General features: G+C 36.7%; 3 protein-coding genes across 7 annotated transcripts; all 3 read right to left on the minus strand.

Moving 5' to 3' along the window:
* Window positions 1-1414: 1414 nt before the first annotated feature.
* On the minus strand, window positions 1415-15453 carry LOC120770397 (tetracycline resistance protein, class A-like). Of its 2 annotated transcripts, XM_040097829.1 has the most exons (11): window positions 14896-14979; window positions 7996-8285; window positions 7802-7914; window positions 4714-4864; window positions 4468-4651; window positions 4206-4392; window positions 4003-4138; window positions 2466-2602; window positions 2206-2395; window positions 1979-2135; window positions 1415-1913 (listed from the first exon to the last, which is right to left on the minus strand). In XM_040097829.1, exons 2-11 carry the CDS (start codon window positions 8168-8170, stop codon window positions 1841-1843), a joined length of 1503 nt encoding a protein of 500 aa, XP_039953763.1. In that variant the 5' UTR covers window positions 8171-8285; window positions 14896-14979; the 3' UTR covers window positions 1415-1840. The 2 variants fall into 2 exon arrangements, with proteins under 2 accessions (XP_039953763.1, XP_039953762.1); XM_040097828.1 differs by lacking the exons at window positions 7802-7914; window positions 7996-8285 and adding an exon at window positions 15095-15453 and having other exon boundaries at window positions 14896-15008.
* Window positions 15454-25414: 9961 nt separating this feature from the next.
* LOC120770400 (tetracycline resistance protein, class C-like) lies at window positions 25415-30070 on the minus strand. Its single transcript, XM_040097834.1, has 10 exons — window positions 29836-30070; window positions 29646-29758; window positions 27143-27293; window positions 26893-27076; window positions 26638-26824; window positions 26423-26558; window positions 26219-26355; window positions 25958-26147; window positions 25734-25890; window positions 25415-25662 (listed from the first exon to the last, which is right to left on the minus strand). Exons 1-10 carry the CDS (start codon window positions 29990-29992, stop codon window positions 25599-25601), a joined length of 1476 nt encoding a protein of 491 aa, XP_039953768.1. The 5' UTR covers window positions 29993-30070; the 3' UTR covers window positions 25415-25598.
* A 13060-nt stretch (window positions 30071-43130) lies between these two features.
* On the minus strand, window positions 43131-53107 carry LOC120770398 (proton-coupled folate transporter-like). 4 transcript variants are annotated; one of them, XM_040097832.1, is made up of 10 exons: window positions 52580-53107; window positions 49298-49866; window positions 49093-49202; window positions 46036-46186; window positions 44632-44815; window positions 44380-44566; window positions 44177-44312; window positions 43975-44111; window positions 43560-43906; window positions 43425-43491 (listed from the first exon to the last, which is right to left on the minus strand). In XM_040097832.1, the coding sequence occupies exons 2-10, from the start codon at window positions 49554-49556 to the stop codon at window positions 43425-43427; spliced, it is 1578 nt and encodes a 525-aa protein (XP_039953766.1). In that variant the 5' UTR covers window positions 49557-49866; window positions 52580-53107. The 4 variants fall into 4 exon arrangements, with proteins under 4 accessions (XP_039953764.1, XP_039953766.1, XP_039953767.1 ...); XM_040097833.1 differs by lacking the exon at window positions 52580-53107 and adding an exon at window positions 50999-51017; XM_040097831.1 differs by lacking the exon at window positions 52580-53107 and adding an exon at window positions 50144-50177.
* Between the last annotated feature and the right edge of the window lie 18982 nt (window positions 53108-72089).

Genomic DNA, 72089 nt, shown 5'->3' on the forward strand with positions numbered 1-72089 from the left:
GAGCACTCAAAATATCGATTTGATGAGTATTCCACCGAAAAGTTTTCTTTTTATTTTATCGACACCTGGAGAAGCGGTTGATGTGTTCAGAACATATTAGGTTGTCAAAAAAGTCTTGCGGTATTTTTATTGAATTTTCAATTGTTCATAAAATTAGTTACAATAATGCGATTCAAGTCAAATATGCGACGTTTTGTTCGATGACGCGTTCCCAACGAGATGCCAACTTCATAATGCCCCTCTCATAGAAGCTCGCTTCCCTATTGGCAAAAAACTCGGAGAGGCAATTTTCACAGGACTCTCTTGTGGCCAACTTGAGACTACCAAGCGCGTTCGCCATGGACAGAAACAGGTGGTAATGCGAAAGAACTTCCCATCCGAGCTTCCGGAGCTTCTGGCGCGTCACTAAAGATATGTGTGGCCTGACGTTGTCCTGATAGAAGACAATTCGGCCTCTGGTGATCAAAGATGGCCTCTTCTGCATGAGTGCTGCCTTCAAGCGGTCCAGTTGTTGGCAGTACAGGTCCGAATTGAGCGATTGGCCATAGGTGAGCAGCTCATAGTGGATTATTCCCTGCCAATCCCACCAAACACACAGAAGAACCTTCCTGGCCATCAATCCAGCCTTGGCTACTGTCTGGGCCGCTTCACCGCTTTTCGACCACGACCGTTTGCGCCTTACGTTATCGTAAGTGACCCATTTTTCATAGCCAGTCACCATACGCTTCAAAAACGGGTCGATTTTGTTGCGATTCAGAAACGATTCGCATGCGTCGATACGGTCAACGATGTTTTTTATACATCGAGCTTCTTAGTGACTCCAAGCTTCTTGCTTGATGCTACGGCTGCTACTATGCCGGTCTCTTTCGACCAATTCAGCGATTTTATCGCAATTTTCGACGACAGGCCTTCCGGAGGGTGGCACATCTTCCACCACCTTTACACCAGAATGAAAACGTTGAATCCGTCGTTATGCGGTGGAAATGTAAACTGTATCGCGTCCATAAACTGCACAAATTTTATTGACGGCTTGAGATGCATTTTTGCCTTTATCGTAGTAGTGCTGTAAAATATGCCGTATTTTCTCTTTATTTTGCTCCATGCTTGCGACGCTATAACTCACGAACGACTTAAAAGAAACGACAATCAGTCAAACACGTGTTAGCGCGTGAAATGAGCTTTCCAAAAAGGTATAGCATGACCCGATGCGACGAATAAAACTAGAACTACGCGCTTTCAGCGCCAACTAGCGAAAATACCGCAAGACTTTTTTGACAACCTATTATATTTTGGACATACCTCAATCTCAGTGACAACAGTGCTTCGACAAATGGTTTAAGCGCATGTAAAGGTTGATGGATCTTGTTTTGAAAAATAAAATAGATATTTTCGATGATTAATATGTGTTTTTATTCTTTATGCGTAGTTGTGATTGAACTCACCGCCTTACCTCGTTTTATTTAGAATTTTAAATAATACGAGTATGGACAACTTACTTTTTTTATAAATAATTTTTAGTTTTGTTCAATATAGACCCACATGCATATTAATATTCATATCTACAAATATTTTCTCTTAATTAATTTTTTACTCTAAACATACATATTTACATACATACATATATATACAGATATTATATTCAGCTAAATAGATGCACTTATGTTTAGCGAACTTAAAACAAATCTTAACCCTATTTAATCATTACTCAGACACACGCATATACATACATACATGCAAGTACATAAATATGTAAATACTGGTTTCTGTCAAAATATTTATACTTTTTTATATAAAAATTTTGCTTTGGTATCAAGTTGTTTATACAAATAGCAGAATTCTGCTAAACATTTCCCTCAGCCGTTGACTGTTGCCTGGCAGCTTTGGCACCGATTCTTTGCATAATAAACAAGACGCTGAAAAAGTAACATTATAAATAAATTTATTAATTTGAAGTAATTTTTGTTCAAAATACACTTACGTAATAAGCACAAAGCAGATGCAATAAATTGCGGCACTCAGCAGGTAAAACGCACCAGGATATGATTCCAGTGTCGCTCTGTAAATGCCGGTGTAAACCGGTGCCGAAGCCAGCGGCGAAAGTGTTTGCAATGAAGAGATCACAGCATAGATTTTACCTGTAATACAAACAAAAACAGTGTTGCAATTTTATTTGTATTAAAACCCAAAATTCATCTGCCAACTCACCGATTTCGGTGGCTTCAACTAAGCCTGCGAGTACCGCTTGCAACATCGGACTGTTAATGCCACCCATGAAGCCACAAGTCGCGGCCAAGTACATCTCCCAAAATACCTGCGCCAATGAGCGTATTAAACTGTCGGTGAGACAACCCAACAAGCCAAGCATGGCGACAACTGTAAGAGGTGCCTTGAATAGCTGTAAATAATGTTGAAATATTTTTGTTATTTTTTGTTAGAATATTTGATATTAACTCTTTTGAACTCACCACTCGCAACAATATCAAAATGAGAGCACAACCAACCATTTTAATGCAGATCGTGACGGCATTAAAGGTCGTGAATTGCTGCAGCGTGAGATTGAATTTGTTGCGTAGGAAGAGATAAAAAACATTGGACTCACCCTCTGTAAAGAAAAATTTATTGGTTATTTCAAAAATTTCGATGTACATACTTAGTATAGTATCAAGTCTTTCACAAATGTTTGATAATAATATTCCAAAGTTGATTTTATTAAAAAAAATTGAACCAGTGGCAACTCTTGGAAAAAATATCCTTCAAATAAATCGTTCATAAAACTATTTGCTGTCTATAGTTTAGTATTTTATTTAAAAATAAAATGTCAAACTTCCAAACAGGTGGCAACCCTGCCCAAAAACTATGTTCAAGCAAAGTCTTCCTTAGCCTTTACATTTTGATAACCACTATACTGTAATAGTTCGTTAATCTTATGCGCTTTACTGATTGTAAAGTTTCAAATAGGTGGCAACTCTATACAAAAATCAGCTAACACTATGCCTTCTTTTACAAATGCCTTATATTTGTAACCAATATTGCACTATTAATTTTATTTTAGCTACTCGCTTGAAAAAAAATTATGAAAAGGTGGCAACTCTTCAAAAAATAGCTATAAAACAAATATTATTTAAAACTATATGTTTTGAAAACAATAATTCAGTATTTCATTAAGAATGTCAATTTCCAAAACATGTGGCAACATCACCTAAAAATTTTTCCCACTAAAGTCTGCGTAAGAACCTACAGTTTATAGCCACCATATTGTATCTAGTAAGTTGTTCAATTTATCTATTTTACTATTTAAACATTTTCAAATGGGTGGTAACTCTGTTCAAAAATTAGTTATAACTGTACTTACGCTTTTCCAACATTTTTCGAAATTATAATGTTTCGTTTTCCTGTCTAGTTTTTCGACATACATACATATTTTCGCACAGGTGGCAACCCTGTACAAAAATTAGTTATAACTGCACATACGATTTTCCAACATTTTTCGAAATTTTAATGCTTCGTTTTCCTGTCTAGTTTTTCGACATACGTGTGCACATATTTTCGCACAGATGGCAACCCTGTACAAAAATTAAGTTTTAACTCTACATACGCTTTTCCAACATTTTTCGAAATTTTAATGTTTCGTTTTCCTGTCTAGTTTTTCGACATCCATATTTTCGCACAGGTGGCAACCCTGCACAAAAATTAGTTTTAGCTGTTTATACGCTTTTCCAAAATCTTTCGAAATTATACTGTTTCGTTTTACTGTCGAGTTTTTCGACATAAAATAATATTTTGGCACAGGTGGCAACATTCGAACTACTTCGTTTTGAATAACGCAGAACAACTTAAAAATATCACAATCCGTTACTAAGGCTGTGCTCTATATATTACGCTCAAAACTGCATTCCCTTTTACAACGCAATTTCGTTCGAGTTCGTTATAGTTCCTTAATGCAGTTTTACCCCAAAACCCGCCTAAATCACTAGAAAAGTCTTCAAAATAATCAATACTTACGCATTACAAATGTTGTAGTGACCAAGGTGAACATTATACACCAAATAATGGCGCGATCGTAGTGTGGCCTGCGTTTTAGACAGCTCCTTACTAAGTCCTTAATCAAGCCGAACTTGAAGAACTCTCGCAAGTTTGACTATTGAGAGATAAAATGAATTTCAATAACATTTTCAAACGGTTTCTCAGACAATAAAAAAATTTACCTCTTTTCGTTCGTGTTGTATCTTCAAACTTTCGTCCACGAAGAAGAGCAAATACAGCAAAGCTAGCAAATCCATACTGGCAGCAATGATGAATACTCCTATGGTGCCGGTTCCAGCCAATATATAACTGCTGATCACATTGCCAATAAGAGTACCAATACCCAAAGCGCCATCCACAAAAAACATACTACATATGGGAGGGTATGTTAAAAAAAATATTTAGGCAACGACTTTAATATATTTAATTTTACTCAACACTTACCGTCTCGCCTTGCCGCCCTCGTCCGACACGTCGGAGACTAGACAAAATACCATTGTTATTAACGCGCAGGTGCCACCGGTTAAAGCTAACGGTACATTCGATAAAATATAAACCCATGGATTCAAAGGTGTTGCCAGAGATATTGCTGCGAGAATGGTTGTTATAGAGTGTCCGATGAAGGCCGCTATTTGACGAAAACGTTTCGTTCCATTAATTGTTTTTTAATTATTAAAAGAAATTGCTTACCTGAGAAAGTTGCTACAAGCACCGGTCTGCGTCCAAACTTATCCGACCAAGGTCCAATAAATAAACTGAGGAAAGCCGGCAAAACACTGCTTATCACCGAACTCGTCATTATAATGTTGGCCACATAGGGTTGCACTTTGGTTTCGATTTCCTTTAAATACGAGTAGTATGTATATAAAATAATGTGTTTAAGAAAACAAGTAAAAGTTATTATTAAATTGAAATAAAATATAAATTAACCCTAAGTAGGATTTCAAGTCTAGCATCGCCGCTCTGCTATCTGAGTGAATGGTTACTTCTCTAAAGGAGGCTGCACTCCGGAGCAGTAAATCTACTGCTATCTTAATGGCTGCAACCTCGGCGTGGAAGACACTGCAATAGTCAGAAAGTCTGAACCTGGAGTTGATAGAGAGCTCCTGACAGTGAACCCCCCACCAACCTTCCCACCAAGCTTTGATCTATCTGTAAAGAAGCTCATTGTCCCTCTTCTCTAACGGCTTCTTCCCACCCACATACTGCTCGTCGGTATATGGGCAGAGAAGTAGCTGATAGAGTTCGGATCCAAGTGATCCGGTATGAAGTCAAAGTGTGTGAGGCTGTCCGTGTGTTTAGATACATGTTCTTATAAGAACCCATATTTGCTGAGTCTGCTAGCAACTTTCGCAGCCATACACTTTCCGACGATGTCTACGGGCACTATGTGGAAGGCATTAAGTGCCTCGGTTGGATGAACCTTATTATACAACACGTGTCGATGAGCGCCGCCCGTTGAACGCTTCCGATTTTCTTTGCAAGTGTGGTCTCTAAAGCTCTCCACCACATAAAGACTCCATAGAATATAATGGGTGTCGTAGTCAGAGGACCACTTTTGGTGAGAGATCCCACCTTTTGCCAATGGCTCTTCTACAGCAGTATAAGGCAATTGAAGCCTTTTTTTCTCTCTTTTCGACATTTGTCTTGCATTAAAGCTTCCTATTCAGAATGAGCCCTAGATATATCACTGTATCCTACGGTTGCAGACGGATGCTTCCATTTGTGGCAGCGGTACCATCAGGATCTTATATCTTTTAGTAAGTAAAACCATCGAGGTTTTAATTGGGTTAATGGCGAGACCACTTCCGACTGCCCAATTTGTTACTACGCTGAGATACCCCTGCGTCAACTCGTACACGGTATTTAGAAACTTTCCTGCAATGGGTATTACTTATTGCTTCGGTACTGCCGAAGTTTACATTTTTTCTTCTTTTTCCTCTTACAAAAAGTTACTGCGGATGTTCATGTGTATTTTTTTTTTTAAATAAGATCGTTATAAGAACGAAAGTGACTTAAGTTTTTACTGAGCTTTACTCCTTTCAGTGTACAAAACTCAAATTTATTCTAATTACATTAGCTGCCAAGAACACAGCAGGTTTAACAGCTTAAAAATTATTGTAAATTATGTTTCAAAAGGAATATGTAGTGGTGCTTTTTTCCCGACTTTGTGTGTACCGACTCTTTCGAAAATATTCTCTTGTTTTTTGATATTCATTGTTTTTGTATGAAGGTCATAAACTCATAATCATAACAGAAGTTGCATGCCCCCATCATGCTAAGCATATGATCATAAAATAATCTGTAGGAATCAGATCTGGAGAATATGATAGATGCGGAAGCAGTTCGAAGCTCAATTCATGGATTTTTGGCAGCGTTTTCACTGACTTGTGACACAGTACATTGTCTTGGCAAACATCCCTTTCTTTTTCTTCAAATCTGACCGTCTTTCGGCCAACGGACCTATAACACTATTTAATAGTAGCTAATGATTCTTGCTTTTTCAAGGTAGTCAATAAAAATTATTCCATGTGGATGTCTGTCGATTGGACTTCGGGGTGAAATGATGAATGCAAGACCTCGGATTTATTACTCTTGAACATCTCCAAACGCTGCTCCGCATCATCAATTCCTCGTTGTTTTTTTTTTTTCAAAAATGAGCTCGCGTGGCACCTATCTTGCTCAGGCCTTAATCATACCAAAATATTCGTGAATGATATGTTGTACCTGTTCAGTTAATATATTTAGAGTGTCTGTTATCTGACACAACTTCACTGTCATCCAAAATTATTTCGGGGACTTTTTTCATGTTTTCGTCAGTGATAAAATCTTTTGGGCGTCTACTGCGTTCAGCTTCTGTCCCAGCTGTATTTCTGCCCTTCAAAAAGCAATAGTTTATTAACACGCGGAACTCCTTTTTATTCATTTTTTTTCATAATATCAAAAGTTGCTCCACTCAAAATGATATAATTCACAAACTAATTATTCGACAGCTATCAAATTTATACAAGCGCCATTTGAAGGTTAAGGCTAACTAAAATCATATGAATTTAATTCTAGTAGAGCCAGCTATGTGTCAGGCCGGGGCCTTTTCAATTGACCTGTTATGAAAATTTGTGTCAATTATAATCAAACAAGAGAGCCTATTTTCTTTTTTTTTTAATGATGAGCGTTAGGTGTAAAAAAGAATTATGCTCTATGCAAACCAATCACCAAATTGTAAAATTGTTTCAGACGTATTTTAATTTGTCCTTGGTCAGGCTTCGCTATTCTACCCTGGTTACAAAACACGATTATAGATAGCCGAATTGACTAACAAAGTACGTCTAGGGTTAATGGATTGTTAGTAATTTATTATTTTTTAATAGAGCTCAATCGTTATCGCCTGTATTGTGTTTAGTCACTATTGCTGATATCCACAAATGATAATTTTCTATACTAAAATAGTACGCAAATGCAACAATGTATTAAAATGCCGAAATGATAGTGCACAATTTTTCATGTGAGTCAGTTTTATAAAAGGAAGAATGTCAGCTATTAAATTTTAAATACTTTTGTTATTAATTTTCCTCCATAGAGCCAATTTTTTAATGTAATATTTAATAATAATGTGTGAAATTTTAGAAAAATATATTAATTTTTTTTTTAAATAATATAAATTTATTGATAAGTATATAATCTTTTTTTTTTTAATAATGTATTTTTTTTTTAATATTTTTTGAAAATTTAAAATAAATAATTTTAAAATATTCAGTATAATTTTACTCGCTTTACTCACAACTGTTTGGTTCGTTTCCGGCACAATGCCCAACATCGGCTTGCACGCAGTCGCATTATACTCGTAAACCACCGTGCACGTTTGATAAAGCATCTGATTTTGCAACACAGCGCCTGTTTTTGGAGTTTACCACTTGTTAAATACTTTTATTTTCCAAAAAAAATTCTAGCTCAAAGTTTTTGAAACAAACTTACTTGCAAGCACTGAGGCAACGTATATTAAAAACACTGCCGGTTCGATTATCGTACGATTTTTTGGCGGCTTTGGGGGCGTAAGCGTGGGCGCTGCCGCAATATTAGAAATATCATCCTGCTCTTGATTTGTTGGTAAAAATAAAATTTCACTTTCTTCTGCGTGACGTTGCGGCATGTTTGTACTTTAATTATTATATATTAATTTACAAGTTCAATTATTATTTATTAATTATTAACACGTTCGATCACAGCAACTTACTAATTAAGTGTCTCATAAGCGTTGTAAATTACTACTAAACAAAATAATTTCGATATTTCATTGCTTGGTTTGCACTTCGCTCGCTCTTTGATTCGAGAGAGCGCGGTCGAAATGAGCTTTTATTGATAACATTTGACGGTGCTGCCGCTATGGGCGCAAATAAGTTTTGAGATTTTTATTGTATGTCTTGGGTATTTTTAATAATATATTTTTTGACAAAAGTGTATCTCATTATCAAAAAAACATTTTCCTCGAGTTTCAATAATATATTTCACAGATTGATCGATATTTTCAAACGATATTTTCAATTGATCGATTTTTTTCAAAAAATATATTTGAAATCTCAAGTGATTTCGTTATTTATTTCAGAAGAATTTTTATTCAATAGTCTATTTGTTGGCAGTTTTGATAGCTTTAGCCATGGTCTCTTGGCGGCGCTCTCTCAACAAAGCAAAAAGAACAAGTAAGGAAGGGCTAAGTTCGGGTGTCACCGAACATTTTATACTCTCGCATGATAAAGTGATAATCGAGATTTCATTATACGTCATTTACATATTTTTCAAATACCGTATTTTTTTTAAGTTTTATTCCGCTATCATCATTGGTTCCTAATGTATATACTCGTATTATACAGAGAAGGCATCAGATGGAATTCAAAATAGCGTTATATTGGAAGAAGGCGTGGTTGTGAACCGATTTCACCTATATTTCGTAAATGTCATCAGGGTGTTAAGAAAATATTATATATATTGAATTTCATTGAAATCGGTCTAGTAGTTCCTGAGATATGGTTTTTGGTCCATAAGTGGGCGAGGCCACGCCTATTTTCAATTTTTCAACAAAGCCTGGGTGCAGCTTCCTTCTGCAATTTCTTCCGTAAAATTAAGTGTTTCTGACGTTTTGTGTTAGTCCGTTAACGCACTTTTAGTGATTTTCAACATAACCTTTGTATGGGAGGTGGGCGTGGTTAATATCCGATTTCTTCCATTTTTGATCTGTATATGGAAATGCCTGAAGAAAACGACTCTGTAGAGTTTGGTTGGCATAGCTCTAGTAGTTTCCGAAATACGTACAAAAAACTTAGTAGGGGGCGGGGCCACGCCCACTTTTCCAAAAAAATTACGTCCAAATATGCCCCTTAATCCAATGCGATCCCTTGTGCCAAATTTCACTTTAATATCTTTATTTATGGCTTAGTTATGACACTTTATAGGTTTTCGGTTTCCGCCATTTTTGTGGGCGTGGCAGTGGGCCGATTTTGCCCATCTTCGAACTTCTAACCTTCTTATGGAGCCAAGGAATACGTGTACCAAGTTTCATCATGATATCTCAATTTTTACTCAAGTTACAGCTTGCACGGACGGATGGAGACGGACGGACAGACGACACATCCGGATTTCGACTCTACTCGTCGCCCTGATCACTTTGGTATATATAACCCTATATCTGACTCTTTTAGTTTTAGGACTTTCAAACAACCGTTATGTGAACAAAACTATAATACTCTCGTTAGCAACATTGTTGCGAGAGTATAAAAATAGCTTCTCGTTGGTGCGTGTGAATACCAATTGAGTCTTTAAATTTGTAAACAACAAACAGAAAGTGGTAATCGCTCAGCTGTGTGTATTGGCGCGCATTTTTTTTGCAATTGGCAATAGAGAGATAAATATATCTAAATAAATAAAAAAATTCCCCAAATGCATATGAAGATAAGTGGCGCTATGAGTCAAACAATGTAATATACTACATAATATTTGTCTGGGGGGTTTGTGTGGTATTTTTTTGGAGGTTACAGCCAGCAATGAAACTAATTTTTAATTTTAATTAAATTTCAGCCTATTTGTAATATAAAAACATGATTCAATAAATGTGCAACACGTTTCTATAGTCATGCTGCCTACAATTACTGTTTACTATAGTGGCTTATTAACACGTTCTACCCGGAGTGGACCACTGGTGGTTCACAGGCAAATTCATTTATCTGGCTTCGTGGACCGTGTAAATAAAATAAATTGTGCCATGCTTCGATCCCCAAAATATCGTCCAATAAAGTGACAGTTTTATGCCTTCTCTTATTTTTAGCACTTCCGCTCGGAACCAATTCAAACGAGCTTTTTTTTGTATTGATAGCCTTTTCAGAATTGTTGGTATGAGAAATGTCAATAACACATGTTTATTTTGACAGCTATCCCCTTAAGAAATTGTATGCATACCTCTACAAAAAACCCAAAAGGTTAAAAGTACCCAAAAAGGTTTCTTGAGGTGAAAACGTTTGTGTGACGTCGGGTAACCTGTATTGAGCAATAATAATGACTTAGCAAGTTTTAAATAGATATAAATATAGCGTTATCTAATCACAGGGGATATACATACGATACGTACTATGCATATTTGAATGAATCGGGTGAATGACAAGCAAGAATGCTAGACGCCGCTGTTTATTGATAAGCACTGTTAAATTAAGCTTTTTAATACACTGAACAAGGTGTGTTAAGTTTGCAAAAGAGTTTGAAACACCTAGAAGGAAAAATCGGAGGCCCAAAAATATATTTTTTTTTATATAAGAGTAATTACCGGCGTGACGAGCTTAGTCAATTTAGTCATCTCCGTTTGTCCGTCTATATATACGCGAACTAATTCTTCAGGGTTTGGGTTATCGACATGCAATTTTTTACACCCTTTTTTCACACCAAGAATCGCCGATATCGAACAAATATAGCATATAGGAGTTCATGTATACATATATAAATATTCAGGATGATGAGACGAGCTGAAATCCGAGTGACTGTCTATCTGTCCGTCCGTGCAAGCTTTAACTTGAGCAAAACTTAAGACATTGCAAGGAAACTTGGTACACATGTTCCTTGGCAAAAGGAAAAGAACGAGTTCGAAGGTGAGCCATTAAACAAAAAAAAATAACAAACCACAAAACTAAGAAAGAGAACTTTAATTTGGTGCAGAGTGTGGCGTGGCTCCCACTCTAATAGGTTTAACGCACATATCTCTCAAATCGTTTAAGCCAAAATAACCAGATTCGCTCAAGGTAAATCTTATTAGAACCCCTACCGATTGTGTGGAAATGAATAACTTCGAATTATAACCCCGCTCACTCCCCATATAACGGTACTGTTGAAAATTACAAAAAGTGCGATAATCCACAATCAAATGTCACAGAGACATTAAATTTTATGACTGAGATGATATGATAGAGCTTTAAAGGATTCGGCGGTCCAAATCGGACGATGGCGGCGGCACCGCCCACTCTTAGGTGAAATCAGATATCTCGAGACCTGCTCCAACGATTTCAACCAAATTCGGTACATGGCACTATTGACTGATATTCCCATATAACACACTTTTAAATTCCGTTTGATTCTTTCACTTTCCGGTAAACAAATTAAGAAGTATTTAATACTACCGGATCAAACTTTGTACTAATAATGCCTTGAGAGTATACAACCTTATGGCCAAAAATTCTCCAAATCCGACAAAACCCGTTCAAGTCCCTAGGTACCGAATATGTGGACCCCAATATCAATAATTGACTTTTGACCGGAAATTTCGGTCAATGTATGGGACATTGATACAATTGAAATTCAGTGAAAATAATTTCCTGATTATAGTATCTCTATGTGTCATTAAATGAGTTGAATGGAATTAATACTTCCCTGATACCAGGTGACTTCATACCGCATATCTCGGTAAATATTTGAGTTATCTCAATGAAAATGACAGAGCGTGTTTGAATCATAACAGATTATCTTTGTGCCTAAAATGGATAAAATTGGGTGAAACTTTGGCCTAACCGCCATTGGTAATTGTATGTGATGTGCCTTAATGAAATCCACGGAAAATTTTTTTAGCATGTGGCATGTTAATAGTGTGTGGTTTTGGCAAAAATAGATAAAATCGGGTCAAACCACAACTGCCAATTTTCGTTTTTATAACAAACCTTATGTCGAATATGTCGGTTAGTGTATGAGTTATATATAGTATATATATATATAAAATGGTTTGCATTCCGATCCTCTCTTTTTAAATAATGTAATATGGGAAGAAATTGTTCAGATCGGTTAACTATAGCATATAGCTGCCATACAAACCGAACGATCGGAATCAAGGGCTTGTATGGAAAACTTTCGCGTTTGACGTGGTATCTTCACGAAATTTGACATGGATTACTGCTTAAGGTAATAACATAATCTCCGAAAAAATTGTTCAGATCGGATTACTATAGCATATAGCTTCCATACAAACTGGACACATAGTTACTAAAAGAAATGCACCTGTGAAGGGTATATTAGCTTCGGTGTAGCCGAAGTTAACATTTTTTCTTGTTACACCTTAAGTTATTTCCCTGGCTTTGATTCCAAAAAGGTGCAAGTGTAGAAAATGTTTGGTTTCACCCGAACCTAGCCCTTGCTTACTTGTTTATTATATTTTTGCACGTTATCTAAGCTTACACTATGGAAAATTAGATAATTATTTCCACCATAAGCTGTCACCTCATTACTGTTTATTAGTGAGCAAACATAACGGAGTTAATAAGCACCATATACAGAAGAAATATGTAAATATGTTGATGATTATTTTATTTTAAAATTCTTTGCTCAGCCATAGATATAGATTCGTTTATATCATATATGTAGAAGTACAATAAAAAAGAAATCTAACCGGATGAAGAGCATTATTGGATTATTACAAAAGTTAAAGTATCTTGGTTATATGCACTATTGCTAAATCTGGTAACCCGAATAGAGCTAGCCGGTCTATTTGTATTTGTCTATTTGTCTATCTAACAGTAATTGTAGGGAGCAAAAGTATAGTTGGAAAAAGTCGAAGGAATTTCAGCAACCAGGCATTATAGTAATATTGAGTTACAAATTATATTTGTGTGGTTTCAAAATTTTAACGATTATTCCAGAAAAACATGGTAACTCTTTGTGGACTCATCCACAAAAGAACTGCGCCGACTTAGTGGCTTAAAATCAATCAATTTTTGCATTATAGTTTTTGCATTATCAATCAATTTTTGTTACAATATAGAACATTTGCTTCCTTGTTTCTAGTGGCATATTTCGGGTATTTTTCAGCAATCGCTTGCTTTAATTTGACGAGTTCTTTTCAGTAGGCATTAATGGCGAAATGGCTTCATTCCGTTCTATAAACTCATAATATAGCACGCCTTTCTGATCCCACCAAAAACAGAATATAACCCTGACGTCGTGGATATTCGGCTTTGCCGTTGATTTGCTGATGCTTAGGTTTTCCATATGTGTTTTTTTTGCGTTTATGATTGGCGTTATGAACCCATGCATCCATCCGACGCTGCTTGTAGCGTTTAACCCTGGACTGGAGAAAATTCAGTTAATGCAAAAATTTGGCTTGATGACGAGTTTCCGGACACTGCCACACAGACACTGAAAAATCAACTATCATGAATTGGCATGCTAAGTTTAGACGTGGAGAAATGAGCACTGAAGGCGGAGAACACAGTAGACGGTCAAAAGAGTTTGTTATCGACGAACATATTAAAAAAGTCCATAAAAATAATTTTGAATGACCGTTATTCGAGATAGCAGACACTCTAAAAATATTAACTGATCGTGTACAACATATCATTCACGAATATTTGGGTATGAGAATGTTCTGTGCAAAGCAGATGCCGTGCGGTCTCATAATAGTATTTGCCCATAATATCGGCGAGTTTATGATTCGGAGCAGTGTTTGGAGATGTTCAAGCGCAATAAACCTGAGTCGGTATGTGACAATGGATGAAACATGACTCCATTATTTCAATCCGAAGTCCAATCACAGTCGTTCGAAGACTGCACACGATGAACCCGCTCCAAAGCGTGAAAAACGCCACTGTCGGCTGGCAGGGTTATTCTCTATTTTAGAATGTGCATGGAATAATTTTTATTGACTACCTTGAAACGGTATCATTTAAAAGAAAGATGCTTCACCAAGGCAACGCATCGTGTTACAAGTCAGTGAAAGCGATGGCAAAAATCCATGAATTTGTCTTCGGATTGCTACCGCATCCAACGTATTCTCCAGATCTGGTCGTCAGCGACTATTTCCTGTTCTTAGGTCTCAAAAGAATGCTGGCTGGGAAGAAATTGTCGTCGTATGAAGAGGTGACATCCATGTAATAGTTTTTTTTTTCCTTTTACAATTGGCGAATCACTAGCATAGATCCACTAGCCTGTGAAAGGCACACAAAATTTGTATAATGTACGTTCGGATAGTTTCGAACTTTTTCGAAATAACATGTATTCGAATTTATTGCACACAATTTTATTGAGTTAGCAAATTAGCTATCGTTTTGAGATGGATTTTGTTTCATAACTACATATACATATAAAGAGAATTTCTTCAATAAAGTTCGATTATTCCACAGTTTTATCCTATTCAATTTGACACAACTCTTAATTTCACTTAATTTTGATTTCCATTAATATTTAGAATAAGCGACCTATGTCACTGGTCACTTCTCCATTCACTCTCTGCACTTGTTATCACTGGATATAAATCGTTTTTTTTTTATAGTAAATAATTACTTTAATTGCCACTACTTCCATTTAATTACCTACATGTGTATGCATAATTAAAATAATTTGCGTAATGTGTGTACTCACTTTGGAAGTCTCATTTTTGGCAATAACCCCCAACATTGGCTCACAGAGTACTTTATCATAATTATAGACAGCGTGACAGGTCTGATAGAGTTGTTGATTCTGCAAAACGGCACCTTTTTCGCAAAATAGAAAATTATTCCAATAAGTAAGTCCTTTTCACACTGGCACTTTGGTATAATGCGCAAAACAATTGTCTTACCGGCCATCGCTGTGGCGGCGTAAACCAGAAAGACTGCCGGCTCAATCACGGTACTTTTATTTTTTTCCACAGAATTATTTGAAGCCACATTATTGTTGGTACTCGCTACAGCTTCTGCTGTTTTGGTTTCGATTATTGGAAATAACGGTAGCGGCGTAATTTCCGGTGTTGTAGTGGGTGTTAACGGCATTGCAGTACCAACTTCGGAGACGAACTGCTCGAGAGAAGTCAACGAGTGTCGCGCATTCAGATTCAACGAGGTTGGCCGACGCGCTGCCATTGTGTGTTGTTTGTTTAAGTTAAGATTTCGTTTTAAATCAGCAAAAACCAGCCGCACAAATTTACTCCGTACAACTGCGCATCCGAGCTTATACTATATCGCTTTAAACTTGTTTTAGTTATTGTATACGGACTTTACACATCTGTGCTGTTTAAATAGAGCGTGAGATAACGAGAGCATTTCAATGTTTGCTGTTGTAGCTGGCATATCCAAATACATAGTAGATAAACTCAACATTAAAAGCGTTGACTCATCACTGTCAGTTACCCTTTGGGATCGCTTAACACTTTATAATTGCTAAATAATCTCTGTTTGTTTACATTTATTTCACACTCGCTGCGTTTTAGACATATTCTTCAAATCCAGTGGACGGCAAACGGTAGTAACTATGTATTTTACCAAATATGATATTTGGTTTAAAGATTCTCCTATATCCACCTTCCATGAGATTGGAAGCCACTAAGCCGAGCGCAGGTAGCTATAGCGCCAGTAAGATAATACTGGTGCCTAAATTCGAAGAGTTTCGAAAGTATTTCAACAAAACTGTATTATTTTTAATACTTTTACTAGCTTAATCTTAAAATGGCAGATATTTTCTCTGACTGCTTTAGTCCGGCAGACTGTAATATATTACTTAGGGTGTAAAGTATCGAAATCCGCTTTATAAAATATATGATGTTTAGACCAACTCCTCCTTACATAAACCACATAATTATTAGAAAGCATTACCAATTAATTTCATTAAAATATCACATGTTTTGACTAATCTTAACGCAAAGTCGGAAATCAGTATAAAACCAATATTGGGAGCAGGAAAAGATCTGAGCTGGTATATTTGAGAACATATTTTCAAGCAATTTTGTATATACAATGTTTGTATATAACTGGCACTGACCCACAATTCAGCATTTGGTTTGTTGGAAGCTATTATATGTGAGTCGGGATCATTCGAAGACCATTTTCATACACTTTCTGCATTTTAACCTTCTGTTTATATTTTATGTGATTTTTTTATTTAGATTTATTTATTCTATTATTTTTCGTTTTATTTATTCAACATAATTCCCTTCAAGAGTGATGATGAGATGAGTAGAAATCCGGGTGACTGTCCGTCCGTGCAAGTTGTAGTAGAAGTGATTAGAACTTAAGATATCGTGACGACAGTGTCGAAAAAGTAGTTTCAAGATAAATGTGTTTAAAGTCTTACAGTATACTCTAACCGATCCCGTTGACCTGACACTAAAACCTCTATAATTTTGAAAACAGTTTGTGTTTTGAAAAACTTTTCAGTGTTTGCTTTTCATGACTTCAAAGAAATTTTCGTAAATAAATTTCAATACCTTAACTATAAAAGGGTTTTCAATGGATTTTTTATATTTTAGATAAATATAGAATATGATAATAGTATCCCTTTGCTGTGTAATCCATCATCATATAATACCGGGTCTTTCAATAGGGACGCTACAAAAGTAGTCGAATAGGGGAAGCCATATTTTTTCCCGCTCTTTTCATCATGAAAGATATACGATCCAACAACAAATCGAAATTATAAAAATTTAAGTTCAACTTTAAGAGCGCTACGTCCAATCATAATCGTCCTGCAGTTTGACAATTGAGCGTCAAAATGTTCCCGTGCCAGTGAGACAAGGAAGTGCCCGTAGTGTCGAGAATATTGCTGCCGCTGCCGCTTAAATTGAGGAAGACTCAAAACAGTCTCCTACACGTCGTTCTCAAGCGTTAGGTATCTTTGTGGCGTAGTTGTGGCGGATTTCGAGAAAAGATCTTGGCCTACCTCCTTACAAGATCAAATTGACGCAAGAATTGAAGCTGATTGACCACCAGAATCGTCGTATGTTCGTGGATTGGGCCTCAGCCCACCAACAACTTGAAAATGATCCGGATTTTCATCGAAAAATCATCTTCTTGCGTTATTGGTGAGGCAGAAATCCACACGTACTCCATGACTCACCATTGCATCCCGGAAAAATTATGGTTGGTCAATGGGCCGTACTTCTTCCGTGATGATCAAGACCTGCACTTTACTGTGAATGGGTGTCGCTAGCGCTCATTGATAACCAAATATTTTTGATCCGAATTTGATGATATGGACTTGGTTCCCACAGGACATTCCATACATACTAATGGGAACGAACAGGAATAAAAAATTTTATTGATATCCCAAATCGTTTTTGTTTTGTAGCGCTCTTGTACCATTAATTTCCATTTTACATGTCTTAGCTCAAAAGTAATATTTATTACAATTAATTCTTTACAAAAAACTTAAGTAGCTACTTAATCACTTTTTTATTTAATCAAACTTTATTTTAAATGGAAAACTACTCTTCAGCAATGATTCAGAGGCGATAATAAAAACTATTTGCTACCAACTATTTTAGTCACTTTCGGCCGAGTGTCATTTATCACTTTAATGAGCGAGGAGTCACTTTTCTGATAACGATAGGCAACAGTAAAGTTATTTAGGTATATGTTTGAAATAATCCTATAAACATAATTAAATAGTTTCAAGGCCTTATTACTATAATTTATGTATATTAGAATTACTATTCTATGTTTTAAACGAAATTAAATAACGCTGTGGTGCTTGAAATTGATATAATGCAATGTATTTAAATGCCAGAGGATTTTATTTTGTTTTTGTTTATTTCTTATCAAAACTGCTCAAGTCCCCGGGTACCGTATGTATATTTGGACCCCAGAGACTATAGCTGACTTTTTACCGAAATAACGGTCAATGTATGAGATATATAATTGAAATTTGGAGAAAGTCCTTTCCTGATAATAGTATCTCTCTGTGTCAAAAATGGTTTGAATGGGGTCAATACTTACCTTAGCCGCCATATACCTAATATAAATATTTTCAAGCTTCCGGGTGACTTTATACCACATACATCGGCTAGCATACTCGTATGAGTTATCTCAATGAAAATGAGAGAGCGTGTTTTACTAATACCTTAAACGTGTTTTTCTCGAAACTGTGTTTTTGAAGTCGGTGGCAAGATTTCTCGAGGACTACTCAATCAATCCTCATGAAATTTTACACAGGTCTTTGAGATTCAAGACTTGTACGAAGGATTTTTTCGATTACAACTATTTGAAAAAAAAAAAAAAATTTTAGCGAAATTTTCACTGATTTTTTTTTTTTTTTTGTTTTAAACGTCTACCAAAAATCCAATTTTCACTTTTTTCCTTCGTCCAATTTCTAAGTTAAAGATTTAACTAAAGCACGTATTTTTTGCACTTTAGATGATCCTATAAGGAGTTATCCTGCCAACGTGTCTTTTTCCGAGTTTAAAATATTTTTTTCAAAATTTTCTGAATTTATTTGGTAATGTAGTGTATGTTTGTAGCAATAAAAACAACTCTAATAAAATATTTCATTTTTTATACGAGAAATAAGTTGTTGAAAAAAGGCTGTTTTTACCCGAGGAAGCCCATGTTACCCCTTAAAATGGATAACATTTGGCGAAAACTCGACCTATATATACCTGTACTATTGGCAAAATTGAATAAAATCAGGTCGATACTACCTCCAACTGCCATATAAGTACTACATATCATCACCTAAATAACGTATTCTCAAAAAAATCGAAATTGATTTTTTATTGCTTACGAAAAAAAAATTATTGAACCAATCGTTACAATTCTTTAAAAACTTTCAAAATAGGCTTCTATAGTAATCCGTGCAGTACTGCCAGCGAGATTTCCAAGCATTGAAGGCGTCACGGAAGGCTTTGAGAGCCGAGGTGCATGCTGCTTGGATCCCCTTTGCCGGCCTTGGTTAGGTAGCTGTTTACAAGAAAGCCGGTGTGAGCCGGGGCGTTGTCGTGGTGCAATTTCCCTTTGACCCTTCGTTTGAGTCTCTCGGTCGTTAGCTAAGAACGCCTTCTATCGAATTCAGTCGGTGCGCGCACGCTTGGAAATACAGTCGCTGCGGAAGAAGCTTAGTCCTATTACTTTCTTCTCAGCTTCCGCTGTCAGATATAACCAATATTTAATCATTTTATAACCAAAAATCAAATTTTGTTTTTTGTTATCGTAAAAAAAGCATCTGTTTACTTTGCCGACAGTCTGACAAATATCCACCCAGGAAATAGAAAACTCTATACCTGTATAAAATATGTACACTAAATAAGTTTCTTACTGATCCAATTTAATCTTAGCTTATCTTTAATTGCGTACAAATTGAGTACATCTCTAACGAAAAATCAAAACCAAAACATTTTTCGATAGAGAAGTACTCAACTTGCCTATCATTATCTGAGAAGTTTTCTTAGTATGAAATCTTATCTTTATAGATACAGATTACGAAATACAGATTACAATTCTAATGTTATTAGAAATATAATGGATTTCTTTTACTAATTTTTGTACTTCAAAGTGCCAAAGAAAAATAATGAAATATCTGTCCTAAATAATTATATCTTTCTTTTATATCGCCATTTATAAGTATTTTTTATTAATTATGTTCAGGCAATTTCCATATATGTATAAGGTAAGGTAGTATGTACTACATATATGTTTTTTTCCGTTGAACACCGTGACGTATGAGTAATGCATTGTAAACAGCTGCTATGTGCTAACATTCACTGTTAACCAAAAGAACAGTTAGTTTCCTATTTGCTAATACGAACAGGCATTTGTTGTACATTTAAGTAATTAAGTAATTTAATTATAAAATATACTTACAGTTCTATTATGTACGTATGCCAATAACAACTGTTTGTGAGTATAGAATTAGTGCTCTCCAAGTTAATGTGTGTGATATGCATAAGTTTGTCTGTATTTTTCTAAAGTTTACAAAGCAGCGTACTTATACTTTTATATTCACTTTCATCAGTTACAAAAGTATGGCATTTCCGTTATTGTGATTAGCTAATAATATTTCTTTCACAACTTGATAACAAAATCTAAGCAAAAAAAGTTAACGAAGGTCTAATATATCGAAATATATTTAAATATAGTATGGTAGAGCGGGTCGATTTATAGGGTACCAGAAAAATGAAGTAATGGTATATTCAGAAAATGTGCTAAGCATCATTCTTGAAATATGATTAAGAAACTATGGGGTCTAAAATCGATTTCGAACGAGAAATTTTTAAGTCGAAGTTCCACTTATAAAATTTTTTTTAATTTTTTCTATATCTGCATGAAATTTAATATACAGATGAATTTTTATATTGTATGCATGCGTTTGTCGGAAACAGTGAAATCGGATAGATATCTCCGAAACAAGCGGTAAAATATTTTAAAAAGGTATACATAGATGTGCGTCGCTTCCGTTCCAGGAAATTTCGATATAGAAGATGCAGGTCGACCCTATTGTTGAAAAGTCCATGAAATTCATGGAAAAGATTGACCAGAACTCCACATAAGCAGCCATGACATCGCTATACAAATACATATTGGGTAGTCGAAAAAGTCTTTTCGTATATTGTCAATAGATGTCGTTGCAGCCGTATATATCCAGTGCTACCAAACACATTGTGTCATCCGATATAGTGTGGGAAAGGTGAGATTTTAAGCTTCATTTCACCAAAATTAAATTCGGGAAAGTTGAAAAAAAGTTACAGCTGTTCAAAAATTAGTGAAAATAATGAAGAAATTCGCTATATTTTGAAATTTTTGTTTAAAAAAGGGAAAAGTGCCACACAAGCCACCAATGAAATTTGTGAAGTTTACGGAGACGATGCTGTATCAGAGCATAGCACGACAATGGTCACAGTTTAACCATTAACCACTCCCCGTATTCACCTGATATGGCACCGTGCGACTTCTTTCTTTTCGGAAAAATGCATTTGCCAACGAAAGGAAAGCGTTATGCAGACGTGGAGACCATTGAAAAGGCTTGCACTGGCATACTGGCGGCCGTACCGGCCAACGAGCTAAAACACTCGTTCGACATGCTTTTGGACACTGAAAAAAGCTGTATTGAAGCAGAAGGGGCCTATCTTGAATAAAATAAATTGATTTTGCCGAAAAAACCATTTGTTCTGTTTTTTTTTAAGTCCTGTTTACTTTTGAACGCGCCTTGTATAAAGTGTGATCTACTATGACTACTACTACTACTACTGGTTAGTTACTGTGTTGTTTCGACGCCCAATTATAAAAAAAATAAGTATTTCGAAGTAAGCCCTAGTTTTCTATTATGTTTTTCTCCTGATTTCAGTATTGTAATACAACTCTTTAAAAAATGACGCAAAGGCGTCCAATGTCATCAGTACTTAGTACATCGTACTTCTAAGAATTTATAAAAGTCTTTTATTTTGAAAGAAAAAATAGATCTTTATATTCCGATTTTACTGTCTAAAAAAATGTATTCCCCAGTGTGAGATTTGTGGATCTGAAAATAATGTATTCTATATCTAAGTAGACCATATCCTCTTCTTAATTGGCGTCTTATTCTCAAGTGCAAGCGATTCTCGTATAAGCGCACTTATCTCTCGCGATCTACAGGGCGTATGAGTAATGCAATAATTGTTATTCCCAATCAAGCTCCGTTGAGGGAATTGGTACAATCTTGAAATATACGAATATTGGATTTAAAATTATTTTTGAAATTTTTAAAATTTATAGACCGATTTCTCAATGCCTGGAAAAGTTTTTTGCAATTCGTCAGTGTGCTCAGTAAGGTTTGCTATTTTCTCACGTCACTTTGGTACAATGCTTGGAAGTCAATCTAGGTTACTACGCAAATTCAAATTCTTCGGTTGCTACTGAGAACGGTGGCGGTCACCAAATCATCCTCTCAGATGAGACCCATTTCTGGCTTAATGGCTTCGTCAACAAACAATTTGTTTCAACCGGCAATGTTAGGTTCTTTTTCTTCTTCTTTACTGGCGTAGACACCGCTTACGCGATTATAGCCGAGTTAACAACAGCGCGTCAGTCGTTTCTTCTTTTCGTTACGGGCCGCCAATTGGATATTCCAAGCGAAGCCAGGTCCTTCTCCACTTGGTCCTTCCAAAGGAGTAGAGGTCTCCCTCTTCCTCTATTTCCCCCGGCGGATACTGCGTGGAAAACTGTCAGAGCTGACGTATTTTCGTACATTTGGACAACATGACCTAGCCAGCCTAGCCGCTGTCTTTTAATTCGCTGAACTATGTCAATGTCGTCGTATATCTCATACAGCTTATCGTTCCATCGAATGCGATATTCGCCGTGGCCAATGCGTAAAGGACCGTAAATCTTTCGCAGAACCTTTCTCTCGAAAACTCGCAACGTCGACTCATCGGTTGCTGTCAACGTCCAAGCCTTTGCACCATATAGCAGGACGGGAATTATGAGTGACTTATAGAGTTATTCTGCGTTGGATTTCAAGGCTGATATTGTTGTTGGTGTTTACTCTGGTTCCAAGATAGACGAAATTATCCACAACTTCAAAGTAATGACTGTTAACAGTGACGTGAGAGCTAAGTCGTGAGTGCGACGACTGTTTGTTTGATGACAGGAGGTATTTCGTCTTGCCCTCATTGCCAGACCCATTTGCGTTACTTCCTTGTCCAGTCTGGAGAAAGCAGAACTAACGGCGCGGATGTTGAGGCTAATATCATCGGCATACGCCAGCAGCTGAACACTGTTATAAAAGATTGTACCTGGTCGATTAAGTTCTGTAGCTCGAATAATTTTCTCCAGCAGCAGAAGAAGTCGCACGATAGGGAGTCGCCTTGTCTGAAACCTCGTTTGGTATCGAACGGCTCGGAAAGGTCCTTCCCGATCCTGACGGAGCTTTTGGTGTTATTCAACGTCAGTTTACACAGCCGTATTAGTTTTGCGGGGATACCAAATTCAGACATCGCGGCATTAAGGCAGCTCCGGCAGCTCCTTTTCGTGCTGTCGATTCTTCTTTCACGGGTCTTTTCCAAGATTTGGCGCATGGTGAATATCTGGTCGGTTGTTGATTTTCCAGGTCTAAAGCCACACTGATAAGGTCTAATCAGTTTGTTGACGGTGGGCTTTAATCTTTCACACAATACGCTCGATAGAACCTTATATGCGATTCTGAGGAGGCTAATCCCACGGTAGTTGGCGCAGATTGTGGGGTCACCTTTTTTATGGATTGGGCATAGCACACTTAAATTCCAATCGTTGGGCATGTTTTCGTCCGAGCATATTTTACAAAGAAGCTGATGCATGCTCCCTATCAGTTTTTCGACGCCGCGTTTGAATAGCTCGGCCGGCAATCCGTCGGCCCCCGCCGCTTTGTTGTTCTTCAGGCGGGTAATTGCTATTCGAACTTCTTCATGGTCGGGCAATGGAACGTCGGCTCCATCGTCGTCGATTGAGGAATCGGGTTCGCTTTCTCCTGGCGTTGTGCGTTCACTGCCATTCAACAGGCTGGAGAAGTGTTCCCTCCATAATTTAAGTATGCTCTGGGCATCGGTGACTAGATCACCTTTGGGGGTTCTACAAGAGTATGCTCCGGTCTTGAAACCTTCAGTTAGCCGCCTCATCTTTTCGTAGAATTTTCGAGCATTACCCCTGTCGGCCAGCTTATCAAGCTCTTGATGCTCACGCATTTCGGCCTCTTTCTTTTTCTGTCTGCAGTTGCGTCTCGCTTCCCTCTTCAACTCTCGGTATCTATCCCATCCCGCACGTGTTGTGGTCGATCGTAACGTTGCGAGGTAGGCAGCCTGTTTTCTCTCCGCTGCAACACGGCACTCCTCGTCGTACCAGTTGTTCTTTTGCACTTTCCGAAAACCAATGGTTTCGGTTGCAGCTGTACGTAAGGAGTTTGAAATGCCGTCCCACAGTTCTCTTATACCGAGTTGTTGACGTGTGCTCTCAGAGAGCAGGAGTGCAAGCCGAGTAGAAAATCGGCTATCTGTTGTGATTGCAGCTTCTTGAATTCGAGCCTTCCTTGTATTTGTTGACGTGCGTTTTTTGCTGCACAGAGACGTGTACGAATCTTGTCTGCAACAAGATAGTGGTCCGAATAGGTGTTAGTACCTCGGAGCGTACGCACGTCTAGAACACTGGAGACGTGTCTTCCGTCTATCACAACATGATCGATCTGGTTAGTGGTTTTTCGATCCGGAGACAGCCAGGTGGCTTGATGAAACTTCTGATGCTGGAATCTAGTAGTACAGATAGCCATATTTCGGGTCCCGGAGAAGTCGATCAACCTCAACCCATTTGGGGATGTATCGTCGTGGAGGCTGAATTTACCGACCGTCGTGCCTAATATACCTTCCTTGCCTACCTTGGCGTTAAAGTCGCCAAGCAGAGGTGGGTCTCTCATCCTAGACAGTTGATATCCTTTCACGTTTTTTTACGTGGCGGGTCCCAGCCCAGCGCACAACCCTATGTAGGGGATGTTTCGCCATCTCACTTTAGCTCGCCTTCAAACGCATGTACTTTAGCTACCCAGAGGATACTTGATCAAAGACAGGAAGTCGTGAGCTGCTTGAGCTATAGGTAAAAGAATCGTTTCTCGCCACTCCCAAGTGAATTGCGATCAGAGAACTTTCCTCACTTGCGTGAACTTCTACACATGACCTCATCCTCCACATTCTCAGCTACGGCTGCTATATTCCCTTCACTATATTATCCAATATTGAATGCTGCGTCTCCAGATGGGTGATGATATTGCGAAGAGTACGATGGTATGATATGTCAAAAAAAGACTTTCAAAAAAAGTACCTCTACTTGGATCACCATGCCATGGGAATTTTTCAGTTTTTTTATTTGATGCGTCATTCCTTGATGTTTTAATCATTATTCATTCTACAAAGATCTAATTACCTTATCTAACCGTGATCATACCTCGACTGGTCGAAAAGTGGTTTGTATCTCTAACGTAAACGTAAAAAGGCTTGTTCAATATTTTAAGTTACAGAGCACGGGCTGAAGATAATGCACCTATTTTGGTACGCAATAAATGGAAGTCTTTCAAATTTTACGCTTAATTTATTTGTTTATAAAAAAGTGTTAAACACTATGCTTAGAATTAGAAATTTTATGCTAATTAACACTAAATAATTGTAATCTTAAACTTTGCTAAACAAAATTTTTACTAAAAATTAATTATGCAATTTTACTATACATAGATATATTTGCAACTTTTTCGCTTTAACAATATTCAAACATAATACACAGGCGCTCTCATTATAAAGCCATAGAAAGATTGAATTAAAGTTGACATATTTATTTCTTTTCGAATTTCGAAGAAGTATTTAGGCACATATGCAACTGGGCTGTCAGTCATTAAGCTGCCTCATTGGCCGTCGTTGCTCTGGAACTACTCTTACGCTGCATAAAGTATATAATCCTAAAATTGCCGAAAAAATACACAGAACAGACTTAATAAATGCGTCAAGTGTGTTATCGAAGCGGACTTACGTTATGAGCAAAAAGTTTGCGGCATAGATACCACAGCTGAGAAAGTAGAAAGCACCAGGAGATGATGCCAATGTCGCGTTGTAAATACCAGTGTAGATTGGCGACGACGCCAAAGGTGATAGTGTTTGCAGTGAGGTAATTACCGCATATACTTTGCCTAAAATTCCAAAAATTTTGTTTATTAATTATACTTTCTATGAAAAATTAATTAATAGAAGTTTTACCGATTTCTGTGCGGTCCACCAAACTTGCAAGTACCGCTTGCAACATGGGGCTGTTAATGCCAGCCATGAAGCCCGCAACCGCGGCCACATACATCTGCCAAAACTTCTCAGCCAAAGCGCGTATTAAACTGTCGGCGAAGCTACCCAACAAGCCAAGTATAGCCACCACAGTTAAAGGCGCGCTGAATACCTGTAAAACGATTTTTTTGGTTGTGGTTTAGTTTTTATAAGCATTCTGTGCTAACTGCAATATAAACTCACCACACGCAATAATACCAAAACGATGGCACAACCAATCATTTTGATACCAATGCCGGCCGCAGTGAAAGTGGTGAATTCTTGCAGCGTGAGATTGAATTTGTTGCGTAGAAACAGATAAAGTAAATTCGCCTCACCCTCTGTAAGCAGAAAATAATATTTGCGTTAAGTTACAATAAGAAATTTGGTACTAAATTTAGTACTTACGCTGCACAAAGGTTGTCGAAATTAAGGCGAACATAATACACCAAATGATGCCGCGATCATAGTGCGGTCTGCGTTTCAGGCAAGTTTTAACCAGATCCTTAATCAAATCGAATTTGAAGAACTCACGTACATGCGACTAAAATAACAAAAAAAAAAAAATTATTATAATAGTAATGAAAAAAAAAAAAATTCTTCACTCAAAATTTGCAACTCACCGTAGTTCTTTCGTGTTTCACGTTCAAACTTTCGGTTATAAAGATGGCGATATAAAGTAGCGCTACCAAATCCATACTCGCGGCAATTACGAATACGCCGATAGTACCAGTTGCGGCCAGTATGGAACTGGCTATCAAATTACCAACCAGTGTACCAATACCCATAGCACCCTCAACCAAGAACAGGCTACAAAGTGCGAAAAATAATTTAGTAATTGTCGGCTGCAAGCGCAGTATTGCTTCAAAAACACCTACCGCCTAGCTCTGCCGCCCTCATCACACACATCGGAAACCAGACAAAATGCCATCGCTACCAGGGCACAGTTGCTACCAGTTAGTGCTGGTGGTATGTATGATATAACGTAGATCCAAGGATTTATCGGTGTCGCCATAGATATACCCGCCAATATTGACGTTATAAGATGTCCGAGAAATGCCGCTGTTTCAGCAATTAATTTAATTAATTTCTTTGTATTTCATTATAATGACGAAATTGTTTATTTACCTGCAAAGGTTGCTACAAGTATAGGTCTACGTCCAAATTTATCAGACCATGGTCCAATAAATAAACTGAGGAATGCGGGCAAAACGCTGTTAATCAGCGAACTCGCCATAATAATCCTGGCCACATAGGGTTGCACTTGGGTTTCGATGGCCTGCAAACAATTTGGAAAGTAAAATATTAGAATATTATGATTTTTTTTAAATTTATTTTATTTCAATTTATTTTATTTAAATATTTTTTAATATTTTGTTATTAAAATATTTATTATTAATACTTTTTTATTTATTTCATTTAAATATTTATTTTATTTAATATTTAATAATATTTTCATTTAAAAGTACTCTGCTAATAACAAAAACTTGTATTTGTCATTCCTTAGTGGTCCTCTACTGATAACAGCAACTCATTTCTGCCATTCATTATATTTCCCTGTCATTTAGCAGTGCAGTCTGCTTATAACATTGCTTCACCTCTGTCGTTCACTTTGTTTTACAGTCCTTTAAAAGTGCCCTGCTAATGATATCAGATCACTTCTGTCATTATGTGTTATATTTCGCAGTCATTTAACAGTACTCTGCCAATAACAAAAACTTGTATTTGTCATTCCTTAGTAGTCCTCTACTGATAACAGCAACTCATTTCTGCCATTCATTATATTTCCCTGTCATTTAGCAGTGCAGTCTGCTTATAACATTGCTTCACCTCTGTCGTTCACTTTGTTTTACAGTCCTTTAAAAGTGCCCTGCTAATGATCAGATCACTTCTGTCATTATGTGTTATATTTCGCAGTCATTTAACAGTATTATGTTAATAAAATTAGCTTGCTTCTGCTATTTATTTTGCTTTAAAGTCATTTAACAGTGCTCTGTTAGTGAGATTAACTTGCTTTTGTCATTCCTTCAGTCTCACAAATATTTAATACTGCTCTGCTAATATCATTAACGCTCTACTTTAATTGATTATGTTTCAAAATCATTTAACAGTGCTCTACTAGCTCTACTAATAACCTTAAGACGCTTTTAATATATATATTCTGTTTCACAGTCATATAACAGTGACTCTAACTATAACTCGCTTCTGTCATAAATTTTAATTTAATGTTATTTAACACTGCTCTGCTAGTAATATTTATTCACTTCTGCCAATTATTTCGCTTTTTTGTCATCTAACAGTGCTCTGTTAGTAAGATTAAGTCGCTTTTATCATTTCTTCAGTCAGTCAGTTATATAACAGTGCTCTGCTAATAACATTAACTTTGCTTCTGCTTGAAAACCAATAGAATTGCTGGTTCTGTAGACGATTATGGCTCCTGTTTGGTTGAGTCCAAAAAAAAAAAATGCTTGGCACTTCATCAGTATCTTACTTATTACAAATAGTAAGAAAATTTAATTAGTCTAAGTTTACATTTTCCACGTTATCCACTTCGTCCATATATTTGTTTTTTTTTTTTTCTAATCTTCCGCTTCTGATCTTTTACGACTTATGTGCTTTCCTCAGTGGAGATTTCCTATCAGTTACGTTCATTTCTTTTTATTTTATTTTGATTAATGATAGCGTGGCTGAGTCACACATTCCAGTTATTATTTAATCACAGGGAATCCACCTGAGTAGGCTCGTCAGCTGTTATTACCCCCAGCTGATTTACTGATAATCAATACTACCACATATGCATTTTATTTTTTTTTCGTAATCAATTTTCATTTCTTTTTTTTATGTTATCAGTCTGAAGCTTATCGCAAGAAGTTGTTGCTATTATTAGTTTGTTTTATTATTATTATATAATTATTCTGTCTGGTAGAACAGCAGGGGCGCATTTTTTTAGAACTAGGTTTACGTCACGCCTTCATTGCTTATTTCTTAACGTTATAACAGCAGAATGTCTAATTTTAAGCTTAAAGATGACAATTCTTGCCGAAATGTTTAACGAGTATCCAAGCTACTTATACTTTTGAACAAATTTAAGTTTTGTAACCGAGTTTTGCAGCAATTGACAGAAAATTAATAAGCAGATTTTATGAATCGTCTTTCTATATATCTACATCTATATTCTCATTTACTTTAAATTTCTTTAAATATTTTTCTCCATTAATAGTCCACTTTCCCGAGGCTTCTAATTTTTGTTGTAGTATTGTATATATAAACTCGTCTATAACCGGATAAGCGGTATCTACGCCAATAAAGTAGAAAATTGTTTTATATGAGCCGTCATGGCTTCGCCAAACATCTGTTCTATATGTCCAAATGGTTACTTTTAGATTTTTTTTTTTGTTTCTTATTGCTTTTATGTCAGTACATGTGTTTTATAACACTTGTTTCTTCGATTCACAACTCGGCAAGGCCTGGCGAATCACGACAACTATTAAAGATTTCTTTGTAAAGTCGTTTACTAAACTAACCAACAGAAAAATAAAACTGAAAAAACTTTTTTTTACCAATTGTTCTAAATTGGTAACGATCTAAGTCATAGATGTTCCAAATAAGAAACTTGCTTGAGAGTACTCACTTGTGATGTCGCGTTTTTGGGTATAACTCCCAACATGGGTTCGCACAATTCCTCATCGTAATCGTAAACGGCAACACAAGTTTGATAAAGTTCTTGATTTTGTAGCACAGCACCTTTAATAAACATAATAATAATGGATTAACGTTTTTCATGCACACGGTTTTAGGGTAACACTTCGAAAATGTCCTACCGGCCAATGCTGTCGCTATATAAACTAGAAACAATGCAGGTTCTATCACTGTAAACTTTCTCTTTCCATCCGATTTACTCGAGGCTACTTCACTATTATTATCCTCCTCGATTGCCTGCAATTTTTCAGCGGCTATTGTTTCTTGTTTTATCGACATAACACTACCGTTTGAGGGATTACTTAGAAAAAAAAAAAATCAAATAGTTTATGCGCTGTCTAGGTTGGAATCCCAAGTGTTGTTATTTCGGTTTATGGCTCGCTTCAGCTGTACAAGTCGTTTAAATACTTTTTAAATATGTCCGCTCTCCTAAATATATATGAGAAACCGTATTGTCGCATTGAAGAGTATTCTGTCGCAGTAAAAATGGGTGATTTTTATTACAAAACATACAAGCATACATATGTCCCTATGTGATTTGGCGCGTTGATTCATTATCGAAAAGTACTTCAGTTTTTTTATTTGCGCCATTTGAAGAGAGCAGATAAGACATTATATAGTAGAGTAGTAAAAGTTTTGTAAACAGAGAATAAAGGTGAGCTGAAGTTAGAGAGCCAGTCAACATTTATCAATTAAATGTAGTTTTTGTTATAGAAAGGCGCTAATAACTGATAGTGGCCGGGAGCACTAGCCCTCCCATTGATAAGAGCGGAGGTTAGAAAGAACTGAGTTCAGCTGTATTTTTTCACTTGTAACAATTAAATGCGTGTGAAATAATTTTACTTCTGGGATGCTTTGCTTGGGAAATTGCTTGAAATCGATATAGTAGTTTTTGAGGGTTGAAATTTGGACGGATATTTGTGTACTATAAATATAGCCGTAGATCTGCTGTTCCGATGACTATCCGTTCCGAAAGTAGATCAGCGATATTAGCCTTGAGTTCCCTGACTGTGCGCTCAAAACTAGTGAAAGGATGTCTACACTCTTTACCTCTTTTATTGAGCTATTTTGCTATGTATGAGTATGATTAGACTGATTTCAGTCTCAGTAACTGCGGAATGAGAACGAGTAGAAGCTCCGTTGGCATCTTCTGGTTCACTACTGGATTTGGGCCTCAGACGAAATCAGCAAGCGCTGGTTGACTAACATCCGCTGTGCAGTCGTAAGGGTCTTCTGCTCGAGCGTAAAGAGTCTATGGAACTCTTCGCTCTCAGCAAAATTCACTTCTAAATGCTTGTGAAATCAATTGTGATTCAATATCTTATCAGCTGCATCGGCTGTTTGGAAGAAGATGAGATAGAATCCTCTCGACACGTCTTCCTTGAATGTCCGGCTTTTGCTTCATCAAGGCAAAAACACCTCTTATCTCACTATTTCGAAATAAAACTCCTAGGCAGATTGTAATGGGTTTCGTTTTTTTTTTTTGTTTTTGCTGTCAGCTGATTTTCAACTTCAGTAGATTTTTCTTTTTGGCATCATAAAAGAGTATACATAATAATCTAAAGAGTGATCCCGCCGCAATGCTGAGAGATCAGCTATCTAACCTGACCTAACCGGTTTATGTACCGGAAATTTTTTCGTCTAGTCGTATATACCATTTAATATATATGTACATTCTTCTATATAATATCTTTCGAATAATTTTATTTGTTCCAAACAACCGTTAGGTGAAAAAACTACCATACTATATAACGAATAATATTCAAAGCAGGGTATCATACACGCACATATGTATATAGGTACATATATAGTATATCTAAATCAAAACCACCATCTATTTGTATTTCTAATATAATGTATTCTAACCTCATCAACCATGTTTTCTCCCTGTTCAAACATTTTTATTTTCTTTAAAGTATTCAAAACACCGTTCCAAAATCCAAACCAGAGCTCAAATTAACGATTCCCATCATTACACAGGTCTACAGTGACATCCGGAAATTGTAATTAAACTAATTTTAATTGTATACTCAGCATACTCTTGTAGAACCCCCAAAGGCGATCTAGTCACTGATGCCCAGAGCATACTTAAATTATGGAGGGAACACTTCTCCAGCCTGCTGAATGGCAGTGAACGCACAACCCCAGGAGAAGGAGAACCCGATTCCCCAATCGATGACGATGGAGCAGACGTTCCATTAGCCGACCATGAAGAAGTTCGAATAGCAATTGCCCGCCTGAAGAACAACAAAGCGGCAGGGGCCGACGGATTGCCGGCCGAACTATTCAAACACGGCGGCGAAGAACTGATAAGGTGCATGCATCAGCTTCTTTGTAAAATATGGTCGGACGAAAACATGCCCAACGATTGGAATTTAAGTGTGCTATGCCCAATCCATAAAAAAGGAGACCCCACAATCTGCGCCAACTACCGTAGGATTAGCCTCCTCAACATCGCATATAAGCTTCTATCGAGCGTATTGTGTGAAAGATTAAAGCCCACCATCAACAAACTGATTGGACCTTATCAGTGTGGCTTTAGACCTGGCAAATCAATAGCCGACCAGATATTCACCATGCGCCAAATCTTGGAAAAGACCCGTGAAAGAAGAATCGACACACACCACCTCTTCGTCGATTTCAAAGCTGCTTTCGACAGCACGAAAAGGAGCTGCCTTTATGCCGCGATGTCTGAATTTGGTATCCCCGCAAAACTAATACGGCTGTGTAAACTGACGCTGAGCAACACGAAAAGCTCCGTCAGGATCGGGAAGGACATCTCCGAGCCGTTCGATACCAAACGAGGTTTCAGACAAGGCGATTCCCTATCGTGCGACTTTTTCAACCTGTTTTTGGAGAAAATAGTTCGAACCGCAGAACTAAAAATAGAGAAGGTACCATCTTCTATAAGAGTGTACAGCTGCTGGCGTATGCCGATGATATTGATATCATCGGCCTCAACACCCGCGCCGTTAGTTCTGCTTTCTCCAGGCTGGACAAGGAAGCACAGAAAATGGGTCTGGCTCTCTCGTCACTGTTGACAGTCATAACTTTGAAGTCGTAGATAATTGCGTCTATCTTGGAACCAGCGTAAACACCACCAACAATGTCAGCCTAGAAATCCAACGCAGGATAACTCTTGCCAACAGGTGCTACTTCGGACTGAGTAGGCAATTGAGAAGCAAAGTCCTCTCTCGACAAACAAAAACCAAACTCTATAAGTCACTCATAATTCCCGATGTCAACAACGGATGAGTCGACGTTGCGAGTTTTCGAGAGAAAAGTTCTGCGAAAGATTTATGGTCCTTTGTGCGTTAGAAACGGCGAATACCGCATTCGATCGACATAGTTCAGCGAATTAAAAGACAGCGGCTACGCTGGCTAGGTCATGTTGTCCGGATGGACGAAAACACTCCAGCTCTGAAAGTATTCGACGCTGTACCCGTCGGGGGAAGTAGAGGAAGAGGAAGACCTCCACTCCGTTGGAAGCACCAAGTGGACAAGCACCTGGCTTCGCTTGGAATATCCAATTGGCGCCACGTAGCGAAAAGAAGAAACGACTGGCGCGCTGTTGTTAACTCGGCTATAATCGCTTAAGCGGTGTCTACACCAATTAAGAAGAAGAAGAATTGTAAAATTCCCCGGGAAATGATATTAAAAAAATGTATTTCGCTAAGTTGGTAGGACTGTCCTTAATTACTATGCCAAATATGAATCCGATCTGTCAACCAGTTTGTTTACAGCAGCTGCTTATGTCGGGACACCTCAGTAGTGCGTTGCGATTTTTACAAAGGATAAAAATATCGGACAAAGAATTTGTCTAAAATTCTGTATTTTTAACCAAATTTCCTGCAAAATCGTTGCGAATGTTGGAAAAGGCTTACGGTGATTCAATTTAAAAACACAAGCCTACAAGTGGGACAAAGCCTTCAACCGTCGACCTCTTCTACTGATGATAATATTAAAAAAGTAAAGGATATGGTGCTTGAAAATCGTCAAGCAAGTGATAGAGAGATGACTCGCGGGTCCATTCAAATGATTCTGCTGAATATTTTGGGTATAAAACGCGTTCTTGCTCGACTCGTCCCAATAAAGCTGATTTTTTGCTAAAAAGACTACCGTAAATAGGTCTTTTTGGACATGCTTGATCGTGCGAATTCCGTTCCCACATTCATGGAGATCATTATAACTGCCGATGAGACATGAGTTTAACATGCAAACAAGTCAACAGTCATCGTAATGGAGGAAAATAAACGAGCCGAAACCAAAACCGTATACACCATTTGGCTCCGTGTGTTTTTGTTTTTGTTTTCCAAACTAAAATTGCCGCTCCGTGGAATCCGGTTTCAGTCGATCGAAGAGATAAAACAAATTTCGCTGAAAGCTATCCCAAAAAGTCTTTACAGTGTTTCTAGGACTTCAAAAATCGGCATACGTGTGTTACATCTGGTAGAGAAAATCCTTTCCTGGTAATAGTATGTCATGTCTGTGTGTTACAAATGGGTTGAATCAGGTCATTACTTCTCTTAGACATAATATAAAGATTTTCGAACTTCCGGGTGACTTTATTCCGCATATATCGCTCAATATATGTGGATAAAATTGGTGTTTTTCTTATAACGGTGCATATACATATGTGCTTAGAATGAATAAAATCGGGTGGAAACTCGGCGTAGACCTCGCTTATACCTGAACTTGATTTTTCGTTACTTGTTGAGAGGTAGTCGTGTGAAAAATTTCAAATCGATATCTCAAAAACTGAGGGACTAATTCGCATATATACATATAGACAGACAACGAACATAGCTCAATCGCATTTATATTACCTGTTCAGAGTATCACAAAATTTTAGAAAAATTTTATTTGGTATGATGATTTCAAATGCTAAGAATCCTCGTTAAGTTGATGACTAACTAAGAACTGCGCAGTTCATGTGCATTCATCATTCATAAATTTGGTACTTTACATTACCCAATTTTCATTGTTTCTAATTTTAACTATCTTTTGAAAATGGGCTCAGATTTGTTTTGCTGACTCATTTATAATACTTGACAGCTTGAATATTATGATTTTTAGTGTGGCCACTCGTTTAATAATACTTATAACAACCGATTAATTTTATTGATAAGAGTAAACATAAAACCAATGTGTGCAATACATAAATGAGCTATTGAAATTAATTATATACATAAATGTCTGTCTGCATGTAAGTGTCCAAATGAAAAACACAATACTTTTCTAATAAGGCTCCATCACTGGCATGCGAGGTTGTAGTGATTTGAAATTTGTCAGTATGTCAATAGCCTTAAGTATGCTGCAGAAAAAACAACTCGAACACTTTATCGAGAAAACTTTTTACGATGTTTTTTTAAGACATAACCTATTGAAAAATAACATTTTTTTTGTAATTTCATTCGTTGTCGATTGTCGATTTAAAAATGGTCAACTTTTTGCTAGAACAATAAAGTGGGTGCACTAAATGCTTCATATGTTTATGGAACAGCAGAGCAAATATGAACCACTGTATCAAGAAAGATTGAGAAATAATTGCCGTCACTAGAATTCAAAAGCCATGTTAGTTTAGTTAGCCCTAATTTTCAAAAGCCATGGTGTACCGGGAACTTTTCAATTGCCCTGTAAACATGATTGTAGATATTATTTTTCCTCCATAGAGCATCGAATTGGGATGAGATGAAGCAAAATGTTAATTTATTAGAGTAAACTGTAAAGTAATTTGTATATCTTTCAAAAAAGCTGCACGTTTTAAGTAATGAAAAACTAAAAACTGGTATTTTTGGTGACGCACAACTACAAATGTTATTCAGAGGCAACGAAAATGAAAGTCTTTTGTTGCTGTCGTACATTTGTTTAGGACATCGGAAGGGCGAAAAATACAAAAATTCTCTTTCTTCTTTTAATTAACTTTGAAAACCTGGGATGTAGTATGGACATAAAAGTATACTAACTGGAGAATCATTTATTTAAGTTTCCTGAAAACTTTGGAACGTATGAGAAAGTACAGAGGCATTAATGTTGGAGTATTACACAGAAAAGCCTCCTTGACGTCTATCGGATAAAATCTGAAAAGAGAAGTTTCTATCCATAAAATAATATGTTGTTAAATGTTCGTTATTTTTGTTTGTTTCTAGAAATTAAACACGAAATCAATTGTAAACTATTCACGCATCTTGACCACTTGCCTAGTGGGTCCACCGTGGCGTATGAGTGATTAGGAAGTGAAGTGTATATATGGTATACATATATTAAAACTGTCTTTGTCAAATGTTATTGAAGTTGAGTGATATAAAGGCTTTGTAGGTCGAGGGATCGTTGAAGACATGCCTCGTCCTTCCGACCTTCGTCCTCTTCAACTGATGTAAATATTTAAAAAGTGAAGAATATGGGTTTGAAAATCGTTAGGCAAATGGTTGGTAAGAGAGCTCGATATCTCTTGCAAAAAGAGGTCTCTTTGGACATGCACGATCGTGCGAATTCCGATCCCACATTCAAGGAGAGCCTTATAACTGCAGATGAGATATGGGTTTGTGAGTTTGACAAGCCAAGCAAGGCCATCCCAAAAGTTGCTTATGAAAAGTGTTTCGAGCATTAGAAAATTCGTTGGCCACCACACCAGGTGTGGAGTAGTTTGAAGGCGACAAAATAAGTATTGATGAATAATTTAATATTTTGTGTTTTATTTACAATTTTTTTTGTCACAAGATATATCCATATATCTAAGGAATATCATTCATATTAATATTGACAGTTAATTGATGTGATTTTTCTATAGATAATGTAGATAAAAAATGTAAATAAGAGTCATATGTGAAACTCATTGCCGAATTCGCGGAGCCAAATTATTTGTATACTCTCTAAAAAATAAAAAAAAATTGTTGTTATACATACATACATATATGTATATATATTTATTTGACTACTGGTGCTTGGCATTTCCGTATCGAGATAAGCGACTTTTTTGTTAAAAGTTAAAAACCTTCAAGTGTTGATAGCACTTGCCCTCTCCAGCGTGATAATTGATTGTTATATTATTAGAATTAGATTGTAACAGTAAAATGTCATGTCTGAGAGAGAGAAAAGTTTGCCAAAAATTCTACATTTCTACCGGCTTATCAGCCACTAGCTCTGGTCTTTTTCAGCCGTTGCTTATACTTAGTTTGAAAGTTAATTCTCTGTTATCTCGCCCTCTTTGGTATTACAATGTTTGCATGTTGTTTACATCGCTTAAATAAAGAAATCGATCGAAACAGAAAAGCAAAGACCTTGTGCATGATTACATAATGTATTTGTACCACAGAAGTGCAGGGTGCCTTGTCCTCATCATTCTAAACTTTAAATAATTTTACAAATGCGTTTAAATTCTATATTATTTATAAAGGGTGATCTATTTTGAGGTTCCCTACTTTTTTTTAAAAGAAAAAACAAAGAAACTTCAAATTTAAAGCGGAGTGCACATTCTTTGACACTTAGTTTTTGAAGATTATCTCTTCCAAATGTTGGCCGCGGCTACGTTTCAGATGGTTCATCCGTTGAGTCCATTTTTTGATGACTCTTTCGAGCATTTCGACTGGTAATTGGTGACACGTGTGATATTTTGGTCCAAGGCCTGAATCGAAGCGCGATTGTTCGCATAGACTTTAGATATTACATATCCCAACAGAAAAAAGATAAGCGAACAAAAAGAAAAAAGGTGTGATATCAAACGATTTTGATGTGTTCTCTCAATAAATCCATTGACTGTTGCGATGTGTGCAAGGTGGCGCCGTCTTGTTGAAACCAAATGTTGCCGAGATCACGAGCTTTTCAGACATCATATAGTCGTTTATCATGGCGTGATAACGGTCGCCATTGACGGTTACTTTCTCACCAACACCACATTTAAAGAAATATGGGCCGATGATACCACCGGTCGCCACACCAATTTGTTGTTTTTTCCGGATGAAATGCCAGTTCTTGAATCTCTTCAGATTGCTCTTTGTCCCAAATGCGGCAATTTTGCTTGTTTACATACCCATTGAGCCAGAAATAGGTCTCTTCGATGAACAAAATTTGGCTCGAAACCCTCGGATCTTCTTGGAACTTTTCAGCAGCCCATAGAGCGAAGCGATGTCGCCTTGGAAGCTTGTTCGGCTTCAGTTCTTGCACAAGGTGTATTTTGTTCGTATTCAATTTAAGATCTCGACATAAAATATGCCAAGTCGTCCCTTACGTCCGTCCGAGTTGGTGCGAACGGCGCCGATTCTACTCTCCACGGTCTTCGTGTACATTCGGCTGTACGGCTGCTATATTTTCTTCACTGCGTATTGGACGTGATCTATTCGGTCGAATATTATCCAATAATGAATGCTGAGTCTCAAGATGGGTCATGGTATGCCGATTATGTTGACCATAAGTTGAGCGAAGTGTGCGAAATACATTCTTTACGGAACGTAAATTCTCGTAATAAAGTTGAGTTAAGATAGAAAATTATAGTTTGACAATGGGAATCGCAGTAGCAAGGGGCAACTGTGTGTCTAATAGGATAGAATGTACATATCTTCTTAACCATTAAAGCTATAACAGCCACTACAGCCTATAAGACCCCGACCGACAGTGTGAAAATGTATGAACCCGCACATAGCCCTACCCACTTGTTGCTTTTATTTTAATCGTTTGTTTAAGGTCTGGATAATAAGGTAGAGAGGCGTAAATCTGAGTGCTTTTCGACAATCGTTCGCTTCAATTTGATGAGTTGTTGTTGGTGGTATTCCTCATTTATGGTTTATTCGTTGAGAGTTTTGTCAGTGATATAGTTTACTATATTTTTCCACTGAAAACATTCGAAATCTGCCGCATACTATGTATATTAGTATATAAGAGTTACTAATTAAAAGCTATATACAAAGGTTTATATGGAGGTATCAAGTAAATGGGAAATTTAGCTATAAAACCTAAAAGCTAATCCATTAAGAGCAATAGTTGTAAAAATTCTTTGCATACTTTTAGGTTTAAGGTGTTCTCTATAAAACACCTCAGTAAAGCAGTAGTGCCATTAGACGGTTACATTTATCTACCGTTGGCAATTACGTTGCAATTAGGTCTCAGCTCTCGCGTATTACTTTCCACTGAACATTATGTTCATTCAATACTTGCCCCAATCTCCCACTTGCCTATTACGTATATAGCCTGACATCTTTGATGACAACTTGCAACTAAATTGTCCACTTATTCCACAGAGAGCGACCTCCAGTCATGTTGAATTAGCTGAATGAAACTTTTGTTGGCGTTAACTGTTTGCTTGATGTTTTTGGATCATTGCTCTCTTGCGCTATTTAATCTTTGTTTTTTTTTTTTTTTTGGCCTAAAGCATTTCAGCTGACTTCAGTAAACCCTTTTTTATACAAATTTAACATTCTAACGCAGTCCAGATTTCTTGTGCAGCACCTTAAAACCACAAATCCATGAACAGAGAGGCATCCATAACCATGCAAATTTTGGGGTGGTTAAATGGTTGCCGTTTTCGTATTAAGGGGTTGAACAAAAAAAAATTATCAATCACGCTTGGTGTTTTCTTGCACCTAATATAACCTCTTTTCTATGTGTATTTTTGAAACTGGTGGTTTGGTTACAGTTCTGCTGAATTTGATGCCAGATCTCTGAAGTCTGCCCCCTATTGTACTAAGAGATATATCTACATAATGCCTTTTAAAACAGTCTTTTTTAGCTTATCGTCTTTTTTAGATGACATGTGATTGTTCCCTCTTCATGGCTGGCCTTTACATTTCCAGTTTTTCCATAAAGGTCAGACGATCTCTTGACAAATCCACAACTCTTATTTAAATACTTTGCAGTTTTTTTTTATATATCACCTAAAACTAATCGAGATACATAGATACATGGTTATATATACATATGTATATACATATAAAGGCGGGCCAAAAAAATTTTTATTTTTTTTTCTTAGTTACCATGAAAATCTCATCCGGCATGACTAAAAACAAGTTCTGGTAAGACCTGAGCTCTTTATATTAATATTAAGAGGTGCCTCATCGAAATTTTCGATTTCCCATATAAATAACACAGGAAATTATGTTTTTTTGTTTGGAGTTTTAATGTACACAAACAAATAATTGGCAAGCGAGAATCAACACTTATTCTTTTGGAAATTTAACGATTTACAAAAAAAGGTCTAGAACATTTTTTGGCTGAGTCAACTCATTCAAAGTTATTCGTAGTTACAGTCCAACAAAAAATTGTAAAAAATGATTTCCACAATTTTTCATCTTATATTAACAAATCATATTTTTCGTAAAACTTATCGAGTTTTTAGCCATGTAACCATAGAATTTTCACAAAATATCGATAATCGTTTAATAAAATCAATTTTTTAAGTACTTAATTTAAACAAAAACTTTGAACTCTACTCTGTGTGAGTGATGACTTAGAAACCTTAATCGTTGCCTGCAAAAATAATGTGTCCTATTTGCTCCTGACTCTCGGGAAATGTAAATTAATAAGAGCCCTAGCGCAAATATTATGACAACTCCTACCGACGGTGTTAAAATGGATGTAAATGAATGATAATCCCGCTCACTCCTCATATGAATATTTTTGAAACTACTAGATGCGCCATAAATCAGTAACTAAATATGCCAGAGACATTTAATTATACACCCGAGATGGTATGAGAAGGCTTTATAGAAGCCGCTGTGAAAATTGGACGATGAGCGTGACACCGCCTCTTTTTTTGTGAAATCGCATATCTTTGGACCCGCTTGATCGATTTCGACTTAATTTGGCACGTGGCATTCTTCTCATATTCCTATGTCACAGTGAAAATGTAAATTTCATTTAATCCTTTCACTTTCCGGTACACAAATCAGGAAGCAATTGATATAGCGGATAATAATTCCTTTAAAGAATTCTACCTTATAACCAAAAATTGCATAAACCCAACCGAATTTGCGGACCACAGTATCTATAGTTCACTTTTGACCGAAAATATCGGCCAATATATGTGATATTCAATTGAAATGCAGAGAAAATCCTTTTCTATTACTCTGTGTGTCAAAAATGGATTGTATCGGGTCAACGTTTCCTCCATATACTTAATAAATAGATTTTCGAGCTTTCGGGTGACTTTATACTGCATATATCGGCCCATATTTACTTGAAACACGAAGAGTATTGTATTAAATATAGCAGTCTTTATACGGTTTAATATCGTGGTGGAAAAACTTCAAATCGTACTAAATTGAAAAACAAATTACACATCGTAGAAGTGCGGGTGGCATACTTTATTCCAATATATAATACTGTACTCAGTTCGTGTATTGAATAGAAAATTTTCACAAAACAAAACCATGTCGGCCAAATTTTGAGAATCTTTCGAGAACTTCTTCTGTATTGATTTCAATGTCATGATGCGTGTGCAGCAACGCCAAGCCGATCAATCTATCTTGAAGCATGTGCGTCCTCAGCCACGTTTTCAAGCGGCGAGGTGTCGCATTCAGAGCTCGCATTCGTCACAGGAAGTGCGCAGAATATGCGAAGAAAACTATGAATTATGAGATATATGTAGGTCTACATCGTAGTTATTTAACGTTTCCAATGCAGTAGCCGGTAACTTGTTGTCTTTGACTGTTGCTTCTGCCCCCAATGGCACTGCCTTGATCACTTGATCACCTCACCTTTGAGCTTCAAACGTCACACGACGTTGTCATTATCCAGAAGGCCTTTTAATCTAACTATCAAACAGTCAACATGGTTTTCCATTTATTTGGTTTTCAAAGCACATACTTTTTCTGGAAGCAGCAAACTCAGTTGAAATCGATCCTATACTTCTCTAGAAGAGTGCGTCTTCAAATCTTCGCCGATTGTATCCAACAGAATTCTTCGCAAGCTCTCATGCAGAAATTTTCGTGTTTTGTTTGTCGGCCGCAGATTCTTGGTTTTTTTCGTCAACTTTCAGTTCTGCCGCCATTTTTTTCGTGTCTGAATAAATAGATCCAAAATATCCAAAATATTGATCTTTCCTAGTTTTTTCTGAGTACCAGTTTGTTCAATAAGTTTTGTTGTTCGATAAGAGAGGGCGTTGCTACTAGCCCAAATTTTTTTTTTTGTTTTGTTGGTACGCTCTTCATAAGAACGTATGTGAAGTTTCATTTCAATCTGTCAACTCATTATTTGTTTACAGTCCATTTAGTGTCGCCGTGTCACAGTATTTTTTACAATAGAAAACATTGAATATCGGGCAGTGAAAAAATTCTTATTTTTCGAAAGTGTAGCACCAAAAGAAATTCACGAACAAATGTTAAATGTGTATAATGATAGTTTTAGAAGCTCTACACATCTCATTAGGTAGTGTGAGCCATATTTTAAGTGAAATTTGGGGTTTTAGAAAGCTATGTGCACAATGGGTGCCGCGTTCACTAACTATAGAATAAAAGCACATTCGAATGCGACACTCTCAGCAACATTTGGGGCGTTTTAGAAAGAATAAAGTGGATTTTGAGCGTGGATGAGACTTTGAACTATCATTATGATCCTGACTCAAAACAAGATGCTAAAGAAAGGTGTGAACCTGGTTGTTCGGCTTAGAAACGAGTTCATGTCCGGAAATCGGCCAAGAAGGTTATGGCATCAGTTTCTTTGGATGCGAGAGGAATTTTGTTTGTGTATTACTTGCAAACTGATAAAACAATTAATTCTGAATATTATTGCAACCTTTTGGACCAGTGGAAGGAAAAAAATCGTGAAAAAATACGCGGTTTGCAGAAGCAAAAAATCCTTTTTCATCAGAACAATGCACCGTGTTACAAGAGCATTTTGACAATGGCTAAAATTCATGAATTAAAGTTCGAATTGTTCCAGCATCCACTGTTTTCACCAGATTTGGCCCCCAGCGACTTCCATTTGTTTCCAGAACTCAAAAAATATATGCGTGGCAAGCGTTTTCCATCAAATGAAGAGGTCATAACGGCTGTTGAAGCGTATTTTGCAGATCCTCTGGATTCTCACTTCAGGTATGGGATCCACAAATTGGAGGATCGTTGGAGCAAGTGCATTAATGTTCAGGGAGATTATACTGAATAATAAAGTTTATTTTGAATCATTAAATTGTGTTTTTCTTATCAAACAACAAAACTTATTGAACAACCTTGTGTAATACTCCGACTTTAATAATTTTCGTGTTTTTGCGATTTGTGGCACTTAGAAAATTGAAAAGATACGAATCTGACCCTTGACTACTCTTAGAATAAGTTGATTTAATTTAAAATTTGTTTATTTTTAAATTCCTATAAATATAAAAGAAAGACTGTGAAACGTTTAAGGTATTTTAAGTCGAAGTATTATAATTAATTTTTATAATATCATGACAACAGAATAAGTTTAGTATATTTTTTAAATACACGACAAATTCAAAAATCTTTCAGTGAAATACTATACAATGTCGAAATATACATACATGTATAAAAATATTTGTATATGAATTTACCAATATGTTTGGCTATTATACTTAAATACATATGTACATACAAAAATATTATAAATTAACAACAACTAGAGCTTATGAACACATTTTACCAACTACAGCAAGGCTTGAAGGCAACCAATGTTTTATAATACTAGAGAGTAGATACCTCGTTCATTCTATGTGTACATTTACATTCGTAAAATCTCGACACACCCTAATAAATGCTAACATTGCATATTATACTCTGGATGGAATTGGAGGACTAACGGTAATCGCCTTGCGTTTCGATACTATTAATATCACACTGCAAAAAATATGAAAAAAACGGTGAATTAAAGTACACAAATTAAATAAAATATATAAAATACTTACGTAACGAGCACAAAACTAAGCAAATACAACAACGCGCTGATAATATTGAACATGCCCGGATAGGAGGAGAGTGTGGCATCGTAAACACTCGTATAAAGCGGCGATGCGCCGAGCGGTGTGATTGTCTGCAGCGCAGTAGTGACGGAGAACACCTTGCCGGTTTCGTTTGTGGGCGTGACGAAGGCGAGTATTGTCAGCAACATGGGTGCAATAATGCCCGACATGAAGCCCAGCGCCGTGGCGAGGTACATTTCCCAAAACTGCTGCGCGGCGGCACGCACTGTGCTCTCACCAACCGCGGAGAGGAGCGAGAGCATGGCCATGCTGACGACAGACAGCCGCAAATACTGCAAACAAAAGTTGTTGTTGTTGTATAATTTGTTGTATTTTTTGCTCTAAATTTAAATATATTTACCTTTCTGAATGCAATAACAGCAATAATGCCACCGATAATTTGTATGGCATCGCTAATCGAATTGTAGTCACTGTACTGGCTCACGGTCACATCGAATTTGGCGCGCAAGAACAAGTAGAATACGTTGCCCTCACCAGCTGGAATGCGGAAAAAATATTAAAAAATTCATAAGAAATAACGGTAAACTTTCAAAAATACTTACACGTTGTGAAATTGGTTATGATCAAAGCGATCATGGAGAACCAGATGAAAGTGCGCATGTAATTGGCACGTCTGGCAACGCAGGTGCGCACCAGATCAATCACATGATTAATGCTGAAGAATTGGCAGAGTTTATACTGCAAAAAAAAAACGAAAGAAGTAATTAGAAATGCAAAAGAAACTGTCGCATTCGTGGTAACTTACACCCAGCGTTGTGTGCGCCACCTTCAAACTCTCCTCGTTCACGCGGTAGATATATACGAAGGCTAGCAGTATTGCTGCTGCCGAAATGACAAATACGACTTGCATGCTAGTGTGTGCGAAGAGTGCACTGCCCGCCAGTGTGCCGGTGACGGAACCAGCACCGATGGCAGCATCATTCAAGACCATTCTATATGTGAAGAAAAGTTTCAGTTAGGTAACCAGGTTATGTATCACTTATACATGTTTACTCACTTGAGACCCTTTAATTGTGGTGGCGCCACATCGGCGATATAACAGTAACAGACGATCATAACAGCACAGGAAGAGCCAGTCACTGCCGCGGGAATTTGTGCGATAACATACAGCCATGGATTAGTGGGAGATTCAGCGGAGACCATGGCCAAAATAAAGCTGACAATATAACCCAGGAAAATACCTAGAAATAAAGAGCATTGGTTAGTGTGAGAAAAAATATTAAATACAATTTTTTCGGGAACTTGCATTGCTATTCCGAGTTTTGCGTCGCTTCTTTAAAATACAACGTTATTAGCCTTAAGAACCATTTTATATAGACACGAAAGATTTCTTGCAGATAACTTGATTCCGATCGTTCATCGTATGACAGCTATATGCTATAGTGGTCCGATATTAACCATTCCGACAAATAAGCAAAATTTCAATTCGATATCTCAAAAACTGAGGGTTTAGTTCGAATATATGTACATATACAGACAGACGGAAGAAAAGCAGACGGACGCGGCTAAATCGACTTTCCTTGATTATTTATAAATATGCTTCATAAGGTCTCTGACGTTTCCTTTTGGGTGTTAAAAACAGTGGCAAACCTAATATATCTTATCCAGGTTTTAAAAATTAGACAAAAATCCGAAAAAATTTAATCAACTCGCTTCGAGAAATGGTCTCGTTAGAGGTAAGCAAACTATGATACTCAAGATTTGAGGCGATTCCCTGAACAACTCTTTAGGGATGGGTCAAAGCTTGAGAGGGAAGGTTGGTGGATGGATTTACTGTCAGGATCAACCTAAGCTTCAAACCTCCTGACTGTTGCAGTGTCTTTCAAACCGAAGTTGCAGCCATTAAGGTAGCAGCAGATCATCTGCTCCGGAATGCAGCCTCTTTCGGAGAAGCAGAGCGACTATACTAGCCTTGAACTCATCTACAGTGAGTACAGGACTGGTCGAGGAGTGCCTAACCTCGCTATCAGTAGCATCAAGTGTCTTTGTGATAAGGAGCTGGTTGGGGATCCCAGATTCTCTTGTGTCTACTACTAGATAGCTGGGCTTCGCGGGAGCTTGCCCAGTGTTGGGCCGATATCGGTACATGATCTAGTGATCTCATTGTCCTCAGTAGGGCTAGCCTCTTCCTAGTTTTGGAGCTTTAACAGGTCATTACCCTATTGGCGTTCATGCTGTAAGGTTGGAAATATTACCAGACGCCATTTGCAGAAGCTGAGTGGAAGAAAATTAGGTGGAAAGAACTCAACATTACCTTCTTGACTGTCCTGCATTTTGAAGGTCAAAACTTAAAAACTTGGGAGCGCATACCTTCAGATAACCCTCCGAACTGGCGGGAGCACATTTAATGTATAATTAAGTATTTATTCCTAATGATAGTGAAGTCAAAAAAATTACTTACCAATAAGTGAAATCAAAAGCACCGGCCGGCGTCCGAAACGATCCGACCACGCGCCAATAAAAAGCGCTAGTACTGCGGGTATAATACTGGAAACCAATGAATTGGCTAATATTATGTGTGAGACATAAGGCTGCACTTGATTTTCGATGTCCTGCAAAAGCAAAAAACGAGTTGTAATTAATCGCTTTTAATTCTGTTAATTTTTGCTAGAAAACACCAGAAATTTTAACTAATTAATACTTGATTTAATCACCAAAATCACGATAAGTTTGACTTTTAATTAACGATAGCTTTGTTATATAATATAAATATATATAGTATACATATATTTTTTCGATAAGCGGGAAGCAATGAAGTGGGTAATACCATTTTAATCGTCTGCTTTTGGAGAGTGGCGAAACGAACAAACCATTGGTGTAAAACAAATAGATTGGTAGATATTAGGAAGCGAAGCAAATGGGTCTGGTAGTGAACGTGGGCACTCGTCAGTGTCCTAGATAATTTTGTGTATCTTGGAACCAGTATTAACACTAACAACACTGTCAGCCTCGAAATCCAACGCAGAATAAGTCTTGCCAACAGGCGCTACTTCGGGCTGAGTAGACAATTGAGAAGTAAATTCCTCTCTCGACGAACAAAGACCTAACTGTATAAGTTACTCGTTACTTCCGTTCCGCTATATGGTGCAGAGACATGGACGATAACAACAGTCGATGTTGCGAATTTTCGAGAGAACAGTTCTGCGGAAGATTTATGGTCCTTTGCCGGTGGACAACGGCGAATATCGCATTCGATGGAACGATGAGCTGTACGAGTTCTACGTCAACAGTGATATATAGTAGTTCAGTGAATTAAGAGACAGCGGCTACGCTGGCTAGGTCATGTCGTCCGAATGGATGAAAGTATTCAACGCAGTACCCGCCGAGGGAAGAAGAGGAAGAGGAAGACCTGCACTCCGTTGGTAGGATCAAGTGGAAAAGGACTTGGCTTCGCTTGGTATCTCCAATTGGCGCCACATTACTAAAAGAAGAAACGACTGATGCGCTGTTGTTAGCTCGGCTATAACCGCGTAAGCGGTGTCTGCGCCAATAAAGAAGAAGAAGTGTTTCAAACCTCCTTCTTCTTTACTGGCGTAGACACCGCTTACGTGATCCAATGTACAATAATATATAAAATATGCTGAATACTTTTTTTGTGCGTAAAAAATTGCTCAAGTAAGAAATCAATTACCTAGTCAATTAAGCGGGTGAGTACTGTTATTGCAAAAACAACACTCGGATGTACTCATCCATTATTATTTGGCAATATTTGAGGTTTAATAATTGTGTACATATGTGCTTGGGGTTTCACCTTTTTCCCCAATATATGCATTCATATATTGATATAAGCGTAAAATATTCGCAAACATAAAAATAGATAAAGATAAATTCAAATGCATAAAAATAGTCCGAATGATAAGTTTGCGACATGTGTTTATTGTCGAATGCATCATTCTTTTATCAGTTTTTGATATAAAAATTAAAAAAAAATGGCAATTAAAAGAGCCCCGGTACAAATGAACGCATTGAATGAGAATGGCAAGCGTTTTGGCGACCTTAAGCAGGAATTCACACGCTCTCACCCGTTACTGCTGTTACGTGATATCGATATTTTTGTTGTTGTTCACAAACGCGAATTTATTGAAATGAGAACATAGCTCTATTATCGGGAGTGCGACAGATGCGTATCCAGAATATCTTTCTTAGGGGTTTTCTCCCCAAAAATTTGTATACCCTGAATAAGGGGTTTGCCAAGAAGTTTGCATCCAGAAGGAAAGTTCAGGGACTCTATAAAATATACTGGCTGAGTCTTTTACTGAGTTACAAACCAGACCACGGTCTCTACGCCAGTAAAGAAGAAGAAGATCACACTAAAATCCAGAAATCTAACCGATATTGGTAAAATTGTCTAAATAATGCTCTAGACAGGATCAGGAACGATTTAGCTGGGTACAAAACTGCAAAAGTCACAGGGAAAACGGTAGATCAGAAATACGCGAAGTTCCCAATGGCATAATGGCACGGCAACTCTTTAATCATTTGGAAACTTCACAATATTAGACATTAAAAGCGATATCATTGAAATTCGCGCCAAGCGCTGGCCTCCTAAGGGATGACTACTACTCCAAGACTACGTGACAATACTCCATCTGGTACCGCTAAGCACCAAAAGTGGTCTAGGTGGAGCTTATTAGTTCGCCAAACTAACTGACATAGTGAGAATGTGTGACGACGCATATAGGCTGTTAGGAGGCTCATTGCGAAACTGGCGGAACTCAAATCCTCTTACTTCATTTTTCCCTCTTTGATCTATCCTTCTGACAAAGCTCATAAATAGAAAAAGTCTTATTTGCGCAATCTCCTCCTCCGAGACATCGTCAAGAAACCCTCGACCAATAGTTGCGATTCTTTTCCATACTAAGCCTTGCAGTCACCTAGAAAATGGTTCTATATTCCTACCTTCCACAGCTTCTACAATAGTCATTGTATGGTGTATGTAGTCTGCTGGACTGTGCGTCATTAGCCTGCTACCTTATAGTCAAGATGTGCGATTTTGCTTACTCGTTGAGCATATTAGTGATTGATTCCACCGAGACTCAGCGCTATCTATAACATTCTGCTCGATTAAATATCTGAAAGTATATTATTCTCTCTTTATCGAAGTCTAAAGTCTTAGGTGGTCTGCCTAATTCAGCTGCTTCGCAGTTACTAGCAATATTACTAGGTCTTGGAACCCACTGCAGGTTCATTGTGAAATAGTATATTCGATCCATCAATAGATCAAGGCATTCTTTCACTACCTCTGAGGAAACCCGAAGATGATTATCCACCTGTTCACTTCACCCCTAGCATTCAAGTTTAGCCAGCACGATTCGGCCTAATGATTAATATCGTTTGTCGTTATTTGCTTAAGCTTAACGCGGCTATTTGGTTAATTCCCAGAAAAAACTAATAAAATTTAGTCTGAACACCCCCTTATTTATCAATGTTCATATTTCAAATTCTTTTATTTACTTACATGATTTATTGTTGCATTTGAAATGCCCAACATTGGCTCGCATTCGGCTTCGGTGTATCCAAATGTAACTTTGCAGGACTGATAAAGTAATTGATTGGTAAATACCACCGCTGAAAGTATTAAATATCAGACATTGTTGCAGTTGTTGTACACTTATAAAATGCAGTCCATTTTTATTAGCAAATATCTGCCGCGGCAAACTTACATGTTAGTGATGTGGCGAAATTCAGAAGAAATATGGGCGGTTCCAATATGAAAATGCGTCGCAGTGGATTTAATTGTTGTTGTGTGCTGCTAACTGTATCTGAATCGGTGACAATAGTCTGACTGCTATTCAAATCTTCCACCTCTGTGCGCTCGTATGGATTGACTGTGGGATCGGAAGTTGAATTCTGCACATAAACCGCTGCGGAAGGCGTGTTTTGTGCATTGTAAGTGCTGTTTTCGAACTCGTTTCTTCGCATTTTTGTTCGTTTTAAGTAAACGTATTTCTAATCACTAATCAACAAGTGGCACTTATGTACTTTGCTTTTGTTTTGTTAGAAGTAATTGAATTATTGTCGTTTTTTGTTCGATAGCCACTTCACTTTATTCGCACTTTCACTCGTTCTTTCTCTTAGTTTTCGAAATTCTCATTGGTTTTTATCACCGGTTTATGGCACTACCGGCGACCATAAAAATCAATGCAATACTAGTTTTGATAACAGCGCCCACACTGTTTATATTTGATTATTTTATCGGTGGCTAGTGGACAAGCTTACCAGCTGTGATTCCCTGCCGCATAAATTTGAAAGAAAGTGAGATAAGAAATTTTTAATGTATGTTTGGGTGCACCGATTGATATCGAAGTGCGTGCTTTTTGATTCATCGGTACATTTGACCTGGTGAAATTTGCAAGAATGACATTTAGAAGTGTACTATATAAATAAAAATATACATATATACATATACTTGTATATATATGGTAGTCGAGAAAGTCTTTTCGTATTTTTAATAAAATTTTAACTTATTTTTTTATATTTTACTAATAAATAAATAAATAAATATGTACCATTTCGGTCGACCACTTTTTGCCATTTTTCCGCTACAGACATTATTCCATTTGTGTAAATCGAAATTTCGCAATTTCCAGAACGGAAGCGAGCGAACCATTGTTGTGCTACACGAACTGATACAGCATCGTCTCCCTAGACTTCACAAATTTCATTGGTGACTTGCGTGGTATGCTTCTCTTTTTTATACAAAAATTTCAAAATATAGCGAATTTCTTAATTATTTTCACCCATTTTTGAACAGCTGTAACATTTTTTCAACTTTTCCGAATTTAATTTTTTGTTAAATGAAGCTTAAAATCTCACCTTTCCAACACTATATAGTATGATACAATGTGATTGGTAGCACTGGAGATATACGACTACAATGACATCTATTGACAAAATACGAAAAGACTTTTTCGACTACCGGTTTGATGTTTGTCGCCGTGCATGTAGCTCGTAAACGCCTAACTTAATCGCAAAATTATAAAAGACCATAACGTAGAGCAATAAATGTAAAATTTTAGCGCCGTCGAAGATCTTGTATAATTCAAAAACTCTTCATTTCACAATTTTCAAAAAATTAGTGTGTGTTCTTCCACCTAGGAACTACGCGAAAGTATATATCTTGCAATATATATGAATATATCTTGAAAATGTCAAAGCAATCGATGCAGTAGTTCTATTTTTAAATTCCCAAAAATCGACGGTTTTTGGTAGTCACTCTAGGTATGCCCCTTAAAAGTCGAATGAATAAGGCTTTTGATAAAAATGTTGATACCTTCGATCCTTACCTGCATTCATCTATAGTAATAATACATTTTTTTGGAACTTGGAGTTGAGATAATTTCAAGCAGAAAAATCTAACTCACCGCCAGACGACTTTTTTCGGAGGTCCTCCTGGAAATTGGCTACGGGATCAGGGGGTTCCAATTTTTCAAAATGAATCACCTATTATTTATCTCTGGTACACGTGTTCCTGGGCAAAAAAAAAGTGAAAACGAATTAGTAGATGTGCGAAATCGTTCCCATTGTCACACCCACAAAATACCATTAAACTCTAAGCACACGCTCTTAATAAGTAAGTTAAATGTACATATCTTAAGGTAAATATCCAAATTCGCTTTGGATAATTCCCTTCAGCATTTTAACCGACACTGTAAAATTGGATGAAATCAGATGATAACCTCGCTCACTCCATATATAACGGGTCCGTTAAATAGTCCAGAGGCATACAATTTCAATACCTTCTCGACAGATATCGTCCAAATTTTGTATATAATGTTTCTTCATTTTCTTATGTTCCAGTGCGAAAACGAACGAAGTCGGACTACAACCACGCCTACTTTCCGTATAACTGAATCTGATTCTTTCACTTTCCAAAATCAGACACGAAAGATTGTATCGGGATAAAACTTTTCTCAAATAGTGCGCTTAGAGTCTGACCAAAAAGTGTCCAAATCTTACCAAAACTACAAGTCCTTAGATAGAGAAAATGTGGATCAAGGTTCCAATTGAGAAATTTTTTATCGAAAATATCGATCAATCTGTGAGATATATTTTAGAAATTCGGAGTATTCGAATAGTATTCTTTTATGCCAAAAATGATTTGAATCGGATCAATAATTTATTTAGCCCTCATATACATAACAGAAAGATTTTTGAAAAACCCTTATAATACATCATAGGCTTTTGGGATATGAATGTTTTTTTTTGATAAAATGGCCTTAGTACCTTTTAAAAGTTATACATTTTGTTGCTAAGGTAATGTAGGCGCAGAGGTTGAAAACTTGCCGTAAACACCATTCAACACTTACAAACATTATGCACCTGAAGGAATTTCCCACAACGCTGTTTGAGTAATTAGATCAGGTTTTGATTTCATTATTATTTTTTTTTTTCGAAACTAGTATTAAAACTATTTACTTTTGTAGGTAATTACCATGAAATCGAATTAGGAACTAATTGCTTATTACATTTTTATTTATGTTACGCAATTTTAATTTTTTTTTTAATATATTTGAGGTTATATTTAAAATTCTTACACATAACGTAAAAAATTATTTAAATTTAACGAATCTTAGATAAGAACTTTTGGAAATCACCGTCTAAATGCATCAAATGACACAACAATAAATAAAGATATAAGCGAAATAATCTAAAAAAAAAGAAACTGTCCAAAGAAATGATAAATGACTCTATGGTTGCCTTAAGCTTCTTTTCTTTATAACTTTGCGAACTACAAAATATGTATGCAAGTGTTTTTTTTTAATGTAAAATATTTTTTTCGAATTCAATTTCAAAATTAAATTGAAATAAAATTTTCCTTTTTTTATTAAACAATTAATATTTTAAATATAAAAATTACGAATATTTTAGAAAAAATTTAATCTTAATTATTTTATTTCAAATTAATTATTTTTTAAATTAAACATCCATAATAATATATGTACCTTCAATTTCAAATTCCAGCACGAGACATTTTCTATTTTCAAATGTAACTGCAATTTCACCTACACCCAACCCAATAAAGGTGCTTCACACAGAATTTAAGCCTACGTGATTCATTACCCGCGCAACGTCCGTATTTATTCACCGATGTGTGTGGTTGCCCGATATAAAAAAGTACAGTTTTGCTATTAGCTTTTGTCAATTCGCTGGTACAGTCGCGCGTGAAGCATATAGCCATCCCACTTTTACACATTATTTTCCCATATTGTTGCTTAGTGTGTGCCGACAGCAAAAGTTTCTACTTCGGTTGAATGTTGTCCTATCATCGTTGGTTCGTGCGCGTGTTGGCTTTAAATCATATTTTCTCTAGTTCTCGTTTTTGCGAGCGTTAATGAATTTGTTGCCGTTCTTTACTGATACCCGATTTTTTACCAGGAAATAACAATTACGCAGAGGAGCGATAAAATTATATCCACTGTTTTTTTTATACTCTCGCAACAATGTTGCTAAGGAGAGTATTATAGTTTTGTTCACATAACGGTTGTTTGTAAGTCCTAAAACTAAAAGAGTCAGATATAGGGTTATATATACCAAAGTGATCAGGGTGACGAGTAGAGTCGAAATCTGGATGTCTGTCTGTCTGTCCGTCCGTCTGTCTGTCCGTCCGTCCGTGCAAGCTGTAACTTGAGTAAAAATTGAGATATCATGATGAAACTTGGTACACGTATTCCATGGCTCCATAAGAAGGTTAAGTTCGAAGATGGGCAAAATCGGCCCACTGCCACGCCCACAAAATGGCGGAAACCGAAAATCTATAAAGTGTCATAACTAAGCCATAAATAAAGATATTAAAGTGAAATTTGGCACAAGGGATCACATTTGGGAGAAGGATATTTGGACGTAATTTTTTTGGAAAAGTGGGCGTGGCCCCGCCCCCTACTAAGTTTTTTGTACATATCTCGGAAACCAAACTCTATAGAGTCCACCTCCCATACAAAGGTTATGTTGAAAATCACTAAAAGTGCGTTAACCGACTAACAAAAAAGGTCAGAAACACTAAATTTTACGGAAGAAATGGCACAAGGAAGCTACACCCAGGCTTTTTTTAAAAGTTGAAAATGGACGTGGCGTCGCCCACTTATGGACCAAAAACCATATCTCAGGAAGTACTCTACCGATTTCAATGAAATTCGATATATAATATTTTCTTAACACCCCGATGAAAAATATTTGAAAAATATGTAAATGACGGATAATGAAATCTCGATTATCACTTTATCATGCGAGAGTATAAAATGTTCGGTGACACCCGAACTTAGCCCTTCCTTACTTGTTTTGTTTATAACATCTGTCACTTATCTATAGTATTTAGCTCTTGATATTTAAACAACTTCCGTTGGGGTATCTTTGAAATCGTAGGAGTGGGTTGATGCAGTGGAATACTTTTACATGCATCTGAAAAAAAAGGAAAAAAATATGAATTTTTACCAGACTTCTTTTCTAGAAACGCACTCAGTGGAATTTTAAAGGAAGTACAATCTTAAATCAATCTATAACATAATTTTAGATTCTGCCTTTGCCTGGGACTCGTAGCAACCATTCTATCGGTGGCTTTATGTGAATATGTGTCCCTTGACAATGATCTTCCAGTTTTTCGATTGCATGAGAAATATTTTTTTTTGGCGAAACAAAAATAGCTAATAGAATAATTTGACAAAAATCGACTTTTTTTTCAACGTCTGCATTTTGTTACATTTAACTTTTTTCTCAATCGAGCGTCAACAGCTTACAAATTAAAAATTAATAATTAATTAATTAATTTTGTCCATTTGATCTCCTTCAAAGTAATCCCCTCCCACTGCAACACACTTACGGCAACGAACTATCCAGTCATCATAACACTTGGAAAAATCCGCGTCGTGATGGCCATCAGAGCCTTCTTCGATTCAGCTTTTATGCCCCCAATTGAGTTGGGCGGCTTTGGTAAGCATACTATAGCTCGTGCATATGAGTGAGGAAAAGTGTAACGTGCTATGAATCTTTTTTTATTTTTATACTCTCGCAACAAAGTTGTAAATGGCGGATAATGAAATCTCGATTATTACTTTATCACGCGAGAGTATAAAATGTTCGGTGACACCTGAACTTAGCCCTTCCTTACTTGTTTTCATTTCACTAACTTGCACTAGCATAAGCTATGTTTTGTACAGTCATTTGTAGTTTCCACTATACATTTTACTTTAAGGGTAGCAACTTACTGTATGTTTTTTGGCTACTCTCTGACCCTAGTGCATAATTTTCTCAGACAATTATCTACACCATAAAATGATAATCAATCCGAGGATTATTTTTGTTACTCTAGTTCGATTAAATTTAAATAAAAAATATTGTTTTTATTAGATGTCAGCAACTTTAAACAAAAACAATGATCAGCTGTTGTTTTAATGTAATAGATTGCGGCATTTGACGTTTGGTACTAGATCGGCGGTTGTAAAAAAACCACTATTTCCCTACAATACAAAAATATGGGGAAAATTTAATGACAGCACCGGCGTTGCCATGCGCAGAAATTAATGATCTTGCTAAATTTATTTTAATAGATCTATGCCCTAAATTACATAAATATGCTAAATTCGAGTTTGTGGGAGAATTAAAATAGTTTTAATGAATTTAAGTGAAATAAAAAACAATAAAGATATTTAATAATGCTAGAAATTTAAAAATGAAAAAAAAAAATAATAAAAATAAAGTAAAAAAATTACATGACATTTAAATTATAAAAAAAAATGGTGCATATAAATAATAAAATAAAAAATCATAAGATTATTACATTTTCTTTAATTTTAATAAATTATTAATACTTTATTTATTTATTTTTTTTTTAATATCTATAATACCTTTTATTATAATCTTTTTTATTTTTATGTACGTTTCGTTTTAATGCCGTCTAATATTTAAGGAAAAAAAAATTTAATAAAGTTTATTAATTTTTTTTATTAAAATAATTAAATACTATTAATAGTGATATATCCACTTAAAATAAAAATAATAAGAAAAATAATAATATAGTATTTAATGAAAAAATATTTTTTTTTTTTAAACTAAACAAATAAAAATATTAATTACAGAAAAAGTTTCAACAAATTCTCATAATAATGATATATTAATTAAAACAAAAATAATTAAAATAAAAAAACTAAACATAGTATTTAATTGACAAAATATTTTTTTTAATATGGTTAAAAAAAAATAATAACTACCAAAAAATAGTTTTCAAAAAAAAAATACTAATAATCATACTAATTAGCAAAAAATAGTTTTCAAAAAAAAATAAAAATATTGTATTCAATTAAAAAAATATATTTTTTTTAAATATGACTAAAAAAATAATTATTACCACAAAAAGTTAAAAAAAAAAGTACTAGTAATCATATACATACATACAATACCTAATTAAAACATTTAAATATAAAAATTATATTTTAATTAAAAATTAATATTTTTTAATAATAATCATATTCTAATTACGGAAAAATTTATTTAAATAAAAAAAAATAATATTGTATTTAATCAAAAATTTTTCTTTTTAAATATGACTAAAAAAATAATTATTACCACAAAAAGTTAAAAAAAAAATACTATACATACATACAATACCTAATTAAAACATTTAAATATAAAAATTATATTTTAATTAAAAATTAATTTTTTTAATAATAATCATATACTAAATAAAGAAAAATTTATTTAAGTAAAATCAAATAATATAAGGGGTATTCTCTTGCTCTTGCAAGATTGCAGATTGCAAAACTACTACAGTAGAATCCCGATTATCCGAACATCGATTATCCGAATATCCGATTATCCGGACTCATTCGTCTCGGCTCTAATTATCAATTTAAAAATGTTTTGACATGTTACGACAAGTTTATTTTCGCGTCCGATAATAAATAACGAGAGAGAAGATGAAGAAGAGACTGAAACTGGGGATGTATGTCAAGTACCATCTCACGCAGAAGCTTTTGAAGCTCTTGATATTGCTTTTAAGTGGTTTGAAAGACAGGATGTATCGGATCCCATACAGTTGTTACAACTGAAACGCATCAGGGACTTGGCCGCAATGAAACGATGTGATTCTTTATGTCAAAGACCAATAAAAAGTTATTTCCAACCAAAATTTTAAATTACATAGGCATTATGTAATACATTATTTATCGTTATAGCTTGGTTTTTATTTATCGTACATATTATCTAAACTACACTTGTAAAACTTATAACATAATAAAACTTTATTATAATTTAAACATTGTTTGATTTGCTTTGAAATCGATTATCCGGATTTTCGATTATTCGGAATACCCCTGGTTTTATTTGATCCGGATAATCGGGATTCTACTGTATACCGAAATATACAAGAGCACGAGAGTACCCATTGCAGAATCTAGTGATATAGAATGGCTAATTCGGTCAATTTGTTGTGAATGACTATTAAGCATGGCTATTGTGAATTGGCGCACCTTCTGCATACATTTTTAAGAAAAAAAACTGTAACAAATCTTTAAAATTTAATTTAATAAAACTTATCTTCCTCAACAATTTAACGACGTAATATGTCTTTATGTAAAATGGCAACTACAACAGCGTTGCAATTATATTTTTGCGTGACATTGCACGCAAATATACTTACATAGGTTTTGGTCTGACATATTTTACAGCCCTTGCAAATATTTTTCTGCGTGTGTTTGTTGTTGTGCCGTTGTAAATCTGCAATTCTTGCACCGTGCACCGGGTTTTGCAAGAGCAAGAGAATACCCCTATAGTATTTAATTAAAAAAATATTTGTTTTAAATATGACTAAATAAATAATAACTACCAAAAAAAGTTGTCAAAAAAAATACTAATAATCATATATGTATATGTACATACAAACCTAATTAAAACAAAAATAATTTAGCTAAAAAATTAAAATTTAATTAAAAATTATTGTTTTTTTAAACTAAAAGTAGTATTAGTTAGTATATACTAATTAAAGAAAAAATAAATTAGCTAAAAAAATATAATATAGTATTTAATTAAACAAATATTTTTTATAACCAAACATATAAACAATATCATAAACAATAATAATTACAAAAAAAGTTAAAAAAAAATCCTATTTATAATGATTATTCGTAAAACAAAAATAATTTAAAAAAAATAATAATAATAATACAGTATTTAATTTAAAAATATTTTCTTAAATTTAAACATAAAAATATATTAATTATAAAAAAATAAAAAAATAATATATTGATTTTAAAATATGCAAAAAAATAATATAGTATTAAATTAAAAATATCAATAATTTAAATAAAAATTAAAAATATGAAAGTAAAAAATTTTAATGAGAAATAATAACATTTAATACATTTTTACAAAATGCAAGTGCGCATGTCGTCATATTATTTCTCAATACACCGGATACGCATGCGCATTCTTAAATATATTCATATTCTGATATTTATATCTGCATATGTGTATGTGCCCATTTACCTACATATTTACATTGTATGTGTAAATATCAGCAATCATACATACGCGTTTTTAAGCCCTTTGAAATAAAAGTCAATCCGCGGTAGATTGGATTAAGCATAAGCAGTAAGCGTAGTAGTAAAATAATTGATTTTTTAATTCTTTTTGAATTTTGTTTTCGTTTTGCTTTTCGACTCCGCTGACTGCTCGTACTTATAATTTGTATATTCATTGTTTATTTTGAACGCCTTGGACAATCACATATACCAAATATTTATTTAACTACACAGACACAAACAACTGGCAAAATATTTACGTTCGCCGTGTAAGTGCCGTTGGAGGCCCCCGAAAACACCCTTTTGTCACACCTTGTTTGCGCCTGATTAGGCATTTGTGCGTTGATTGGACAATACCAATGAAATTATGCTCCAATTCGAATGGATTGAGCTTTAATAGGATTAAATATTTGGTATTAAGACAAACACCGACAAGCGGCATAAAACGAAAGCACAAATCAATATGGTGACAGTGGCTGATGAAAAATGCTTCAACGGATAAATTAAAAATAGAAGTAAATATTTTGTGTACTTAGGTGTGTATGTATGTATGTATGTGTATTACATGTGTATCTCTGTATGTAGTGAAACAGAACGACCTCTGCATTTACTTTTCATTTTAATCGAAATATCAAAAAGACAGGCGAAAGGCAGGGTTGCCTTCAGATCAGAGGCTTATCTGCGCGAGAGCTTTTGATCTGTTTCGTCAAGCTTGATCTGACTTGATAGACATTTATCAATATTTATTTCTTGTTGCAGAAATATTTTTTCTAGTCTTGTCATAATGTCCATGGTGAATACAACATAAAGTTTTCAATAGAGAAGGAGAAGAATGTAGTTTTCGGCGCTTACCCTAAATATAACCGAAATATAACATTTATACAATATACTTACACTATACAAAATACAAATCTAAGTATTTTTTTTCTTTAAGTGAAATTTGATTATTTTATTTGATACATAAAATGCCTTTGTTTGAAGCGATAATTTTTGCATTTCGCAAAATATATAACCAACACATCCAAGTACTGTTCGAAATCTATGTAACTTACAAAACTCAAATGTTGGCCACGGCTATGCCTTAGATGATCCATCGTTCGAGTATTTCTACTGGCAATTGCCGAACGAAAGCGAAGAAGAGTGATTTTCCCCACAGGAAAAAGTCTAACGGTGTCATATTACACGATCTTGGTGGCCAATCGACCGGCCCAAAACGTGAAATTATATGCTCACCGAAGTGTTCTCCTAATAAAGCCATTGATTGATGCGATGTATGTGGGAGTGGCGCCGACTTGTTGAAACCAAATGTCGCCGAGATCACTAGCTTCAATTTCTTTTGAAGATATATGGACTGATGATTCCACCGCCCCATAAACCACATCAAACCGTTGTTTATTTTTTTATAAAATGGCAGCGCTTGAATCTCTTCAGGTTGCTCTTCATCCCAAATGTGGGAATTTTGCTAGTTTACATACTCATTGAGTCAGAAATGAGCCGCTAAACAAAATATAGCTCGAAAACGTCGGCTCTTCATGCAACTTTTCAAGAGTCCATGGAGCGAAGTCGTTCCATACGTCTGTCCGAGTTGCTGCAAACGGCGTCGAATCGACTCTCCATGGTTTCTGCTATATTTTCTTCACATAATGAATGCTGGGTCTCAAGATGGGTGATGGTGTTACGAATAGTACGCTCAGTAGCCCGATGATGTTGATCATTCAATCATTATAAAACGTGAATTTTCGTCATTTAGTTGAACGATTCGTAAACGTTAGGCGTAAGTTTTTCTATGGTGAAATGCCAAACAATACTGAACAAAAATAACATGACAGCGTCTCACGCGTGATCTGTCAAAAGAAGGGTATTTAAAAAAGTACCTCTACTTAGGTTACCCGTTAATTCGTACTGATTTTTGCACATAGTTTCGGTTTGAATTGCATAATTTATAAAAGTTTCATGTAGAAATTGTTCTCTACTCTACGACCGATCAGTTTCTTAGATAATTTCCTTCTTATAAAATTTGTTTCTTACATACATAATTTGTTTAACCGAAGGCTTCCTCTAATATTCTTTATTTAATGTGAAGTAAAATCGAATTAAGTACTGAATATAACATCATGTAAATAGTCTACACGACTTCTTTTGTAGGAACGAATTCGATGAACGCAGTTTTCTAGTACTCTTTCCACCAAATCAAGTCGTATATCATGAATGGCACGTCCAATAATGACTTATAGAACTTGAAGAGTGTCTGGTTTATTGCTAAAGACCAATGACTTCAAATAACCCCACAAGAAGTAGTGAAACGGTGTTAAATAAGAACATCGTGGAGGGTTACCATTTTTTGAAATCATCGTATTTCTAAAGTCGCAATAATTCGGTTGTTGCACGTGTTGTGTGACAGGTAGCCCCATCTTGTTGTACACTTCTTCCAATTGAGGGCATAAAAAGTTGGTTATCATCGATTTATACCGCTCTTCGTTGATAGTGACGGTGTCACCAGCTTCACTTCGAAAGAAATCCTTTCTCAAAATCCGCCAGGTTGTGGTTTCAGACAGTCCCAATTCTTGAGAACGTCTTGAAATCGGCAAATTGCGGTCTTCAGCAACACTTGCCTAAACGGCAGCAATATTTTCATTATGAAATCAGTGTTATTCCTTAATAAAATTGGGTGAAGAGTTACACCAGTACCACTTCTTTTTGAAGAAGGTTGACGACACTGTCATACATACAAGGCGTGTTCCAAAGTAAACAGGACTTTAAAAGAAAACAGAACAAATGGCTTTTTCGGCAAAATCAATTTATTTTATTCAAAATAGTCTACTTCTGCTTCAATACAGCCTTTTTGCAGCCAGTATGCCGGTACAAGCCTTTTGAATGGCCTCTACGTCTGCATAACGCTTTCCTTTCATGGGCAAATGCATTTTTCCGAAAAGGAAGAAGTCGCACGGTGTCATATCAGGTGAACACGGGGAGTGGTTAATGGTTAAAATGTGATTTTTGGTGAAATAATCGTCCCTCGAATGCTGGATTCTGAGCAATTTTTGGTCGTCAGTCAATTTGTGCGGCACAAACCGTGCACACACCTTTCGTAAGCCCAAATGTTCGACAAAATGCGATAAATCGAAGTTTTGGAGATGTTCAATTCCATTTCCATGAATTTCAATGATGATTTCGGCTGATTTTTTATGAATTCAATCACAGTTTCGCTGAAATTTCCGGTGATGACGGAAATTGTCACTGGGCAACCGATAAGGATAGCAGGATCTAACGCGCCAGGGGCGCTAGATTCAAAAAGTCCTGTTTACTTCGGAACGCACATTGTATTTTAAAAATTCACAGTAAAATATTTGAGGGAAAAAATTAAATATTTTTCGAGTTACACGCGGTCTCCGAGAGCACTAAACAAACGTCATCCGCTTATACCTAAATAACCTTCCTAGAAGATATTGTCCGTACAATAACCTATGGTTCACGAAATTGCGGCATTTAAAAAAATGTTCCAAAAATGGCTTTTTGGCTTACCTAAATTCGATTTTTGTTCGGATCAAAAAACTGGGTGGTCCATGTGTGAACAGCTAGATGAAAAATAACTTGAATATAAGAGAAAGAGCTGATTGAACCGAGCCGGTAAATTTCAAAAGACTGTAACTGAAAAACTATTTGCGATATCGGTTTAAAAATTTCGTATGCTTTTTTTTAAATGTATATCCTAGTAATGTCTGACGACCCCTAGGATTTTAGTAAATCGATAGTGAAACCACCCGGACAAAAATGCTTTCCCTCAATTTGTCCTCTTTGAACCATCCTTTTGACGAAGTTCATCAATACAAAAAGTTTTATTTGTGGAACTTCTGAGAAATCGTTAAGAAACCATCGGGCAATAATTGTGATTTTCTTATATAAAACTTTGTATTCGAATGGAAGATTTTCTGTAGTATACTAATATGTATATATTTATTCTTCAATGTCTATATTGGTCCCAATACACTTGTGCCTACATTTTTTTCAATCCTCGAAACAGTTGTTAAAGTCAATTTCCGGAATTGCCTACAATGCGCGTAGCGATTCACGTTTAATGTCTCCAATTGACTCAAACTCACAAAGAATCAATGAATTATGCGGCGCTGCATTTTCGTGGTGAAAAAATCAAGACACCTAATTCCCGGCTCTTTTTACGAATAGCTTCGCGCAACTTTGGCTGGTCGACAGGAATTTGGCGGGCACCACACCTCAATAATCGAAGAACGCTGTTAACATGTACTTGATTTTTGACCTGCTTTGACATCGTTTTTTCGGCTTCGGCTCACCTTTGCCACGATATTCGGCCTATTGATCGTTTGTTTATGGGTGTAAGCATAGCTCCAAGACTCATCGTCCGTTCTAATACGTTTCAAGACATCTTGGTAAGCATTACTATTTTTTGCCCACAGTAGTATTTTTTTCCAAATGATGATCCATTTCGAAGTTCCCACTTTTTTAAGGAAAAATACATAAACTTTAAATTTAATGAGGAATGTTTATTATCATTCGAAAGAATATTCCTTGGCATTTATTTTTGGAAGATTATCTCTTTCAAATGTTGACCGCGGCTACATCTCAGATGGTCCATCCGTGGAGTCCAATTTTCGTTGACTCGTTCGAGCATTTCGATTGGTAACTTCTACAATTGCCGTTGTAAGGTGTTTCTAGTCTGCTTCCATGTTTGCCAATTAGTCTGTGACCTGTTAGCACTCCCACTAGAGTTCTTATGGCATTCCTTTTAAAGTTTAATAGTCGGCATGTGCGGCCCATGTTCTAATTATGCCAAGTTTGTTGGTTTGTTGCACAAATTATGGATTTACTCCACCTAAACTTATATATCAATAACATGCTTGCGGATTAAATATTAACAAGTAGGCATAAATATCAGTTCTTTTCTGGGGGTTTAAATCTGGAGTTGGTGCCTGCTCTGGCACAGTTACCCGAACATCACCATGTTCTGGCACACATTGCAGGTTTATTGAAATACGATATCACTTACCGCAAAAAAAGTAATTGCTCGCCAGTCCATTTTGTTATTAAATCGGTTCAAAAACGAGCAAGTAGTCGTTGGCGCACTTGGACTTCTGTAGATACATATGTATATGACAATATACAATTAGATAAACCTGTTTGTTAATTATTAATTTTTAAATTGTCAGCACTCGCTGTGTACGGTGTGCTCTCTTGCTTTGACAGATTGCCACCAAACCTTCTTATGAACGCCATAAGAGAAAAATTCAGAAAATCCATGACCGCATTGCGTCACAGGCTTGCGAATGAGAGCGCTAATGACTGCGAAATGCATAGTAACGCGTATCTTTATTTTCCGCATTCATTTCGTTTAGAAATAAACAAACCGTTGTGCCATCAAATTGCACTTCGCGTGTGTTTGTGCCGCAACGCCGACTTCGATAAAACTTAGCAGTCATGAAACGCTACAAAAAGTCATGTTACACGCCGAAGTAAATGCAAGTAGTACATATGTACATACGAGTACATGTTGCACAGATGCCCGCCTATTTTCATACACATATATATAAGTATGTATGTGTGTTGCATCGGCCGCGCATTGTCATCTAAGCAGGAGGATGGCCACAAACGGCAAATCACAACGAAGTGCAATGCACGCATCAACAAAAACGCGCTCTTACAATTATTGCGTACCGCAAAATGTGGCAATCCGTTTGCTGTGCCGTTCTTTGCACTCGCGTAATGCCAGCGCTACACGAAGACGCCTCGCAAATACTATGTGTACTACCGCAATCCACATACAATGTTCGCACGGTTGGGTTCGTCTGCTATTTGCATAAATTTCGCCTTTTTATGACTGATAGTGTAAAAACTAGGCGTGGCGCTCGCTGTAGTTATTGTCTGTCGAATGCGTCGAGCGCTTTCATCTGCCATCTAAAGCGGCTGCCGCGTTGCTTTGACCGCGTCGTCGTGCGCTATGTATGCGCGCGTATATATAAACACCATACAGAGCGACGACGGCGTAGCGCGCAATTGAATTTAGTTTTAGTGTTGTCGTCAATCCTGTTTGCTTCGAATGCAGCACCGCGCGCAACACCACCCTATCGCGCTTATCGGGTGAGCTCTCGCGCATATGCGCGCGCACTACCGAAGGCTGTTTGTTGCGAATTGCCGGTTGCGCTGGCCTGCCGACTCGGGCGCGCACAGCGCGTTGTTGTATATTATTCGGTTGAAATAAAATCTTCGCCGTAAATGTCATTCATAAATTGCTCTTCAACACTGCGGCACGAATGAGCGCGCCACTGTCTGTCTGTAGGGTTCCCAATGCCTGCACTACTAGTCTACAATGCGCGTATGTGGCATATATATGTGTGTGTACGCATGCGCTTGTATGTACATACTATATGCGCCTATGCGTAAGTGTCTGATGAGCCGTGCGCATATTTGGTTTAAATACATTTTTACCCTTTTGCGCCACCTATGATTTGTTGTTACTGGCTGTGTGGCGGCAATATTGCCAGACGCAGCTGCCGCGCCGAATATTACCGCAGCCGCGCGCTGCAAGCCATGTTAAATAGTTCTGTTTTGTAGATTATAATCATCTATATCGTATTTTCAGCGCGCTCATACTTCAAACGCACACAAAACGAGTAAAGTGCGCGCGCCCGCTCGCTTGGGAGCAATAGCCGCGCGCAACGTGCGCTTTGCGTGTATTCGCGAACAGCGCCGGCGCAGTGCATAATTATGTTCGCATTGTCAAAATAAATATTGCTTCGTAACCGCGGTGGTCTCCCACATATTGTATACGTGTATACATACATATGACCGCCGCCGCTGCCAGCTAGAACCTGCTGTGACAGAAGCTGGGCATAAACACATGTGCGCGTCAATCAGAAACTGTCCGGCATTCGCATTCAAAGCGTCGCAGCGGAAGTCAAACTACAATGGTTAGTAAGTTATTTTCAATTTACTCATATTCGTTCGAACGTGTTTCCCCCCACTTGCCACGCATTAACAAAGGCGTTCGTTCGCTCCCGACTCGCACGCAGCAGATGTCTGCTTCAGCGTTGCAAAAAAATAGTAGAAGAAAACAAAACCGAAAATAGCAGTGGAACCGTCAATATGCGCAAGCAACGATTATGTCCACGGTCGAAGGCGGCTTTGGTTGTGGTCGGTGGTGCAGCAGCAGCAGCAGCGTCAGCAGCAACAAGGGCAACAGCAACAGTTGCTTGTATCGCTAACATTGATCGATTGGGCGTAGCCACCGCGGTTCAACTGAGTAATGGCTTCATCACCGTCGGGCATAATTTCCATAATGTCCTTCGCCGTTGCCTACTCGCCGACTACCTTTCGCGAAGCGTTGCGTTGCAATTGCAGCAAACCGATTGCTGGGCACATGTAATTTTGGTTCGAAACGAACATATACACATGTATGCGTGTGCATTTAACCTGTAGGAAAATTGTGCCGATTGCACTTTAATTAAATAGTTTAGCCTTTGTAATTGAGATTCGCCCAAAACTCTCTTATTGAAGCGACGATCTTCTCAATCTTGTGCCAAAACGCATGGTTATCTTTCTATGAGTCTTATAGCATTGACAGACGGCAGCTTTAAACCAGATTAATTGCATTTTTCGGTATTAATTCAGGAGTTACCACAGCTAACTCCGTTGCTGAATCCAAAAATAACTCTCAAAATTTTAGGGAGTTTGTGAGATTTTCGTTGGCAACATTGTTAAAAATGGCCAATTTTCATCTATTGTGAATGAAATATAAGCAACCCTGACAGCTGTTTATCAAATTCTAAAAAATTGGTCGGCTAACAACCGCAATGTTTATCTTCTATCAATTTTCATTGAAAATATTATAAAAATGACAATGAGAGTTTATTGTTTGAGTTTATGAGAGTTTCAAGCTCGCATAGCTGCCGTCTGTCACCTACAAATTTGGATCTGATTAAGTGCGCAGTTAATCCGGATTAACGCTGCCGTCTGTCAAGGCTATTAGACAAGTGGAAAAAGTTCGAATATTATAGTTTGTTAGGTCATTCCGGATTCCACGAAAAGTATCAAAGCACCCATCTGAATTTTAGTACAACATATGTATAAAATCATAGCTAAAACATCATATTTGGATATTGCTTGCGTACCGCTGGCAGACGATTGGTCAGTTGTCTCCGAGCACCTGGAGAGTCAGGACAAACATTTTCGGGCAACGTGTTTCTATGAGTGGTGCAAGCCGAAAATGCAGCGTTCGTTAGAGCTTAAATTCTGTGTGAAACTCGACGTTTGATATGATCAAGCAAGGCCGGCATCCTAAAACTTCCGCAGCCGCCCTAAAGCCCAGTTATGGCCCCCTGACTTTTTTGTTTCCTTGCCTGAAAAGACCGATCTCAAGGCTATTCCGGATAATGCCTTCCATGACGCCTTCAATGCTTGGAATTCGCGCAGGCAGCGCTGCATCGACACAGAAGGTGCCTATTTTTAAATAATCGTAACGATTGATCCAATAAATTTTTTTAAATCGGCTCAGTCCTATTACTTTTTGGACAAGGATTAGTATGTCAAGTTTAAACGTGGTGAAATGAGCACCAAAGACGCTGAACGTAGTGGACGCCCAAGAGAGGTTGTTACCGACTAAATCATAAAACACAAAATAATTTGGAATGCCCGTAAAGTGAAATTGTTCGAGATAGAAGGAACTCTAAAGATATCAACTGAATGTGTACATCATATCATTAAGGAATATTTGGAAATGAGAAAGGTCTGAGCAAAGTAGGTGCCGCGTGAGCTCACTTGTAACCAAAAACAACGACGAGTTGATGATTAGCAGCAGTAATAAACTCGAGTTTTTGCGTCGATATGTGACAATGGATGAAGCACGACTCCATCATTTCACTTCGAAGTCCGATCGATAGTCATACGATTGAAGTGTACACGATGTTTTCGCTCCAACGCGTGGAAAACGTAACGGTCTGCTGGCAAGGTCAGTAGAACGTCTATATTTTGGGATGAGCGTGGAATAATTTTCACTGTATGCATTGAAAAAGGAAGGACCATCAACAATGACCATTACACACTGTTTGTGGATAGTTTAAAAAGCGATATCACAGAAAAGAAACCGCATTTGAAGAAAAAAGTGAGATTTCACTAAGACAAAGCATTGAGTCATAAGTCAGTAGAAACGATGGCAAAAATTCATGAATTGGGCTACGAATTAGTTCCGCATCTACCTTATTCTCCAGATCCCACAGCGGCTATTTTCTGATCTTAAATCTCAAAAGACTGCTCGCTGGAAAGAAATTTGCGCCGAATGAAGAGTTGATCGCCGAAACTGAAGCCTATTTTAAAACAAAGGACAAATCGTACTACAAGAAGTAATGAAGGGCTAAGTACGGCTAAGTTTCATACTCTTGCAACGTACAAGGATTAAAGCCGGGGGTAATACTTTCAGGTATATAAGGCTTGGGATTTCGGACGAGTATTCACTCGATTTTATTCATTCTAAGAGCAAAAATGCGCCGTTTTTAGAAAAAGATAACTCACTTATTGGCCATTTATATGCAGTATTAAGTCACCCGGAAGCTCGAAAATATTTATATTAGGTATATGGGGGCTAAGAGAAGTATTGGCCCGATTCAAACACATTTTTAATATACAGAAATGGTATTATCAGGCAACCTCAATTGTTATTATCAGGATTTCCTCCAAATTTCAATTATATATTTCACACAATGAGCGATATTTTCGGTAAAGAGTCAATTCTCTGGCTCTGGGGTCCATATATTCGGTACCAGGGCTTGAACAGTTTTGATTCCATTTATACAATCTTTAGTTATAAGGTGGCATACTGCAAGCGCAGTTATATGTTTCAGCAAAATTTGAGCTTGAGTAAGTTCTGTTTTCCTTTTGGGTATTATACATAGACGATGCTACACATTTTACAGGTATATATATATATGTATATATAAATCACATATATACATACAAACTATTGCTTTAACTATTGCAACTACAATAAAGTGCGCGTTATGCGTTTGAAGCGTCGCGTCGCGCCTTAACGACAACGAGACCGCTGCACATGCACCACCTTCGCCATGCTAACCACACTTGCCGGGCCTCCACTGCTGCAGTCATGCTAATAACTTTAGTCAAGTTTTAACGGCTCTTAAAGGCTGCAGCAACATTGTTGAATTTATGAATTAAGCCACAAACGGCAGCAGCGCCCATTCCTATGGGCTGCGGGTGCTGTCGTTGGTAGTCTCCAAAGTCAGCTTCCTTTCGTTCTGCAGAATTTGCTCCTTTTGTGCGCATAAAATTCGTCGCTTAAGCGCTTTGGCCACATGCAAATGCAAAGTGAATTATGATTTTTACTGTTTACTTTTATGTGTATGTGTGCGCGTGTGCGTGTGTGAGTGACTTTACGCTTGAACTTGCACAAATGCTATTGCCGGCGTGTCATTTCCTAACAATGGACCCGCGGTTTTCTAATGAAGTTATACGCCCGTAATGGCTTTACGTGTAATTTGCTTGATTTTCGGTTTCCCATTGACATCACGTGACTTTCATACACTTGCGCCGGCGAGAGGAAGTGGCCGCCATTGGAAAGGTGTTAAATGTTGATTTTACTGCACAGAAAATTAAAAATTATATGCACCTCTCACAGGATGGGTTGTTTGATTTTCCCTACATTGTAGATTGCAGCAACAAATATTGAAGAAAGTATGCAATTGAGGCAATATGGAGCGTAGGCTGGTAAAATCAATCAATGTTAAATTACTTAAATGAGAGTGTTGAATTTATTTCGATAGATTAATATCTATCTAAGCCAAGTTCAATCAGATTCAATATACCAAAAGCCCTGTGGAAGCATTTCCGCTGCTATTTTTTTTTTAAATACTGCTCAACCCTCTGTGTTAGTAAGGCTTCCTCTCTTTGCAGGTACGTCACGACTATTTTCCAAGTGGCTACTTTCAAATTTTCCGTTCGCGATACAAATTTCTGTGGCACTAGTTCGTAGCTGCTATTCATTTTTGCCGCAGAAGGGAATACAATTTTTGGTCCGTTCTAATATCCCTTTACATATGCGATCACCATTGGCCTTACCTGACGACTCAACTGCATTTTCCGTTCGGACTCGTCGACCCATGAACGGATGCAATGAGTTGATTGCTTGGACAGCTTCTCTTGCTGTCAACTAATGTCTTCATGTTTCTAAACAAATAGAAGTCGGACGAAGCCAAACTGGTAGCATTCGGAGGATGGGACACCAGTATGTAGTACAATTCAACCAATTTGAACGTGTCAACGTAGGAGCTATTAGCCGGTGTATTGTAATGCTGGAAAAACTATTTTTTCTTCGCCAAATGGCACCGTTTTCTTTGCACTTTTGCATCAAATTCGTTCAATAATTCGGAATAGAGGCCTCTGATCTTATTCCCCTTCCCTGGAGAATCGACGCAGATCTCTCCTTGAAAAGTCTAAAATAGAAAATGAAGGTGCATCACTTATCAATCTGATAGGATAGTCTTGGTCTTCTTCGGAGCAAGTTCGCTGGTTTCTTCTTTACTGTCTTCAGATTATGCTCTAACAGCGTCAAACACAGCTCTGGAGCGATCTCACGGTTGTATTTGTGTTTTTTGGAATGAGCAAACAGAGAGAGCACACGCGAAAATTGATTTTCGACCACATTGGAACTAGTTAAACCAATTATTAACTGTCGTTCTTGAAGGAGAAGGGCCATCATGTCCTGAATTCGAGTGCTCTTGGGTTTCATTGCGCTATTTCTTTCTCAAAACCTATCAATGATACCCTTTTTCCATTTTTTTAATCTCTGAAGACGTCTAACGGGACGATCAACCCGAAATTTCGATAGTAGCCGTAGACACTACATTTTCGTTTCTCGATCTTGCGATAGTGGAGCTATCGTTCGATAAAAATTTCAGACCGCCCTCGTGATGTCTGCGTTATCTATTGTAAATAGCCAGCTAAATGATTGTCGTTATCCCCATATCAATTTGAATGGGTTCTTTTGTCTGCGATTCTTTATCTGACTGATTGCTACGTCTTAATTGAAAAATTTTGTATGTTTAAAGTTGTGTCTCAGGAGACTTGTAAAGGCTAGAGATTTTTATTTCATAAGCCAGGTCGATGGGTTCCAATACTTCCAGGAAAGCAGTTGTCCAGGCGCTATTAATTAGCAAAATGTCACTATTGATCTTCTAGTTTTAAGTCCGTTGGAAGAAGACACCGAAAAATTAGAGAGGATAAACCGTACCTGTAGGTTCGGGATAAAGAATCAAAGATCAACTATTTACTATTCCTCGCGCCGCTTGCAAATCAACCAGCTATAGAATCCCAGACAAAAAAACCGCTCAAATCGATATGAGGATGACGACGATCATTAACGCAGAGATCACGAGGACGATCCAAAATCCTTACCTTATCGACACATAGCCCCACTATCGCAAGATCGAAGTATGTACTGTAGACGATTACTATCGAAATTTTAGTCGTATCAGTCTCGTAGAACGTGCCCGTTGATTTTCGAAAAAATGTGAAAAGGGATTTGCCAAAGGAAATCGTGCAGCAAAATGAAAGAGTTTTCGAATTCAGGCCCTTCTCCTTCGAGCGCGATCGTCAATATTTGATGAAACGAGTTTCAACGTGGCCGAACGTCGGTTTTTGCTAGAAATATTGGGCTTGAAGTTGATGTCAGTGCTATGGCTGACGCGTTTGTTCACTCCAGACAAGAAATGTATTCATGAGGTCACAGCACAACACAGGAGTGCTTGACGCTATTTGAACACAATCCGAAAAAGATTGTACATCGTTAGGTGACCATTGTAATGGCACACCCCTGAGTATACAGAATATTTGAAACAGTTGATTCTTACCAGCGTACTAGCTCCGTACAAGAGCAAGACTATCCAATCAGCTGCAAAAGTGAAGGCTTTCATTTTCTTTACTAAAACTTTCAAGGCGGGATCTACGTCGATCTCTATTAAGCTGAATTATCGGGCTGATTTGACGCTAAAGTGCAGAAAAAACGTCCCGTTTGGAGAAGAAAAAAAGCATTTATCCACCATGACGACGTACCGGGTAATGCCTTAGAGGTTGCCACAGCCTAAAAATCGCTGGCTCAAAACCGGTTTTAGACCTATAGTCTCTTAAGCAAAGATGTTCAGAATGATCCGTAGAAACAAAGTATTTTGCTTGAAAAATTAGCAATTATTTCACAATCAATAATCCAAACAAAGAAGAACCAAAAATAGTAAAAATTGTTTTCAAAGCCAAATGCGTATTTGGAGTGGATAAATAACACTTGACACCTGTCTCAAAGCAGCTTTTGTCATAATGCAAAAATTTATGGGATTTAAATTCAGTGGAGATATGAAATATGGAAAATGTTTTATTATGACTAAATCAAAACCTTCATACTAATTAAAAAATCAACCAACTGGTGGATTCACCAACACAAGTAGTATTTGTTGCTCAGCTGAAGTGAATTGTTAAACCCAGAATTCGTAAATCGCATTTTTCACTTTCCATTTAAGCTAGCTACTTTAAGGTAAATTTCGAAATAATTCTTTTGTATTAAAACAGGTACAATAGACTATGATTAATTATTTAAATCTCTCATACCACGTAAATACTTAAAGAAGACACGCCGAAATTATGAATTCTTCAACAGCAACAAGTTGGATTTCGTCAAAATACCAAAGCGTTACCAACCAAACAATCCACCAACCAATTGAGGTGCGTCCAATGGTGTGGTGACCAAACAAATGTTAAGCCCATTAGTTATGTCCGTTATTGAATAGAGAGAGAAGAGGTTTCATGCGTTGTTTGTAATTTGTTTACGCGCCGAGAAGCGCTCATTAACATATGAAAAGCGTTATTGATGACTGTTGTAGGAAATGGTTTGAAAAGTTGAAGAAATAATCGAAATGAGAAT

The sequence above is a fragment of the Bactrocera tryoni genome, chromosome 3, assembly GCF_016617805.1.
Source record: "Bactrocera tryoni isolate S06 chromosome 3, CSIRO_BtryS06_freeze2, whole genome shotgun sequence".
Classification (NCBI taxonomy): Eukaryota; Metazoa; Arthropoda; class Insecta; order Diptera; family Tephritidae; genus Bactrocera; species Bactrocera tryoni.

Coding starts and splice junctions, on each gene's coding strand:
- LOC120770397 (XM_040097828.1), bottom strand. CDS start 15,374: ATGGCAGCGCGTCGGCCAACCTCGTTGAATCTGAATGCGCGACACTCG. Junction 15,009..15,094: donor CGCCGCCACAGCGATGGCCG/GTAAGACAATTG, acceptor TTTGCGAAAAAG/GTGCCGTTTTGCAGAATCAA. Junction 2,136..2,205: donor AGTTGAAGCCACCGAAATCG/GTGAGTTGGCAG, acceptor TTTGTATTACAG/GTAAAATCTATGCTGTGATC.
- LOC120770398 (XM_040097830.1), bottom strand. CDS start 49,556: ATGCGAAGAAACGAGTTCGAAAACAGCACTTACAATGCACAAAACACG. Junction 44,816..46,035: donor GCTTTTGATTTCACTTATTG/GTAAGTAATTTT, acceptor CTTTATTTCTAG/GTATTTTCCTGGGTTATATT. Junction 44,112..44,176: donor CATAACCAATTTCACAACGT/GTAAGTATTTTT, acceptor TCCGCATTCCAG/CTGGTGAGGGCAACGTATTC.
- LOC120770400 (XM_040097834.1), bottom strand. CDS start 29,992: ATGTCGATAAAACAAGAAACAATAGCCGCTGAAAAATTGCAGGCAATC. Junction 26,825..26,892: donor GAGGGCGGCAGAGCTAGGCG/GTAGGTGTTTTT, acceptor CGCACTTTGTAG/CCTGTTCTTGGTTGAGGGTG. Junction 25,663..25,733: donor GCAAACTTTTTGCTCATAAC/GTAAGTCCGCTT, acceptor CGGCAATTTTAG/GATTATATACTTTATGCAGC.